Consider the following 72,089-nt stretch of genomic DNA (forward strand, 5'->3'; position numbering starts at 1 on the left):
GGTATCTTGATAATCAAAACCATGTACCTGTGCAAATCCTTTTGCCACGAGCCGAGCCTTGTACTTATCCAACGTGCCGTCGGACTTGTACTTGGTCTTGTACACCCACTTGGTCCCGATTACCTTGCGTTTCAGTGGTCGATCCACAAGGTCCCAAGTGTTGTTCTTCATTATGGAGCCATACTTCGACTACATAGCTTCCATCCACCTATCATCGCCCTATGCCTCTTCGAGACACTTGGGTTCATCAGCACGGATCACTTCTGTCATCAAAGCATAGTTGACCAAGTGTTCGTGTGCCCTTCTTTGCTCCTCTAATCGCTTGGATCGGCAGTATTCGGATGGTTCCTCCTCAATGGCTGGAGGTTCTTTGCCGTCCAAAAGCTGCTTTACCCACTTCGGGAATGGCCATTGCCATTGCGGTTCTGCAGGCTCTTCTTCGTCTCCTTTGTCTTGAATCCTCCCAAGCACCGTTGGGGGAGTTTGGTCTGCTATTGGTGGTGGTACTGGATGGATATCCTGGTCCTGGTTGTCTGGGAAGGAAGCATCCTCCTCCAATTGATGCGGCTGTTCTGAGAAGACCACATCACGACTTACAATTACCTTCTTGGTAACAAGGTTATAGAGACGGTAACCCTTTGCCTCTTCACTGTAGCCCAAGAAAATAGACTTCCAGCTCTTCGGTTCCCATTTGGTCCTCGTAGCATCAGGGACATGCACAAAACAGTCACATCCAAAAACTCCGAAATGTGCAGCTGAAGGTTTCTTACCAGAAAAGGCTTGCAGTGGAGTCATCCCATTCACAACCTTCGTGTAGCTACGATTTAGGATGTAAACTACAGTGTTACATGCTTCAGCCCAAAAAGTCTTTGGCAAATCTTTCCCTTTCATCATACTCCATCCCATTTCGCAAATGATGCGCATCTTGCGTTCTGCTACTCCATTTTGCTGTGATGTATGTGGCGATGGTTTCTGCCTCTTGATTCCGTGACTTCTGCAGTAACTTTCGAATTCAGCTGATGTGAACTCTGCACCTCTGTCTGATCTCAACTTCTTCACCTTCCTCGCCGTTTCTTTCTCGACCATTACATGCCATTCCTTGAACCTACTAAAAGCCTCGTCTTTAGTCTTCAGGAAGTATATCCATATCCTTCTACTGTAGTCGTCGATGAGCGTCACGAAGTAGTAGGAACCACCCAAAGCTTTCGTCTCCATCTTTTCGCAGAGGTCCGTGTGAATGAGCTCTAGAGGAGCCTTTGCCCTGCTGGCCTCTTTAGGAAAGGGATGCCGATGCTGCTTGCCCATCATGCAAGCTTCACATACATCGCGCAGATTTGAAATTTCTGGTAGGTCTACAATCATTCCACTTTTATGCATCTCCTTCAAAGAACTAAGGTTTAGATGACCAAACCTCTCATGCCACAGCTTAGTGTTCTTCACATCCGCTCGAGCACTAAAAGCTGAGAGTTTGTAAATGTTGTTGCGCCATGTACCTTTACCAACGACCTTCCCTTGAAGATCCAGAATCTGTGCACCATTCTTATCGAATTGAAGTTTGAGGTCTCGATCCATGATCACGGAAATGGACAACAAGTTCCTCTTGATATCTGGCACATAAAGAACATCGGACAACTATTTTACAACTCCATCTGACTTGAGAGCAATCGTACCTTTTCCTTTTGCTGGACATTTTGCATCATTGCCGACTGCTACCACGATGTCATTCCCTACTGGCTGTAGAGAGGTATACCAATCCTTCCGACTGGTCATGTGGCGTGATGCACCACTGTCAATGATCCAAGGTTCATCTGCAGGTACATGAACTGCCTCCGTGCAAATCTCCTCAATTGCAATGAACAACTCTACTGGTACTGCCTACGCGCTATTGCTGGACTCTTTCTTTACTCCGTTCTTCTCATCTACAATCTTCTTTCGGCACTCATTCTGCTTGTGCCCTGCCTTGTTGCAATAGAAGCACTTCATCTTCTTCTTTCTCTTTTTATCATCAGAAGAAGATGGGTTACCAGAGTCCTTACCCTTACCTTTCTTTGATCTGGTCCAGAAAGCCGAATCTTCTCTAGTCCTCATAATTTGACGCATCTCCTCCTCTAGAAGCATCGCGCTAAAATCCTCAAAGTTGAGGGGCAGATTTTTATTCTGTGTATTCAGTGCCGTAACAAGACCGTCGTACTTTGGTGGGAGAATCCGTATGCACCTTCGTGCTAGATTCTCGCTGGTGATGGTGATGGTGATGCCAATCGCAGTCATCTGATCGCGCAGATTCTTCACCCTGGTGATGAACTTCTCTGCCGCTTTAGACTCAGACAACTTCTCGTTTGCGAGTTGAGTCTCGAGATTCTGAATCCTCATTTGATTCTGGTCTCGTACTGATTTTTCAAGACCATCCATGCCTCCTCCGCTATGGTGACATGTTGAATTAACACCATGTCGGAATCACTAACACTGCAGACAATAGAACATAGCGCACCTGCATTTCTTCTTATCCACGCACGAATCTCATCCGCAGTTGGTACTATCTGTTGTCCTGCATTGGATGGATCCGGTCTCGCAACCGGCCTCACATCCACCCCAGTAGCAGTGTCCCAAAGCTCGTATGTGCTTAGGATGGTCTTCATCTTGAACTTCCAGAGTGGATAGTTAGAGCCATCCAACTTTTCGCTTTCGCCAAACGGTGGGATTCGCAGTCTTGCGGGCTAGGCCATCTCTCACAATCTGCTCGCAAACAAAAAACACACTACCAAATCTTCTTGCTAGATTCCAGGCTCTGATACCATGTAAGAAAATAATACAACGTCTGTGCTCAACAGATAACAGGATCTCGTACGCAAGAGAGAAAACAAGATAGTATGGAGAATCAAAAATTTGATTACTATAGAACTGATACAATAGATGGCGCTGCCTCCCAACCATGCGCTCCTGTGAAAGAAGCTTCAATGGCGTGCTGGAAACAGTAGAAGACGGAGGTTGGATGCTAAGGAATCAGGGTTGCTGTATCCAGTGATGAAATGGACTTCACGGGCTTGCTCTTATATAGCCACCAGTCGTAGTCGGTTAGGCTCAATTGGGTGACCGACCCAGTTCGCCCAAAACGGTCGACTGGGGGTCGGTCCTAAAATAGGCCATCGACCATACGATAGAACCGGTGCGCAAAACAGAGCAACTTACCTACGGTCTCCGTTTGGCCCAGAGCCATCCGAGATCATCTAAGGCTCCAAACAGGCCTCGTAACCCAAGAGTGGGCTGCCTCGGGAAATGCTCCGTCTACCCTCAGTGCAGTCAGTCAAGGTATGCCTTCCCGCACTTGCATGTAGCCTAGTTGGCAGTGTGCCAACTCTATCTGAAGCCGTCCAGCCATCAGGCCACACATGGCCCCCATCTGGTGTCCAAACCAGGACCTACCGGATAACCGAGCTACTCAAATGCCTTCTCCTCATATGGGGGGCTTACAAGTAGAGTTAGCTAGTTCTCGCATAGTTACATGAGAGTGTAGCATTGATATCTAACAATGACATGTATTAGATTGTGAAAGTTTGGAAATTGGGAGGTTTTCTTTTAGGGTACATATCCACCTTTTTTAGCAAACCTTGAGCAAATAGAATTTTGGTAGGGTAAGGCCAAATCCATAGTTTTGTGAATTTAATGGTACAAGACTTGGTATGACTTTGAGTTACTACAGTCCAAGCATTCAATCAAATATTCTCCCATAAATAGGTCTACACATGCTGCTTTTTTAGGAAAACCCTAGTGGCATGCACTGGGAAATGTGTGGTTCCATGACATTGGTTTTTCATAAGGGTCCTTTTCCATACCCATTCCTTCCCATTCCATTTTCCCATGTTTCTCCCCCCCCTTTCCATTTTCCCATCTTTCTCCTCTTTCTCTACCCCTTTCCTCCACCTTTCTGCCTTCCATATTTCCATTTTCCCCTCCGCTTTCTCACATTGCCCCTTTCTCGCTTCTTCTCTCTTGTCCCTTTCTCACTTCCTTATTTCTCATCCTTTCTCATCCATTCTTCCCCATTTTTCAACCATTTCCAGCCCTCCATCCCTTCATAAATTCAAGTATGAAGGCACAAATTCAGACCTCCATCCCCTTCTAAAATTCTCTAATGGAGATAAATCGAATGAAGTTTCAAGCATTGTTTAAAACTAGAACGAAACTCTAAATGTAGTAGTTCTAGAGATTCCTTTGAATCTAAGGAGTTGTTTTGAAATGACATAGTTTACAAAAAAACATGAATGTTGAAGAGAGTTAGCAGTACACTTAGACACTTGGTAGTATTGCTCTAGGCACGTGTCCCTCTTGTTGTTTCGATCCTCATTTTTGGCATTGCATTGCGATAAAGAAGATATGGTGATCCACTATCACTTGGATGAGCAGGGGTCAAATCATTATTTGGCTCATTTGGGAAAAAGCTTTGTTGGGTGATAAAGACAGTAAGACATCTCTTAGTTGTGGCTTATAAGCAACTCTTGTATTTTTCTTTTTTGTGCTTAATTTAATTTACTTTTTAATTTGCAAAAGAAAAATCATGGCCAAGGCAACTAGCACACGTCATGAATTTTATCCTTTGGAAATAAAACTTTCCAAAAAACTTGGTAGTTTACAACCTTCTAGTTTAGGATACATGGATTAATGTCAAGCTGGTAGGCCATCAAGGTTGCTACCGACATAGATGAGGGCGAGCAAAAGAGGCCAGAAGTTGATCTTACCAAGTTTGCCATCCCACTGAAATATTTGAGCCCACGACTTCTTGGCAATATGTATGTTTGTCAAGCGGGTTGGATATAGATAAACCTATTCCATTCTCTAATTCTTAGAGACACAAGATTATTTATGGCCTTATCAAGTAATAATTCTTCTTGCACATTTTGTGCCTCTCCTTGATGAACATTGACCAAATTATAATCTAGGCTAGCATTGTCAAGCCTTAAGAAGCTACGCAGTTCTTTTACAATTTGAGCAATGCTTGATATGCTTTGTTGGTCGGGCCACACCTTGGTGCTTGCAACTCATTCAAGCTGGTAAAGGGACAATGGAGGAGTTCTATAGATTCGAACATGAGAGTAGAAAACAATGTCTACTGCTACATCTCATTGGACATTTGGATTACGATCCTTTACTGCTTCACACAGATATAATGTATTAGGATCGAGTTTGGTGTTTGTTGATAGAATGCGAGAGCTAGGGAGTATAGGTGTTCCCAAGATAAAGGTAAGAGCAGCGAGAGGACATGTGACCTCCTATTCGTGTCCATGACCTTGATGTAATTATCACCTACAAGCAAGTGGAGAAGCATTTGCCTAACTAACGATTACAGTGGATCTAACACATCCATGCATAATTTTTATGCAATGTATCGATAATCCGCGTACTGTGGTAGGATTTTGGTTGAGATTTTTTCTTCATTTAATTTTCGGGTTTGTAGTCTTGTGTGTTATGTTGGTGATTTGTCTTGGTTGGAAGTTGTAGGTTTGGTATAACCGTAATTGGGTGAGCCTGAAGGGGTTGAGAAAATTTGTGAGAACTATAATGGATTATGTGGGTTTGTCTGGCAATTTCAGTAATCGAAGTCTTTGTGCTATGCTAGCGACCAGGTTGGGGATGTGTAATGTTCCACAAGATGTTGCTATGAAAGTAACTGGTCACAAGAGACCTAAGAGTTTTAAAAAATATGATAGGAGTGAAAGTGTTCATGTTGATACTACTCTAGAGTTAGCTATTAATCCATATGATGATCGTGGTTGTTTGCGGAGCTTTGATGATGTTTTAAGGATGAATATGGAGCTTTATTGCAAAAGGGTTGATGGTGTGGTTTGTTGGCATTCGAAAGGTGTTTTAGTTGCTGTTGGAGGTATTGATGCTTGTGACAATACTGTTCCTGTTGGAGTGCTTGCAACTGATGCTATTCATGGTGTTGGTGGTGGAGTTTCATTTGGTGTGGTGGTGTCTATTAGCAGTACTGTTGTTATTTTATTTAGTAGTGCGGGCACTAGTTCGGTTCCTAGAGTTTCTTTGCTATTTGGTGTATTGTGGTTCAGTTCGTGGGGTTTCTTCTTTGCAATGTGGTATTTATGGTGGAGATTTTGGTGGTGGTGCTAGTGTGGTTTCTACTTCTGTAGTTGCATCTGGTGGTGTTGGAGGTTCGAGATTTTCTGATGCAGTTGCTTCCGGTGGCAATGTCTCGTTTAATGGTGGCGATGTGTTGGGAGGAGTAGATGATGATGCTCTATTGAAGCTCAGTGATGTTAATTAGATGGAGGAATTATATTGTGTGGTTCGGGGCTCTGGTGGTGGGAATTCTCTTATTTCTAGCAAAACTTTCAAGGATTGTGTCTTTAATTATAGTCTTAGTGAATCTTCCGTTGGGAAGAAGGATTAAATACTGTGTTATGAATTTGGATGTTGAGGATATTTGATGACTCACTGGAAGGATTGAGGTGTAGTGGTGTTTTTGAATTTTGTTGTTACTAGAAATGTATATGATTATCCGATAAACTTTTGGCATAAGTTTATAATGACATGTGTTTTTTTTGTATTCGTGCAAAATATTTAATTTAAAGTTTTATAATTTAATTACGTGTTGCTTTTTGGTTTACTGTGGTCTATTTACGGGAGACAACCTACGGAGAAGTTGGATTTTCTAAGCTCTAGTTGCGCCATGTGTCTCACCGGTAGACATTGATTTGATATATATCTAAGGATGTGATTTTTTTGCTTTATTTTCTAATATAAAATTAAGAGAGTCCAACACAAATCAAGAAATTCAAAAATATATAAATTCTTAAAGTAATATTATGAAAGAGTAAAATATTTTCAAATAAAGCTTAGGAGAAAAGCATATGATGCTAGTTTATCATCCCTATATTTGTTTTTGCTGATGTGTATTTTTCCTCTTATGAGTTGTCTGCATGTGGTTAAAAGTCTTCACAAGGAGTTGGTTGCCGGTTTACTTATGCATCTTTTCTTAGTTGTACGTTAGGTCTAGTATTCTAAAAAACAATGTTCGAGAGTATCCCCCACAATAAATATTTGGACATTGATGCTCTTCTTACACACCACCTCCCAAGTTCCCATGCTGCATTGCCCCCCCTTCATCTACTGAGTGCAAGATGGTGTGATCAACATGTGGAGACTGAAAGCAGGAGGGCGACGTCGTATCAAGAAGTTTCTTATCTTTAAGTCTAATTTTTCATTGCCTTTTCTTTTGCTTCAAATATTGTTGATTCTAAAAAATTATGAACCTTTTCCATCCTCATGTCCTAGATCAAGTCCTCTCTGGTTATGGGTGTTCATCTTCCTGTCCAAACACTCTTCTACTAGTTTATTAACAGTAGGCAGCAAAAAAAAAAAACCATAACTTTCCTACCTGAAATCGAAATATAGTATTCCAGCTAGTCAAAATAACCGGTGCATATTCTTTTAACAAGCCATCTTGGGCCGTTTTCATCAATCATGATCACAACGCTGATTTGAGATGCATCTTTGATAACTTTTGCATATCAACTCAAGACCTAGCAATCAAGTGATCGAAATGATTAGAAAGAACATTCTGTGAATGATTGCGTTGTCAAATTGACAAAAATCATGTTGCTTTCTTCTCATAGTCATGCTAGAGCGTAGCCAGGCTCTGATACCATGTTGAGAGGAAGAGAAAGAGGAGAGAAACGGACACAAGAGTTGCTTACAAGGAAGTGATTTTATTCATAGATCATAGGCATTTATATAGTTGAGGACTAGGCTGAGTTAGGGCAAGCTATATATAGCTGTAACAAAGAGTAAATGATAGAGGTGCACATTCAGTAAATGATAGAGGCGCAGATTCATTTCATTTCTATATGCAACAGAGTACTTGAATACCCTTGAACTTGGTAGTGGATACCCCTCTCATCAAACCCGGGATCTTGTCTATCGCTCGACCCTCCTCCGATGCCGCTAGCAAATTCATTCTCGACTGCCTCTTCCCATATTTCTGCTGTCTGACTAACCCCAAGGCAGATACCACTCGCCTTGTCCTTGCTACTAAACTCGTATCTTGGCTCTTCATCTCAGACATAGATGATGACGATCCCAAAGCATTAGGATTCGATGATTCAGCGAGCGAGAAATGAGACGAAATCATTTTAGCCATCCTAGCGGCCGGCATGAATGGCGCAGTTGAGGCAGATGCAAGATTCGATGCATTCTCCGAAGTGTGGCAAGGGATTTGTAAAGACATGTCTGCGGGGCTGCAACTTCGCTTCATTCAAGCCATGAAAGACTACTTCAACGCTGTCCAAATTCAAGCTCGCTATTGCCGGTTAAGACGTGGAGCAATACAAACAAATCTGCCGACCAGCGTCGTTTGCTCTCTTTGCCTTCATCTTGATGGAATACACCCTCCATATAGAGCTCGGCGCAGAGACCTTGCACAGCCCGGACGTCGTTTGCCTGCACGACGCAGTCATCGATCACATTTGCTGGTGCAACGATGTGCTGTCTTGCAGAGTAGAGATTTCCATCGGCGACTACTTCAACCTTCCCTCTGTTTTCTGTGAAACCCAAGGGTGTAAATTCCCAGAAGCCATTCGCCGCGTAGTCAGCGAGATTAAGAAGGTGGACAAATTATCCGTGGGGTTGGTGGATACTATAACAAATGCAGGCCTCATTGAGAAGCCGGGGGTACAAAGTTACGTATCCGGCCTGTGTTTAGGCATGTCGGGTAACCTTTTGTGGGCTTACAAGACTGCGCGCTACAAGAAATCATGCACTAGAGACCAGATTGGACCAAGCCAACTGCCTCAAGCGTACCACCCAGGAGGCTCGGCCAAGAGACACCCAAGTTTAAGGATGTTTTGGGGTCTCTTTGACCCATGATCTTTGAGCCAAGGCTGGGTTGGGTGCCAACCAAGCCCTCAACGTACTCAGGTTAGCTTGACCAGAGTCGACCTTGTTGGGTCAAGTTAGGCCAATAGCTCATGCATCCAATAAAGCTCTTGGTCTCACCACTCCATCGTCATTGATGTGTAGAAGAAGTATATGCATCTAATAAGTTAATCTAGTAGTGAACTCATGCAATTATGTGCATCACATAGAGTCAATCTATAAGTAAGCAGGCCTCTTAGGCTCTTAGCTCTTACATCATCTCGTAGTGAACTCATGCAATTATGTTTGTTCATCACGTACAATCCATCTGTAAGTAAGAAGTCTCTTAGCTCTTTGATTGGAAGGATTAAGTGCTCTCTCCTCCTCTACATAGTATGTAATGATGATAGGGGATACTATATTCATAAGAGAGAGCAAATGCACTTGTAAGGGCTATTTCCTCATTGTGTGTAACAATATTCTTGTAGCAAGCACAGTAAGAGTGCATTTTGATTTCGGAATCCTAGCAATATGTATCATTAGTTAAAATTTTGAAAGAAAAGTAGATTTTTGTTACACATTTCAATATGGGGGCATGAGGTGTCCCAAGAGCACTCCCGGTTTCTTACAAATGATCCAATGTGAAAAAGGAAGGGAAAGCCAAAGGAAAGGCACTACAGATAGGCGTACTCTTACCGACACACATACTGACATAAATTACATTGTACATTTTTTTCTCAAACTCCAAAAACATCTTATGAGCGTTGGTATGCTCTTCGAAATGAGCACGTTGCTCCGTATCCCTAGATTCCCAAATCGTTGGTATACACATTGGTGACATCATTGGTAAATATCGATACTGTTAATAATATTTTTTTTTAAACTATGGGACAGAATGGTACGAAAAGCTCTGGCCCGGTCTGGCCCCACTGTAATCATAGTTCCCTTCAAAACAGGGTGGAACAAAAACGAATACAAGATGGCTTGGCCTAGCTATGTACAAGACGTAACAATTTAGAAAATATAATTATAGCTTGATATTAGAAATGGAAATAAATTAAAGATGATTGAGAGCAAGCTAAGAGGATTGAAGACTAAATCACATGCCATGTACCACTGCCATCCAATTCATTGGGTGGCCTGCACCCTCCATCTTATGAAAAAGCTATAAGCTGCCCTATGTCTAGCAAATGTTCATTTCTTCTTCAGTCAGCCAGCGCTCAATCACCCCTTTCTTTTGGATCCAAATTAAAAAAACAATATTAGATAAATTAGTGGTAGGATCGAGCAAAACAATGTATTCAAATTTTTAAAAAAATTATACAAGTATGTAGAAGAAACACTTACAATATAGTGCACTTTTACTTCTCCCACCGCTCCTGAGATGAGAAGTACCTTTCTTTCATAGGTGATGACATGCCACTCTTTTTCTCTTTTTCCACTTATCTGGCTCCTCAACGAATTCCATCACAGCCCACTCCCAATCATCATCGTGTATACCATTGGGCTTTTCCTTGCCCTCCCTCACTGCATTGCGTAGCTCTAATCGGCGATGCTTCAACACTTTGCCCATTCGATGAAGCATCCACTTTCAAGAGAACTCGCGACCTTCTACTACAAGCAAGTAGCAATGGAGTTGATCTATCAAATAGTCTTTGGAGTTTTCGGCTACTTTGTCTAGGGATCTAGAATATTATGGTTAAAGACCATGTTCATGAGCTGTCTCATCCGATTCATGACTCTATCACCTCTCTAATCCATGACAAGCTCTCTTGTTTGATCCAAATCATATGCTAATGGTATCTGATGGAACCCAGAATAGCGTGGGAGGAGCTATGGTATCAAGTGGTGTCTGATGGGATGTATCCGTAGGTGTGGCAATGGCTCGTGTAGTGGGGGTGTACTAGATCCCAAGATGGGGAGTTGTATGTGCGGACTGTACGACATCATGGATGTTTTTATAGAAGCTATTATTATATATTAATATAAAATCTTGGCAAAAGTTTATTGAGCACATTTTTTAAGTTTCACAACATTAATAGAATGTAGTACACTTATATATATTTTCTATTGAATTTTGAAGTAAAAAATGTAAATTCTGGGGAAAGTTTAATTTTTCTTGCATAAAAGTTTCAAATCGTGGAAAATATTTTAAGCTTTTATTTTTATTAGGGCATACAAACTTTCGACACCAATATAAAATTTTAGCTTCTTAACGAATCTAACCACCCATGTACTACATCCTCATCTATATCATCTCTACAACATCACCGTGATCTACGGCGATGCCCATGTTGACGTCGGTCAGTCGGCGATGCTTGACTATGAGCCAATGATGCCTAACTCCAAGCAGGCAAACTGTCAAGCATACAAGGTGGCCTACTATAGGAACACAATGGAGGGGGCCAAGTGGAAGTATGCAGGCAAGCTCACCCTATAGCTACGTCTTGCTCCTCCAAGCTCATGCTTGCTATAAAGTTAGCGATTTATTGTGGACCCATCTGATCTGCCCATGAATGGTTTTTCCATGGTTTTTCTTCATAATCCGTGGCTTTCTCCTCAAAATCCATGGTTTTTCTAATTGAAATCACCTATTCCCTTGGGCATTTATTATGCATATGCCACCTCAACATACCATTGCCCCACACCTTTAACCATTCTCATTTCTATAATCCCTTGAAATTAGGAGACACTAATTGGAGGCCCTTTTGATGTAACCCCATTTCTACTCTAATGATCTCAAGTGTTGTAGTAGAAAGAAGACAAGATTACATTGTAGCAAGGGGGGCTAAGATTACACAGTCTATCCAAATAATCATGAATTAGCTACCACACGGTGGCTGGTAATACCTATGACTGGTAATAAAATTCACTCTACTCGAGGTGGAAATCACTCATGAGAATCCAAGCCCAGTGAGACTGGTTATTGACTTCACTCTACTCAAGGTGGCAATCACTGATGAGCATGCAAGCTTGGTGACTGGTAATTAATTGTACTGTACTTAATCAAATGATACTCTACATATTTCATCTAAATAATCACTCATGAGCATGCAAGCCCAATGGTAATGGACCATCATGGTGAGACTGGCACATATGCAAGTTGCCATCTAAATTCAAGACACCAATTAAGCACATGCCATCGTGAAGGCTGGTAATTAACTGCAAGCCCATCCACATAATCATGGAGTCACCACAGTGATTGGTAATCGCATGCCACTATAGTGGCTGATAATTAACTAAACTCTACTCGGGGTGGTAGCCACTCATGAGCATGCAACCCCAATGATTGGTAATTAACTGCACTCTTCTTAGGGTGATAATCATAATTTGAGGCACCTTCAACTAAACAATATTTGAGCCTTTAATTAATCAAATTTTGAGGCACCTTCAATTAATCACATACTTGGCATCAATTAGGCTTCACTTGAGCCACACCGCCAATGTACTTAAGCCTCCCCAATGTTCCATTCGCTTCATTGTTTTGTCTTCTATCCCTCTTGATAAGTTTCTCTTTTCCTTTCTTCCTTGCACTCTTAATCCTGAAAACTTAAGCCTCCACTATTCCATTTCCTTCACAGTTTCATCTTCTATCCCTGTCGATCATTTCCTCTCAATTGTCTCCCTTGCATCTTCTTGCAACTTCCATCCCCTCTCATAACGGATCCACCTGGACACACCAAGCTCCAAAACATGTCTGCATAGTTCGATATCTTCTCACATAATAACACTCATTTCATTAATGTTGGACTTGTCAACGTACAAATTCATTTTTACATATACTTTTGGACTAGTTTTTGGATAAAATTTAAGAGAAAACCCACTCTTTAAAGCACATATGAAACCATAAAAACATGCAATTTTTTAGAGATTTTTTAAGGAGATGAAATCAAAATTATAAATTTAACATGACACAGATAAGTTACACCAAAAGATAAGATTCAGCAGTTGTAAAATCTCATAATATTTATAATGGTGTTAACAAACATCTTTAAAAGTTACATTATTAAGCAAACTCTCACAATATTTATAATGGTGTTAACAAATACCAAAAGTTACAATAAGCCTCTCATTGGAAGGCATTAATATTTGCCATTTCTATTCTAGATTCAACCCATTCCTCTACTGAGGCCATCTCATCATTATCAATGTAGTTAAAACTAAAGAAGAGAAGTAAGGAATTATAAATTTTCTCCTGTATAGTACTTTTGTGATTCCGTATGGCTTGCACTTCATGGGGTGGAAATGTCCCATAATGAGTCCTGCGTGAAGTAACCTCACTTAGAGAATAACATTGTGAGCTAAGGAGAACAAGTCACACATTTAATAAAATAAACCAAAATAACATTATGAGCAACAAAATCACAAATACAAAGTTTTGCGACTTTACACTTGTACATGCATCACTTGCTAATAAAGTTTTTCCTACTTCAAAAAAAAATCTTGTACATGCTAAACCCCATCATAAAGCTTCACAATGAAGTGGATTCTGATGCTTACTGTGTGGACTCCGTTGTGATGCTTGGAAGTAGACTCTTTCTCTCGAGGATTTGATGCTTTAGGCATATATGGACTCTTCTTTCGAGCATAGAATTTGTCTACTTCCAAGCATGGACTCGATTGTGATGGTTTAGGCATAGAATCCAGTGGAGGTTGTGATTCTCTGGGCATATATTGAATCTCTGGTTTTGAGTGTGGGGTTGATTGTGATTCCTTGGGCATAGACTCCTCGAGAGGCTGTGATGCTTCTAGCGCAAAATGAGTCTCTACTTCCACTCGTGGACTTTGCTGGGATGCTTTTCCCAGTCCAATTGATTGGCATCTTGTACCCAGAGTACTATGTGAAAATAATACTAAGTCATGTATGGAACCGGCCCATCCAACATCATAATCCCACACTCAAAAATTTTCCATGATTGTCATTCGAAGCAAAACTAAATGAAACCCCTTGTGGTTGTACTATTCAACATGGAAAGTATTGAGAGCTATAATGGGTATGTGAGAACCATCAATTGCACCTACCACAAAAGGAATCTCCCTAAGTGCCTCAAAAGGTGCTACTATCTTGGTCATCCCTCTTTCATCCGGCCACTTGGTGTACATGCCATGAAGGCCACAATCCTTAATTGCATTACAAAAAGAATGAACAATGCCACATGTAGTACTAGTAGCACACCCGTACAAGTCACTGATAATCTCAAGGTGTGATCTTGTGGCAAATCTATGAAGAGCAATGCAAACATGCTTGTCTAGGAAATGGCATTCCACATCCATGTGGTTTGTCGCGTCATATGTGGAACAACCTTCACTACTACACACGAGCCTTATTCTGATGATTAAGTGTTGACATTTAGCATGCACGGGGCGCTAATCATCGATAAGTAAAGCGAGTTTAACAAAGTGTCGCTATATAGTGACTCTATATAAACGTTGCTATAAAGCGATACTTGCCAGACTTATAGAAGGTTGTTATATAGCGACTCTGAGACACTTTCCTATAGCGACATTTTATAGAGAGTGTTTTTCCCCATACCGACCTTTAAAGATAGTTTTTTCGAATGAGAAATTTTTTTTCTTTTCATACAAGTTTGATCCTTTAGAAGTACAAGAGCATGTACATCAAGTTTGAAGCTCATATATTCATGTGCAATTTGAGATGCAAAAAATCAATTAACAGCATTTACATCAATGGCTTCATCCTAAGCCAAGTCTAGCGCACCAAACAAATCTATCTACAACTTTGTACCGAGTTGATCTCCTATATCATCATCGTACTCTGGCATTGTATGTTCACCTAAGACTTGATTGTCTTCTTCAATAAAGTCGGGTGATTCTTGATGATCATCATCTTCTTCCTCAATATCATGATCTCCATCTTCCTCCCATATGATGTCATTATGCGCATCTTCCTCTTGGCTCATATTGTGATCTTCATCTTCTTTGCTAGATCCATATGGATCAATTGGATATGGCATTGTTAGTGGCATATCCATATCCACATCTCTAGCTTCAAAAAATTTCTTACTTTGTGGTGCAACTTGGATCACGTACCACCATCTTAGATCAGAACGATCCGGATGAAAATGGGTGCCAAATGCCATCAATTATATATATGAAATTATGCTTAAGTACATGTACCTATGGATCTTTCAAAATGAAAGCTTCGATTAATTAAATCATTAGTATGCACCTGCTCACAATGCTTGGGAAGAACAAAAGTATCACTTTCATCAGTCCAAAGTTTGGTGGAGTCTATTGCAAAGAAATCACTACTGTCTTTCCTCACTATCGCATGGAGACCATTGTAAATAGTTCTAAACCATTTTACATCAAGAACAAAAATACTAAATCGTCTGAAATCAATTTCATAGATTTTGTGTATGGTCCCACAATAATCCAACTACGAGGAGAGATGATTGATATCCGAAGCACTTACTTGGGTATCTTGTGCGAAGTTAGCCATGAGTCCATAATCATATGTGACTCTCTTTGAATCGATGCATTCCACAATCATACGTCACTCTCTTTGAATCGATGCGTTCCACGTGAAAATGTCATCCATATGATGATAATGCACTGTACTTTTGGTACTGCAAAAGAGCATCATTAAAACAATGAGGATGTATCTATTTTATAGCATATATTGCCAAAAATAATTACTTAATTATGTCAAGAGGTAAGAAACTTACATGCATCATACATCCAGATGATAACTCTCGCTTGCACTCGTTTATTGTCTCTACATTGTGTTCGGCTTTACATAGAGCCAATTGTAGCCAATCAAGTGACATGTGAGTGGGGAGAAGGGTGAGATCATGTGGATGTGGTTGTGATCTCCTATACATTACTCTAAATCTCCTTCTTGCATTTATTCTTTCTGCTTTGGCTACTTCATATCTCTCAATCCACTTATGCATCTCCTTGCTATTGAGGATACAAAACTTATTGAATTTCTCCATTTACTCTTTGCTCATCTTTCTTTCAATCTCTTTTTCTTGGGGAACCTCGCCATCGATGCGACCATCATCCTTGTTATGCTAAGCCTATGGCATATCAAGATCCATGGATGCAAGAAACTCTGTGATATATACTAATGACTCTTGCATAAAGCCATCCCTCTGCCATGCTTGCTTTTGTTCTTGCTCTATGCCTTACAAATCCCTTCAAAGTTTTCATGAACCTCTTGAGAGAAAACATCGACCGACTATGAACGGTACCTGCAATGGCTACCTCATCAACTATGTGAACAAGCAAGTGCACTTGAGTTGTCGTAATTCTCAAAGGAAAGTGCTTCTCAAGCAAGCATACGGCTTCGATGGAGTCCACCCTAGCCTTCTCGATGCTCGATATGGAGATCTCTTTTTGAGATATCCACCTATTTCACATGCCCATGTAAGATATATTCATAATCAGTCTACAGATTATTCAACCTAAATTGAAGAAAATGCAATCAATGCGATTTGATAGTAAGCATATCTCACAATACCACTAATCTTGAATATAGCATTTCTAACATCTTCTTGTAAGCACCCTTTCACTGTAATTGGCAGGATGAACTATCAAAGCAACAAAGAAGTCATGTCAATATTATAACATAATCATAATTACACTAACGCATCGCGATTATCGGTATACTAATCCTACTGCTTAGACTACTTGTAAGACCTTGTGCCAAACATGGGACTTGAGCCCAGTAAGCTTATTGTCCTTTGAAGATGCTCCTTTCAAGCAATGCATGTACCCTATCAGTGTTCGAAAAGAGGCAATGTCTGCCTTTATCACTGTCCCCTCTCTCTTGGAGAGGATCCATGTTGCTTTCGAGAGGACAACCTTACGAGCACGTACTTGGGGCCACAAAGGAGGCATCCTATTCATAGCGTGCAAGTCTTATCGCACTCCTCTTGAGTCTCTAGAACCAACCAAGTGTGCCCAGATAGTAGCCCCCACATTCTTGAAGATATGCATGGGATCCAAGAGATGATTGATTTGTAATTGACCCCAATAAGGAAGCTCATGAAGGATTGATAGCCTCTTCATACCACGAGGAGGCTCCTCTCCCATTTGCCCTCCAAGTCTCAATCTAGTCACTTGCCTTCAAATATGGTAGTAGTGGATCAAGCTGGCCTCCACGTGCGAGATGGTCCAGTGGAAGGTATCGAGCATGACCTTCATAAACATTTTTCCTGATATGTTTGGAGTATCGTTCAAGCGGTTTCAAACTCGGTCCACAAACAAGACAAGCATGGTATCTACTTGTAACAAGTCCTACATGCGTGCATGAATGTGTTAGTATAAGACATGCGCGCGAAAGAGAGTCTTCAAAGTTTTCATAAACCACTTGAGAAAAAACATCCACTGACAATGAACGGTACCTACAATGGCCACCTCATCAACTATGTGCACAAGCAAGTGCACTTGAGTTGTCATAATGCTGGAGGGAAAGTGCTTCTCAAGCAAGCATATGGCTTCAATGGATTCCACCCTAGCCTTCTTAACGCTTGATATGGAGATCTCTTTCTGAGATATCCACCTATTTCACATGCCCATGTAAGATATATTCATAATCACTCTACAAATTATTCAGCATAAATTGAAGAAAATGCAATCAATGCGATTTGATAGTAAGCATACCTCACAATACCATTGATCTTGAATATAGCATTTCTAACATCTTGTAAGCACCCTTTTATTGTAATTAGGAGGATGAACTATCAAAGCAACAAAGAAGTCATGTCAACAATATAACATCATCATTATTACACTAATGCATCACGATTATCGGTTCACTGATCCTACAACTTAGAGTACCTGTAAGACCTTGTGCCAACCAACCAAGTGTGCCCAAATAGTAGCCCCCACATTCTTGAAGATATGCATGGATCCAAGAGATGATTGATTTGTAACTGATCCCAATAAGGAAGCTCATGAAAGATCGATAGCCTCCTCATACCATGAGGAGGTTCCTCTCCATTGGCCCTCCAAGCCTGAATCTAGTCACTTGCCTTCAAATATGGTGGTGGTGGATCAAGCTAACCTCCACGCAAGAGATAGTCCAATGGAAGGTAACAAGCATAACCTTCATAAACATTTTTCCTCACATGTTTGGAGTATCATGCAAGCGATTTCAAACCCGGTCCACAAACAGGACAAGCATGGTACCCACTTGTATCAAGTCCTGCACGCGTGCATGAATGTGTTTGTATAAGACATGCGTGCAAAAGAGAGTCATAAAAGCATAATCCTATATTATCCATGTAACAACACATCCACGTACCTGCGCACTCTCCATATCTTGGGTAGTCATGCATGGTCCACATCAAGATACCCCTAACCAAAATATCATTGGTATGTCTAGGAGCTCTTGAAATATCAAAGACCCGCACTCCTCTCCATAAGATCTGTAACTCCTCTATCAAAGGTGCCTATTTTTGGCCTTGTACTTCCCTGGCACAAGTAGTGCAAGCATGAGGTGTCCCTTCTTTATTGTTAGCCATGGTGGGATATTGTAATTCACCAAGACTATGGGCCATGTCGACCAAGATGTCGAGCATAACCCGAAAGGATTCACGCCGTCCATGGCGAGCCCAAGATGTAAGTTGTGTGGCTCCCTTGCAAAGTCCGGCCACTAATTGTCTATGTGCTTCCAAGCTGCACAATCTATGGGAATCCTCAATGTGTCATCAGTGGACTGATGAGATGCATGCCATGTCATCAACTCCACTATGGATTTGCATCAAAACATGCGCTGTATTCTTGCAATGATGGGAAAGTGTCTGAAGACCTTTACCGGTATCTGCTCACCCGTGCAAGTCATCTCTATATCGTTGTTCCCCACACTTCGGACAACTAGCCCAATCTCCATGCTCATGACAAAAGAGAATGCAGTCATTATGGAAAGCATGGATGGTATCATAATCCATACCCACCGTTGTTAACATCTTCTTCGCTTTATCTCTTGATGCGGGCATGGTATTTAGTGCAGGCAACATCTTCTGGAGCAACCTATCACAATTCAAACATACATCGGCTTGGAATAATGATGATTCGGTACACTAATCCTATAGCCTAGAATACGTGTGAGACATTGAGCAAGCTTAGAATCCTACAACCTGACATTGAGCAAACATTTATAGACTCCTGGATTCTTTGAATGAGAGTGACAAAAGTCTGTATCTGTTTGCTCAAAAGCAGGCTATTGAAGCTTCACGTGTGAGAAAAGAGAGGAGGAAAGAGAGGAGAAAAGAGAGGAAAAGAGAGGGAAAAAAGGAGAAAAGAGAGGAGATAAGAGAGAAAAAGAGAAAAAGTGGGGATAAAAGAGAGAAAAAAAGAGAAGGAAAGAGAGGAGAAAAGAGAGGAAAATAGAGGAAAAGAGAGGAGAAAAAAGACAGAAAAAGAGAGGAGATAAGAGAGAAAAAGAGAGGAGATAAGAGACAAAAAGAGAGGAGAAAAGAGACGAAAAGAGAGGACATCTCAAAGAGAAGGATAAAAGAGAGTCACAATTCAAACATACAAAGGCTTCGAATAATGATGATTCTCAAAAATACATGATGATTCTCAAAACAAAAAATATCCAAATAATGAGTCAAATTAATGCAGGAGCTAACCTCATTAAGGCCGAGACACTTGTATCCGACCACCCATACTTTGCTTGCAGATTCAAGATTAGCACCCTTATACAACTGTGTTGATTGCAACTCTCGCATTTTGACCTCAAACTCAAACATCACGTGTACATGTGATTTAGTGCCCCTAAAAGTAGAATCCATCATTTCCACCATACCCTCGTCATCATGCAGGAGACTATAGTCTTGCTCAAAGTGTGAAGGTATATGCACACCCTCGCCAGCCTCCTCATCCTATTTCAAGATTTTGTGTAAATATAACATCTTGTCTCAAGGTTTCGTGTCATAATGGTATCCAATATTAACCATGAACTCAAATAGCATTGACTTACCAATGATCCATCACCACGTCCAACACCAATGGTGGGTACTGCGGGCTCCTCCCCATACATCCGCAAGTGGCGCATGATAATACGATGTTGATGTCGTACTTCTCGCTTGCAATGAGTGCAATGACAATACAACCTCTCCGTAAGCACCTCTGTGCTCCCAGGCATTGGCGCATCATCTAACGAGCTTCCACTTGTCCCTTCCATCTACACACTTCCAAAATCACAACATAAGCTGGAAGGAAATCTATTGAGATCCAAAAAATAGCCACCCATGAGCTCCTTTTCTCTCTTCTAACACTAAGTGCCTTGAACTGTCGCTATATAGCGATGCTTTGCTCTGTTCCATCGCTATATAGTGACGCTTCTTGGATATAAACATCACCATATAGAGATTGACTAGCGTCACTATATAGCGACGCTGGGGGGCTTAAACCCGCAACCCCGCGCGACGCTTTCTTTAGCATCTCTATTGTGGGAAAAGCAAAAATCTCTCCTCCCACCTTATATTCGACGGCCTCGCTTTCCTCTCTATTATCCACTTCTCACCCCTACCCAGTCCCTCTCCTAACACTTGTGCTCCGTCTCCACCCTTCTCCCTCTCTACTTGTGTGAAAAGAAGTTTTTCAAGAAGGTGAGTCTCTTTAAGCAATGTAGGTTTGTTTTTTGTGAGATTTCGTTTTGTGAGTGTTGAAGCATGTTTTTTCTTGTATTGCTAAGGCTATGTGCTAGTTTTCATGCTTGATTTTTAGAGGTTAAGGATAAAAAACGAGATTTGGTGAAAGAAAGAAGACTCATCTCTTCTCTTTTTGGTATTTCTCTTCCTCTTTCTCCTTGTTTGTAGGCTTATGCTTGTCTCATCAATCCAATCCCTTTGAGAAGTTGCTTCTCTAAACTCCTTCTTCCTCTAACTAGTTATTTGAAAAATGGTATGTTTCCTCTCTTTTGTAGGGCCAGTCCACAAAACACCGAGCGGGACTATTCCAGGTAAGAAAGTGATGGGCGTAGGAACCCTCTCGAACCCTCTCTTCTCTTATTCCTTCTTCTTTCCCTCTTTTTCCCTCTTCCTTCTCTTCTTTTTCCCTCTTCTTTTTCCCCTCTTTCAATCTCTTTTCCCCTTTTTTTTTTCCCCCTCTTTCAATCTCTTTTTTCCTCTTTTCCTTCTCTTCTTTTTCCCCTCTTCCTTCTCTTCTTTTTCCCCTCTTTCAATCTCTTTTTTCCCTCTTCCAATCTCTTTTCCCCTTTCAAACATATGCTTTCTCTCTTTTTCTCTTATGCATATGTTTTTTCTTCTCCTATGCTTATGCTTATGCATGAGCATATGTCTCCTTCTCCTTCTCCTTCTTCTCTTTTCCCCTCTTTTCCTCTCTCTTTCCCCCCCTCTTTCCCCTCCTTCAATGGCTTTTCATAAGCATATGTATTTGCCTATGCTTATGCTTATGCATGAGCATATGCTCATATGCTCATGCATAAGCACAAGCTTATGCTTTCTCTCTTTTTCTTTTATGCTCATATGCTCATGCATAAGCATAAGCATATGCTTTCTTTCCTTTTCTCTTATGCTTATGTCCTTTTTCCCTCTTCCTTCTCTTATGCTTATGCTTATGCATGAGCATACGTCTCCTTATCCTTCTCCTCTCCTTCTCTTCTTTTTCCCTCTCTTTTTCTCTTCTTTTTCCCTCTCTTTTCCCCCTCTTTCAATCTCTTTTCCCCTCTTTCAAACATATGCTTTCTCTCTTTTTCTCATATGCTCATGCATAAGCATAAGCATATGCTTTCTTTCCTTATGCCTATGCTTATGCTTATGCTTATGCTTCTGCATATGCTTTCTTTCCTTATGCCTATGTCTATGCTTATGCTTATGCATGAGCATATGCTCATATGCTTATGCATAAGCATAAGCATATGCTTTCTCAATGTATTCTCTTATGCATATGCTTTCTCTCTTTTTTCTCTTATGCATGTTTGCTTCTTACCCGCTCTTGTTTTTTGTTTTTTGTTTTCATGTTTGTGTCTACATTAGACATGGGATCACTTCGCACGTCCGACGAGTACGGAAACCCTTGTAGGAGACATCATGATCTCTATCCTCCAGAGGACTTTGATTCCCCTGAGGTGACACCTCAGGGGCCTACCCCTGCGACTACCCTTGGCCCGACTCCTCTCGGACGTAGCATTGTGACTACCCCTTGGGAAAGTTCTTTGCTAGTAGCTCATGGCTTTGTCGGCACTCCCGATGAGTTTGTGGCATAGATGGACGATGAGGAGGTAGCGAGATTCTTCTCTGTACTATCCCAGAGGACCTCAATAATTCCCTCTCCTACACCGACGGCTGGACCTACTGCCCAGCCGTCCCCTCTAGCCCCTTCGATTGAGGGGTCATCACTTGGGCGTGCCCATCGTAAGGGAAGGAAGAGTAGGAGGGGTCGCTTATGTTGTGTTGACTCGGGAGATGTAGACGAGTCAGCACACTCACATCCCTATAGGTCTCCACTTGGTTCTGAGACCCAGTACCAGTCAGGTCCCTTTCCCTCTCCTACTCCCACTGCTACTCCTCGCTCCAGAACCTCGCTCCGGAAGCACTCGCACAAACACCACTCACTCTGACTTTGCCACTACCATGAGTCCTTCTTACCCGGTCGAGGACCTGTGCTATCAAATCACGGCTGCTAGAGAGATAATAGAAGATAAAAAGGGCACAACAGTGATGGCCACCATGAGGCGGTTGATGAGCCACCACTTTAGGAGCAGCATACTTACTCACTGGCGGTATCAATATGACCAAAAGAAGTAGGTGGTCATCGATGAATTGAAAGCAAAATAACCTAACTCCCCAAATTGGGAGTTCAATGAAAATTACATGCGAGAGCGCATGGGTTTGGTCTTGAAGCATTGTAGGTCAACCTTGCGTACTTCCATCGCAACGGGGCGGCTAAACCTAGCTGGGCAAACAAAGCTAATTGGAAGTTTTTCAAGAAGCAAAATCCCGAAATGTTCAAGGGTTAGAGGAGGGTTGTGAGGAGACGGCTGGACGCCGTAGGTACTTCGCACTTTGGTGCAAGCGGACGGTTGGCATTTGAGGCAACTGTGGTAAGTCTACTTCTTGTCATTTAATGTATTGTTCTATTTGTTTTACTACATATTGCATGCACTTTATCTAACTCTCATAAATTGGGCCCACAGTTAGCTGCGATGGGTTGCCTTCTTACAGACGTAGAGACGAGATGCGCGTTTCGCGTAGGAACAAAGCCTTGGTTTACTGAGCAGGAGGCAATGGGAGCGATGGTCGATTGGGCTGAGGTGGTTGCTTGCACGATATAAGTCTACTCCTACTTGTAATCTCACTTTTAGACTATTTTATTCTTTAAGTTCCAATCTAATCTCCAATTAATATGGTTTCACTCTTAGAATCAAAGCTTGAGCATCCCATTAGCGGAGGTGAGTGGTGACGAGGACCAGGGATCAGGCGTAGCTCACAAGCGCCAGGGATCAGGCGCAGCTCACAAGGGCCAAGGATCAGGCCAGCAAGATGAGGAGGAGGATGACCACGACGATTCGAATGAGCAGTAGTAGTAGTAGTAGTAGTAGTAGTTTGCATATACTTCGCCATGTATATCCTTTTGTATATCGGCTTGTTTGAGCGATTTTGTATCACTCTTTTTGAAAGGATAATTTTGTAACAAACAATGTTATATATCTTCGACATGTATATGCTTCTGTCGCTCGATCGATTCATTTGAGTGATTTTGTATCACCCTTTCCACAAGGAAAATTTTGTAATAAAAAACTTTTTTTTGTAATTACTAGATAAAAAACATTAGTGGGGCAAAACAGGGCTTGTTGTGGCCCTATTTAGCTCCACTAATGTTTTTTTTTAGTTTTTTTAATCGTCGCTATATAGTGACATTTACCAGTGTCGCTATATAGCGATTTTTATTAGTGTCGCTATATAGCGACCGTTCTTTTCCAACGCTTATAATGACGTAAATAACGACCTTTACGGTCAGTTTAAAAAAAAAAGTGTAAAAAATATCAGTATTTTTGTCAGAAAAGGGCCTATGCCTTGTAGTGTGAATTTGTCAATATAGATAATCAAACATTTACTATTATTATATAAAATTCTATTTATATTTTATTATAAAACTCACAATAATTTAATTCTAACTTTAGGTTTTTATCATGATGTTCAAAGTGAATAAATCAAAGATTGAGCGAAATATGGCAACATTATCTCCATTGGAGCAATTGTTGATACCAACACAAAAGGGATTATTGCCTAATTTTTGTTAGTACATGCTATTAAAACAATACATAATGATTATGCAATTTGCAATCATGTTAGCATATATGTCATCATAAAATATAGTTAAAAAAGAAAAATCTCATTCCATATACATAAGTACTCAAAAAGATTTGACTTACATGTAGTAAAATCAAATTTAATACCAAAAGGTTGGAGGCGTATTTCAAACAATATCGGTGTGCCAAGAATCACCATCTTATAAAACAATAAATAGGAAATAATATTTTCAATCAGTTTAAAACATATTTCAAAATAATATTAAAAATAATTAAATTTTATTTAATCATAACAAAATTTTTATAAGAGAATAATCAATATTTTAATAAATTAATATATATATATATATATGTTCAAAGTTTTAAATATATAATAATGATGTACAAAAGATTCATTTTTTAACTGCTTCAATAATGGCTCCAAGAAGACATTTTGATTCAAGAAGTTGCTCAAGTTCCATGACTGAGGTACTACAAAATAATAAAGAAATAGAAAAGCAAAAGTTAAAGGGAAAGAAGGACATCAATGAAATTCGACAAATTGAAAGGACCCTATATGTGCAACATAAATATTTACAATTGGAAGCAGAAAAAAAGCAAGGCATTAAAGAAATATGGAAAGAAAAAAAGCTATATAGAATTAATAGTATATCAAAATTGTCAAATAAGTTATCTTGAAAGCAAGGTTCAAGATCTTTAATCAAACTTCCATCAATACATTATGTAAAATTAATACTTTAAGTAATATGTTAAGTTTATATTTTTCATCTTGGATAAAATAATTCAATTCAAAATGTAATTAAAACAACTAATTGACCAAAAGGACTTCATGCAAGGAAAGTATAATATATTTAATCTAGCAAATTAATGATAAAATAATTCATAATATGCATCATAGTATTTATTATAAAATATTTTAATTTTAATATAAAATATTATTTGCTTAAACAAAGTCATTAAAAATGAAAATGTAATTGAAATAAACTCTTATAATATTTTATTATAAATAAATAAAATAATGTTGAAAAAATCATGCATCTATCTTTTATATTATGTGGATTAACATAATACTAAAAACATAATGCAAATAGAACGTCAAATTTAAAATACTAAGAAAATTAAATTAAATTTGTCAATAAATTCGCATAATGAAATGTTACACCCTTCTTAGATACAATTAGAAAAATAAATACATAAAGATTAAAATTTTTTATTTTAAGATATTGCAAAAAAATATGTAGAGGTACTTCAAAATTATTAATTTTTGGAAACTAATCTAATTTATTTAAATATAATTTGGTTTACTACTACTTATTAGTAAAATATCTTTCTCAAACTTTAATATTCAAAATCTATATAAAATAAAATGAAATCTTATATTTTCTATGGGCTTGAACAAAGTTTTAAAATATGCAACCTTATAATTTAAAAATACTTTTTTTACATAAACTATATTAAGATTCAAAACAATGCAACATGGCAAATTTGAAAACAAACTCACTTGGGCACAATATAATATAAAATATAAGCATTGCCGTATCAAAGGTAAATGCTTGAAATTTTATATAATTAGGAGCAAACCCGTCATAGACGGGTATGAGTACTCTTTACAAAGATCAACCTAAGATCACACGGTTGCATGCTTGCTCTGGCCCTCTGTTCCTAGAGATCGAGCTGTTAGAGGTAGAAGGTGTCAAGACTTGGATGGTAGTGACTACTTTAAATTAAAAGCAACCTACCTTTGGATACTTTAGATTTTTAAAAAACCTACCTTTGGACTTGACAGAGGGGGGTCACTAATGCATCATAGACAGGTAATGATACTCGTAGCATGAAATGGTGTGAGTACCTAGACCCTCCCAATGCGCATCATCCAAATCAGCCATGTGCATAACATGTGTATTGGCCACATGTTTTGGAAAGTCCACTAATTTCCAATGAGGATTGGGCCACGACGTATCGAAATAGACCAATCAGAATCATGCCAGATTGCGAATGCCACTGGTTTGTTTAGGCTAGATTCACACACTTCCGCTGGATGGCATGAACTAGACTAGCATTGGGCGCTCATTTGCTTCATCTTGTTGGCCATGGAAAAGTAGCTTGCGTTTCATACACATCCAGACAAACATCTTGACATTTGACTGTTGAGCACAATCCTTCAGCAGACTGTGGCGCTCTCTCTGTTCCCTTTTGGTGGTTGAGCTTCCTCCTTCAGTAGAGTCTATCACTTTTCCCATTTCCTTCTACGACCTCAATCTTGCATGCCTCCCAAGTTCCCAATAAGTTTGTACTGTAGTGTAGCTCAATGAATCTTGTGGCCACTAGGTACTAGATCTCTAGCATTCAAATCGTGTGTAAAGATAGTGAGTGGCTACTTCTACATCGGGTGGCTCTAATAGTACTGCTTCCTTGATAGGCTAGAGGTGGGGGTTCAAGTTCCAAAGCTGATGCTCCTGCAATCCGCCCTCTTCCTCGTGTATAACAAAATGTACAGGAAGTCATGTATTATTGTTAAGAAAAAATGCTTTCATCGTTCCTACTAAAAATATTATCGGGGGGGTCACTCATCATATGTAACCCTATCACGTGAGTTCAACAGAAGGATTATTTTTATTTCTAAAATTTATAGAAATAAATATACATAAGGGACTATTTAAAATAGTTTTGGAATAAATTTACAGATGTGTATAGAAAAGGGGTACATTTTATTAATAAAAATTTTACAGATAAGGGATTTAAAAAATAGGCTTTGAACGCACATGATATAGAGGGTTTATACATAGTGACCCCCCCGAGAAAATATTGCGGTATTTTTGTTATTTATAGTAGTCTCCCAAGTGATGGAAGCTGTTGTGGTACTCTTATTGGAGTTTTAACTATGTTTTTTTATGTTTCTACTGTAATTTTACTTTGTTTCTATGTGCAAATTTTCAAGTTCATGTGAATGAACGCAAATGTTTATCTGGGTCTTGTTTGACAGTACTATTTGTGTTTCAATGGAGTGTTTCCAGCTGTCATAAACACCATGACAAGCAAAGGTTGCCATTTGTAAGCACCAAGAGGCATATTTGAAGAATCAATACAATAACTGTAATCATTACAAGGAAAATATGAAGTAGTGCTAGCCATTGGGAGCATTAAAGGCCACTGGTAAAAGCCCTGCTTAGTAGGACTGCACACATAGCTCCAAATAAGGATCAATAGGACAGCCTGGCATACACATAGAATGGCTACTGAAGACATTTGCCACTTATTAGACAAGATTATTTAAGGTACATGAGCATGCCATATGCATTACACACGTACATGAGTAGCTCATATGCATGAGCATCCTGGCATTATACATACAAAATGGCTATTGAAAACATTTACCTTAATTGAGACAACACTATATAAGGTACATGATCAGCCCATATAATGTACATGACCAACCCATATGCATGAAACAACAATATATAAGGCACATGAGCAGCCCATATGCACGAGCGAACTATCTGTAGCCTCTGTCTATAGTGTAAATAAAAGGTGTATGAGCAGCCCATAGGCATGAGACATCATATTTTTGGCTACTTCATCCTGATTATTACCAAAACATTGAAATGGATTCACCGAAAAACTCAAGAAGAATTGAATGTTAGAAGGAAGACATAATAAATGGCCATCAACACCATGTTAGAAGCAAGACATAATAAATGGCCAAACCATGAGAACATGCTTGCAACCAACTACCAAACTATCATGCTCTCCATAATTTGCCCACCAAAGTTGGCCTGCATAAGCATGGCCAGAATATTGTGATCCAAATAACTTCCTACATATACATCATCATGGGGAAAAGTAGAGGCATCAATATCCTTTATCATCATTGCTATTTTCCTCATTGAAAATGTCACCCACCTGTCATCAGAGAAATTCTCAATACATGGGATCTAGCAAGATTATTTTGACGCTCTACCCTAGAGGCACGAGCATGGCTATCAATACCATGTACTGCATCCGCATTTTGCCCTCGTTGCACTATGTTAGCATCATCTACTGCCACCAATGCACGAACCTCATTCAAGGTATAAGATGCCTACAATTGTGTCTCCACCTCACTATTGCCTGCTTGCACATCATTCTTTGATTCTTGGACCCAATCCATGACAAAGGAATCCCCATGTACAATGCACATGTTATGCAATACCAAACAAGCTACCACCATGGGTAGAACATTCTTGAGATCCATGTCGCATCTCTTTAAAAGTATGCATAATTTAGCTTTCAACATACCAAATGTCCTCTCCACTGGCATGCACGAACTGGACTAGATGAAGTTCCAATGGTTTTTTTGACCTGCTCAATCTGTCCTTCCCACCCTTAAAAGGGGTTAATATGTATCTCCTTCTTGTATACGCACAATCACCGAGTAGGCAGTACTTGATTGGCATCTTCTACCCAAAGTACTACGTGAAAACAATACCAAGTCGTGTATGGAACCAGACCATCCAACATCATAGTCCCACACTCAAAAATTTTCCATGAAGCAAAACTAAATGAACCCCTTGCGGTTGTAAGAGTTAGCATGGAAAGTGTTGGGAGCTATAATGGGTATGTGAGAACCATCAATTGCACATACCACAAAAGGAATCCCCCTAAGTGCCTCAGAAGGTGCTACTATCTTGGTCATCCCTCTTTCATCCGGCCACTTGATGTACATGCCATGAAGGCCACAATCCTTAATTGCATTACAAAAAGAATGAACCATGCCACATGTAGTACTAGTAGCACACTCGTACAAGTCACCGATAATTTCAAGGTGTGATCCTATGGCAAATCTATGAAGAGCAATGCAAACACGCTTCTCCAGTGAAATGGCATTCCACATCCATGTGGTTTGTCGCGTCATATGTGGAACAACCTTCACTACTACACACGGCCCTTATTTTGACGATTAAGCGTCGACATTTAGCGTGCATGGGATGCTAATCATAGATAAGCAAAATGAGTTTAGCAAAGTGTCGCTATATAGCGATGTTTATATAGAGTCGCCATATAGCGATACTTGCCAGACTTGTAGAAGGTCGTTATATAGTGACTCTGAGACACTTTCCTATAGCGACATTTTATAGAGAGTGTTTCTCCCCATACCGACCATTAAAGACAGTTTTTCCGAATGATAAATTTTTTTTCTTTTCATACAGTTTGATCTTTTAAAATTACAAGAGCATGTACATCAAGTTTGAAGCTCATATATTCATGTTCAAGTTTGAGATGCAAAAGATCAATAAACAGCATTTACATCAATGTCTTCATCCTAAGCCAAGTCTAGCGCACCAAACAAGTCTATCTACAACTCTATACTGAGTTGATCTCCTATATCATCATTGTACTCTAGCATCGTATGTTCACCTAAGACTCGATCGTCTTCTTCAATAAAGTCGGGTGATTCTTGATGATCGTCATCTTGTTCTTCAATATCATGATCTCCATCTTCCTCCCATATGATGTCATTATGCGCATCTTCCTCTTGGCTCATATTGTGATCTTCATCTTCTTTGCTAGATCCATCTGGATCAATTGGATATGGCATTGGTAGTGGCATCTCCATATCCACATCCCTAGCTTCCAAAAATTTCTTACTTTGTGGTGCAACTTGGATCATGTACCACCATCTTGGATCATAACGATCCGGATGAAAAACCACCTATATTGAAGATGGGTGCCAAATGCCATCAATTATATATATAAAATCATTCTTAAGTACATGTACCAATGGATCTTTAAAAATGAAAGCTTTGATTAATTAAATCATTAGTATGCACCTGCTCACAATGCTCGGGAAGAACAAAAGTATAACTTTCATCGGTCCAAAGTTTGGTGGAGTCTATTGCAAAGAAACCACTACTGTCTTTCCTCACTATCGCATGGAGGCCATTGTAAATAGTTCTAAACCATTTTACATCAAGAATGAAAATACTAAATCGTCTAAAATCAATTTCATAGATTTCGCGTATGGTCCCACAATAATCCAACTGCAAGGAGAGAAGATTGGTGTCCGAAGCACTTGCTCGGCTATCTTGTGTGAAGTTAGCCATGACTCCATAATCATACGTGATTCTCTTTGAATCGATGCGTTCCACAATCATACATCACTCACTTTGAATCAATGTGTTTCACGCGAAAATGTTATCCATATGACCAAAATGCGCTGTACTTTTTGTACTAGGATGCATCTATTTTATAGCATATATTGCCAAAAATAATTACTTAATTATGTCAAGAGGTAAGAAACTTACATGCATCATACATCCAGATGATAACTCTCGCTCGCGCTCATTTATTGTCTCTCCATCACATTCCGCTTTACATAGAGCCACTTGTATCAAGTGACATAAGAGTGAGGAGAAGGGCGAGATGATGTGGATATGGTTGCGATCTCTTGTACATTACTCTGAATCTCCTCCTTGCATTTATTCTTTCTACTTTGGCCGCTTCATATCTCTCAATCCACTTCTGCATCTCCTTGCTATTAAGGATACAAAACTTATTGAATTTCTCCATTTACTCTTTGCTCATCTTTCTTTCAATATCTTTTTCTTGGGGAACCTCGCCAACGATGCGATCATCATTCTTGTTATGCTAAGCCTATGGCATATCGGGATCCATGGATGCAAGAAACTTCGTGATATATACTAATGACTCTTGCACAAGCCATCCCTCTGCCATGCTTGCTTTTGTTCTTGCTCTATGCCTTACAAATCCCTTCAAAGTTTTCAAAAACCACTTTAGAGAAAACATCCACTGACTATGAACGGTACCTGCAATGGCTACCTCATCAACTATGTGCACAAGCAAGTGCACTTGATTTGTCATAATTCTCGAGGGAAAGTGCTTCTCAAGCAAGCATACGGCTTCGATGGAGTCCACCCTAGCCTTCTCGATGCTCGATATGGAGATCTCTTTTTGAGATATCCACCTATTTCACATGCCCATGTAAGATATATTCATAATCGGTCTACAGATTATTCAACCTAAATTGAAGAAAATGCAATCAATGCGATTTGATAGTAAGCATATCTCACAATACTACTGATCTTGAATATAGCATTTCTAACATCTTCTTGTAAGCACACTTTCACTGTAATTGGGAGGATGAACTATCAAAGCAACAAAGAAGTCATGTCAATAATATAACATAATCATAATTACACTAACGCATCGGGATTATCAGTATACTAATCCTACTGCTTGAATACCTATAAGACCTTGTGCCAATCATAGGACTTGAGCCCACTAAGTTTATTGTCCTTTGAAGATGCTCCTTTCAAGCAATGCATGTACCCTGTCAGTGTTTGAAAAGAGGCAATGTCTGCCTTGACCGCTGTCTCCTCTCTCTTAGAGAGGATCCATGTTACTTTTGAGAGGACAACTTTTGAGACACGGCGCTGTATAAGGTTGTTCATCAAGGCAAACAAGAATTCCATGACAAATGTCAACAATTGGACAGCTTGCACATCACCTTTAGCTTCTTCCAGTTCTTGTAATCGCCATGCCATTTCTTCAAGGGGTGTGCGGTCTGGCATCCTTCTTTTGAGCAATGTCCTTGAGGACCTTTCTGATTATCTTCCGAAGTCGGTAAACTCGTCTCAAATATGCCCAACACTTAGTTTCATGATGACCACAACCTTTACATTCCTTACAAATGATCACCCTCCTTCATGGCTTGCGGCTTTGTTGGGGTGGTGCTTCCACTTGTGTCATGTGTGATTGAAGTACAAGCTTCACGTGCCAAGAAATCAACAACTATATTTTGAGCTCGAGGGATATGCTGAATTTTTACCTCTTCAAATTGTTGGCATAGTTCCAATGCTTGTTAATGTCGTGGAACCAAGCCTTCACTCCGCACCTTCTACCTTCCACTAACTTGTTCACACACTAGTTGAGAATCTCCTTGCACCTCAAGTTGCTTGACGTGATGTTCTTGTGCCTTTTGTAGCCCAAAAATGAGTGCCGAGTACTCAGCTTGGTTGTAAGTACTTGCAAGTGCAGACTTGCTATAACAATACTCCTCACCACCCGGTGAAGTGAGCTTCACACCCACGCCAGCACCCTTGGTTAAAGATTTGTAAGCTCCATCAAATTGAAGGATCCAAGATGTCATCACACCAAGACTAAAATCCGGAAATCCCAAGTTTCTCGGTAGTCCAAGATAGGTAGAAGGAGAGGATGGGGAGAATTCAATACTTGAGCCAAACGTTCACTTGCAAATAAACTTGCAATCCTTTGTTGATAGTTTATCTTTAGACCAAAAAGAATTACAACTTGAAGCTCAAAATGAGGCACAAAGGGTTGATTAGGTACAAAGGGATTCCTTCGTCGAAACATTACCAACCATAGCCGAGCCCTAGAAACCTTTGTAGTGAGATTGATAATAAACCATTCAAGACGAGCTTATCCATAGGAATTAACAAGCAAATGCGCCAAACCTCCCCCCAAGATTGGGGAGCATCCCACCCTTTGAAGAAGGACATCCTTTTAATTACCTCCAAAGCAACAAGTAGCTCGATCACTACACAATGAGTAGAATTAAAATCAAATCCTCCCAGCATATCACTAGTTCTTCACCTTGAATCATCCACGGTGTATCATCCCACCCGTCATCTCCTTGAGCAATGCACTGTACAATCAGTTGTTGAAGATCGACATGAAGATCAAGAAAGAGATCTCGCCCATTGGTAGCCATAAGGCGCAGAGGACTAGGCACCAAATCCTTAAACTTGTCGAGAAGTGACATAAATATCCACCCTCCTCGTGTGGCATGCATCCTTGAAGTGAACTTGAAAAAGTTCAGAATCTGCGATCTAGGAGGAGATATGAGTAGAGCACATGAAGTGGAGTACTTTTTCTTTTTACAACATGTGAAAACTCCCTACGGTTAGAGAGTTACAGTTCATGGGATTTCAATATATAACCAATATCAGTACATTTTCATCACTTCTTATCTACTGGCCCAATGATAAGTCTCCCTTTTGTGAAGGGGAAAGTACCACTCTTTAATAAAAAGAGAGAAGAGGAGAGGAGAAGGAGAATAGAAAGAGAAAGAGAAGAAGAAGAGAGGAGAGGGGGGCGTGGGATCTGTTATAGTTTTACAGAAGCCCAAAAAAACTGTCCGCGACCAAAAGACACAGGAGCCCAGAAACTGTCGCGATCTGATCGCGATGCACATGGGTGTACACAGTAGACGTGCGAATGCACACGCAAGAACTCAGAGGATGTTTTGCAGAAGCAGGGAGGCTTTGCAACCGTAGAGACAGGGAAGGCACGCAGTTTGGAACTGCAAAAGTAGAGAACTGCACACGGAAGAGGCCAGAGAGCCGCACCCAGTCGTAGGAGTAACAGATTTTACACCACTAGCTGTGGAGATTTCGATCCCAGCAGCCACACCATTTCTATTAGTCGGAAAAGAAATCAAGACAAGAGGCTAGAGGATAGGTATGGCGACGCTCGAGGGCCATAGAGGAATAGGGAATGTGAGAGGAGGAGCGTTAACATGGGTGGGGAAAAGGGATTAAGAGGGGAGGGAAAGAAGAGGGAGACTATGGCACAAGGGGAGAGGGAGAGGGAAAAGAGGAGTATGTACATGGGTGGAGGAGGAATGTAGAGATGGAGACATCAAGGGAAGAGGGTCATGCTTTATTTGAAAGTAAGGATGAGGGGAAATATCAAAGTACTAGCTAGGTGGATTTACAAGAATGAGTGTGTTCGATCAAGGAATAGCCCCCTCCTTTTAAAGCCAAGAGAGGGGGTCTCTCCCAATAAATGCATCCTCCTACATGCATGGTGTGTGTGGAAGAGTCTCCCATGTGGGCTAGGCGGTTACACACTCTCAATTGTGTGTGATAATGCTTGGCCACATTTTTCCACATATATCAACTCCCATATTCCAAGTCTATGATACTCCCTTGGTCTCTTCCCAATTTTATAATATGTTCAAACATCTAGGAGGACAAGTGGAGGGTTGGCACAAAGAATCTTGGCACATCATCCTACATTCCCCATTATTTAACTTGCATCCTTGGACTATCTATACCCCCCCCACATGAGCCTATCCTACATGGATGGAATAATCCAATATAATATCCATCTCCACCTATTTTATATTACTTCTCTTATGGACTTTAGGCCATATCTCACTAAATGCAGGCATGGGACCGCCTAGGTGGAGGGGTGGCACATGGAGGAACCATGCCACGTTACATTTTATAATATTACCACCATGGATTATGTACAACACACCTTATGGGTCCTCTTATGTGGAAGGGTGGCACATGGTCATGCCCTGCCACCTCAACAACTCTGGGCCCTATGCACACCATATTTTATTATACTATTGCCACACATACAAACACACACACATATTAATGCCTTTTTCCTTAGACAAATTTATCCATAATAGTTCCCACCCCCAGGCAAGGAATGCATAGCATTTCCATGCCTGGGTCCATCACACACAAAGAAGGGCTTGAGGTAACGCTTGTCTATCACCTTCTTGCCATATGGCTCATGCAGCTTCTGAACTTGTACAAACCCATTGCTACGGTCCTTGATGACTTTGTATGGACCAGTCCACAATGGAAGGAACTTCTTATCCATTTGGTGGTTCAATCTGTTATCAAAGCATAGCACAACATCCCCCTCAGCAAAGTGTCTTTCCCATCCCTTGCGTATGTTAGCATCGAAGCGGGCCTTTTGTCGATTCTTTTGAATCTGTGTTTGATGTAGGGCAAGGCGTCGGGTTTCATCTAGCTTCTCAAGTTGCACCAATCTGGCCTCTACATGTTCATCTTCTGTCGTCTTGTGCCAATCTCAAGGCCAGAATCTCTATCTCTAGTGGTAACACTACCTTAGTACCATACACCAACTCAAAAGGAGTGTGACGTGTAGACGTTTTATGAGTGATGTTGTAAGCCCACACGACTTCAGTGACCTTCTGATCCCATTGGCTCCTATTCCCTGTAGCCATTTTCCCATGGTTTTACAAAGGAGGCCATTGTTCCGCTCCGTTTGACCCATGGATGATGGATAATAGATGCTAGAAGTGCGATGATCAATACCCATGCGATCCATGAGTAACTCCACTGCTTCATTTAAGAATGGACTCCCATTGTGAGATACTATTTCCATGGGTGTCCCAAACCTTGTGCAGATACGTTCAAATATGAAATTTGAAACTGCGTTACCATTTGTTGCAGGGAGGGCGATAGCTTTAGCCCACTTAGTGACATACTGAGTGGCTACCAAAAGATACTTCTTTTTGCGGGCAGTCATGGGCAGGGGCCCGACAAAATCTATTCCCCACTTCTAAAACGAATGGATGGACATCACTGGGTGATTTTGCCTAGGATGCAAATCCTTCCTACCTAAGAATTGGCATGGTTCACAAGTTTTGCAATCCATAGTGACATCCTTCAACAAGGTCGGCCAATAGTACCCATAATGTAAAATCTTCTTAGCTGTATAGTCACTGGCATAGTGGCCTCCACAAAATCCATCATGATAATGCTTCAATACCTTAGTACTTCATTTACATCACAACAAGACAAAGCACCCATAGACGTGCACACAGACGTGTTTACTAAACTAAATAAAAAACTTACGGGTGCGTCTATTTGCACGTCTATTTTTGCATCTGGAGACCCGCATCTAACAGCACATCTATATAGCAGACACATGCACGTATAGACGTGCATTTAGATGCTTAAATAGACGCTCTGGTTAAAAATTTTAAAAATAGACAGACGCATCGTTAAACGCGTGCATAGATGCAATTTTAAATGATCTTATAAATGCGTTTATAGATGCAAAAATAGAGGCTTGCCGAACAGACAGATACGTATATAGATGCGTTTATAGACGCACTGATAGATGCGCTTTATAATATATTTTTTTAAATTTACAGAATGCTATGTATGTTGTGTATGCTATATAGTTACAAGAATCCCATTTCCACATTGTGTAATTCAATTCTTACAGCCAACTGCATTTTAATTACAATTCCAAATAAAACATTACAACTCCAAAATGCAATAAAATTGAAAGCTCAAAAAGTGCTTGTATGTACATATAGCACGAAGCTAAGCCACATCATGTGGCTTCAAGTACAAAAAATAAGGAAGCTAAGCCACATCATGTGGCTTCAAGTACAAAAAATAAGAGGAGTGTATATACAAGAGGCACGAAGCCAAGCCAGTGGCTTTAAGTACAAAAAAGAGTAGCTAGCACTACTTCTACGACTAATCCTTGCTGCCTTCCACGCTCCCTTTTGCGCTCCCTTCTACGCTCCCTTCTGTGCCTCCTTCCTTGTCTTCTTCCTCGTCGTCTTGTGCACGGGCCTATAAAGAAGGGACAACATATATCAATGTATGAAAAATCAAATCTTTACTTATAATATTAGCATTATTTAATTACTTTCAAATACCTCGGGGGCCGCTCCAGTAGCCCGGATATACTGCTCCTTAGTAATCAACCCATCATCATAGAAGTGCCTCCATGTATCTCCTCTGCGATGGTGGCAGTGGTAGGCTGTCTCAACAGGAGTAGGGTATCTACCCACGATCTCAAGCTGCACGACGACACAATTTGCGGAGGGATTAGTACAAAGAAACAACCTCCTAGTAAACTACATAAGCAATATAATTTGAGATCGATACTTACAAATTGGGCCTCCCATGATTCAACACCCCTTGCTCCAAAATGCACACTTCCATATTGCTCCATCTGGATCCTTCGTGCCTCCACGTGCTGCAGACTGGGGTCCTCCCTCGCTGACTTCATTGCTTTCTTCCACTCACGCTTGTGAGCGGTGTGGGGCGGGCCCCTTGGTGGTTGACCTCCCTCGAGCCTGGCAAGCTCCGCTAGTGCCTGCCTCTTAAGTGAAGATCTTTTATTTCCAAGTATCGTAACAATCTTTGACTTGGCCCATTTATCTGTGAACTGGCGATTGGGGGGTTAGGATACCTAGAGCGAACAGCAGCGAGGGTCTCATCAGCCAACCTCTTTGGCTAGTCTTTGAAGTGGATAAAGCAATCTCTGTAATTGTTAGCAATTACAAAGCACATGAAGGCCATGATGTCCCTCGGGGGGGTCACTATGTATAAACCCTCAATATCACATGCATTCAAGGACTATTTGTAAAATCCCTTATCTGTAATTTTTCCATTAATAAAATGTACCCTTTTTCTATATAAATCTGTAAAATTTTCCCAAAATCATTTTAAAAACTCCCTTATGTAAATTAATTTCTATAAAATTTAGATATTAAAAATATCCTTCTATTAAACTCGGCGTGATAGGGTTACATATGATGACTGACCCCCCCGAGTGATGTCCTTCCCCTGCGCATCCATCAAGATGCCTCCTGTCTGAGTGATGTCATAGAATATCGTACCATCACCCGGAGGCATGTCTAAATCATCTGAATCATCATCGCCCCCACCGCCACCCCTCCCAAAGCACTATGCCATGCATCCCCCACCGCTCTCCCTGCTACTATGCCTGCTATCGTGTCGTGTCGAGCTCGTACGCTGGCCACTCGTAGCTAGAGACTGCACGGGACTATGCTGACCACTCGTAGCTGGAGAACCGAGTCTCGACTGCACAGGAGTACGCCGACGGCTGTACGAGACAGAAGGACCTCCTGACAGCATGGGGGAAGGGGCATAAGATGGCATGGCAGAAGGGGCATAAGACGGCATGGGGGAAGGGGCATAAGATGGCATGGGAGATGGGCCTACGCTGTGTAGCCGGCTTGGCTATGCTGACTCCGCTGGGGTGATCTCTGCTGGTGTGGGGTGGTTTGGAGTCTGTAGCGCTGACTCCTGGGGGGTGTTTAGAGTACTCGTCATATATCTGTATAACTCCGCAAGACTAGCAGGGTGCCCTAAAAGGTTATATAAGTCCCTAAAAATAGAATCTCGGGGATCAGGTGAGCTCGAAGCACTTCCTGGCCACATGATGAACTGGAAAAAAGAAAAAAAATCTATTACTGATGAGCTGAGAAGAAAGGGGAAGGGAAGAGAGGATTACTGTCCGAGTGTGTATAGATGCATCTGATTAGCACATCTATTTTTGCATATAACAGTGTGTCTATAGACGCGATTGTCTGTGTCTACAAACAAGCTAGACGCACCTATAGACGCGCTTGTACACGCGGTTTTAGATGCGCTCTGAGATGTGCCTATAGACACACTCCGACAGACAGACTTTTCTAAAAAGTAGAAAAGGACATGCGCCCGACACACCAACGTAACACCGATACCCAAATCATGTGTTTTTTGGATACGAGAAAGTACAAATCCAAAGAGAGCAAACTTCCAAAAAAGATCAACTGCAAAAAGACTTACCTTGGATAGAGGTATGGAAGGTTCTTCTCCTTTTTCAAAGTTGCTTCTCCTCCTTGTTCGCCCTCCTCTCCTTTAAGCTTGGAAGTAAGTGTGGGTGCCTTCCTCTTAAGCATCAAAACTATGGATCTACTAATAACGAAGCAAGCAAGCCGTGCAAAGTATAAGTAATGTGAAGAAAAGCGAAGCCAGCACGCTAAAAGCAAGTTTAAAAGCCACGTTTATAGGCGCGTCTAAATACACAGGGTAGACGCGCTTTAGATGTGCACCACAAAACAGATAGACGTAGTTTTAGATGCGCACCACAGATCCAACAGACGCGCTTTTAGATGCGCCTTTAGACACGCCACAGAGTTTAAAATTAAATATTTGAAGAAGAGCAAATTTTTTTGGGTTGTTTGTTTGTAGGATGTCTTCATCTTCAACAAGTAGCTCCAGTGAGGATGAATCCCTCCATATCCACCATCGCGAAATGTGGTTGGAGCAAAAAATCAAATGTATGTGTGATTGATGTCGAGGAAACATGTATCATGCACGCAGGATTACACTCAATCACATCTCAAAGTATGGAGAATGGGATGCGACCGTAAACATGGTAAGGGTTTGTAAGTTAAGGTTGATTGAGATACCTATGGGTGTTCATATGTTTGAGTTATGATCCCGTTTTATTTTGATACAGGATGCAGTGCCACACCCGCATATGTTGCCCTATGCTCGCCGTGAGGAGGCAAAGCGTCGGCGATATGAGGTGGGATCTTCAAGAGGGACCGTTACGGATGCATGGAGTGATGGTGATAGTAGCCCTCCGCCATTACCTCATGAAGCCCTGGAGGAGGAGGTGTTTGATGATATGGTGCGAGATTTATATGTCCATCAAGGGAGGGATGATAGCATGGAGCAAGATGATCTTTTTACTGCAGCATCGACTCCACTGTTTGAGGGGTGCACATTCTCTATTCTACGTGCCTCCCTTGAGTTACTAAACTTGCAAACCATCTATGGATGGAGCAATGCAAGTTTGAATGCATTACTCAAGTAAGCTTTAAAGTCTATTTTGCAAACATGATGGTGAATTATGCTAGTGGGTCAATTACTTGAATGCTTTTCCTCATTTATGGTCTTCACGTGTAGGCTATTGTGTAAAATTCTTCCAAGGGAGAATAAATTACTGACCTCAAGAGATATGGCAAGGCAACATGTGACCTGTCTTGGAGGATTAGATTACAAGCACATCCATGCATGTGTCAACGATTGCATTTTGTTTCGTGGACTACATAAGGATGCAAGAGAGTGTCCTACTTGTGGAGAGGCAAGATATAGAGCAAATCTCAAAACTTTGGAGGTGCCTCATAAGGTTCTGTGACATTTTTCCATAATCCCTCGCATCCAACATATGTTCAAGTGCAAATCTATTGCAGAGCTCATGTCATGGCATTCCTCCCATCGATCAACCGATGGCAAGTGGAGAACTCCCGCAGACTCTCCGCGTGGAAGCATATTGAAGACACATGGCCAAGCTTCAAGGAAGAACCTAGGAGCTTGAGACTTGAATTGCGTATGGACGGTGTGAACCCATTTGGTCTCAAAAGCACGTCTTACAGTGTATGGCCAGTGATATTGGTGAATTATAATCTTCCACCCTCTATGGCTATTAAGAAAGGACATGTTATGATGTCCCTTCTAATTCCAGGGAAACATAAAGTCAAAAACCTTGATGTTTATTTGGAGCCTTTGATTGACGAGCTAGAGATACTTTGGAGAGGTATCGAGGTGCATGATGTGATCAGGCCTCCCTCATCACAAGACTTCAACTGCAAAGCAGTCTTGATGTGGATGATGCATGACTTCCCAGGCTATGGCGAGTGTTCAGGTAAGCATTTCACTTCCAATCATGAATAGGCAAAGGATGTGGCACCCTAGACCCACCTTCAACTCTTAATTGCATCTATTGTTCAGGTCTCACTACATCGGGTTACCATGCATGTCCTGTTTGTGGTCCTTCACTAGTTGCCTCACGGGCAAATGCATTGAATAAGGTCATCTATGAGAATCACCATCGATTTCTCCCACCTGATCATCCTAGATATGTTGCCCCTTGGAATGAAGTCCTCCCACAATCACTCACTGTGGGAGATTGGATGAGAATTTGGGATGGTTCCACGACTCCTCCACCACTTGGCATGAGCCGGTAAGGGTTTGTAACTATTGTGTGCTATATTGGCTGGAAATAAAGATCGCCCGCTAACACCAACTTTTGTTTAGATACTCCATCTTTTATCGTTTACCATATTGGTCCCACCTCAAGATCAATCACTTGTTTGATCCCATGCATATCTTCAAGAATGTGGCATCTACCATTTGGGAGCATTTGAATGGGACACGAGATTCCGTAGGCATAAGGGAGGATCTACGTACCACAGGGAGGATGCATGAAGCTTTGGCCACAAGAGAGACCAAATGGGCGTGTTTTTTTACCTCGTGCACCGTGGATGTTATCAAAGCTAGAGATGGCGACGGTGAAGCGCGCTATTGCTACAATTCGTACTCCCATTGGATGCATGAGGTGTTTGAAGGGAGCCTTTACAAAGAGAAAGAAAAGAGGTGTAGAGCAATTATATGGCTTGAAATCTCATGATTGGCACAAGATGCTCCAAGTAAGTATTTTATGTGCATAATATCTTATTCCTTTCAAATTTGTGAGTGAATAATTATAAGCAACTAATCAACCACCTCCTCGTGGGTTCAGTTCATACTACCTACTAGCATTTCACGTAGTGCATCGAAGGACGTGAAAGATTGTATTTACAAGATGGGCGAGCTTGTGAGGTACTTTATATGATACAAAATATGATGCGTATCAATGCTCCATGTAAGTTTGAATGCATATTGCTAATATGCTGTACTTTTTCATTTCTAGGTATGTGAGCTAAAAGGAAATAGATCCCACCACGCTTGAGAATGCTCGAGTTATGTCATTGGAGGTGGTTTGTTTAGTGGAGGAGACATTTCCACGTTCTATTCTCACAAGCCAACTACATCTTATAGTGCATTTGGTGGATGAGATTGCTATATGCGGTACTATACATGCACGATGGTTGTTCTTCCTCGAGCACTTCATGAAGACCTTGAAGGGCTTCGTGAGACAAAATGCAAGACCTGAAGGTAGCATGGCCGAGGGTTGGTTGGTACAAGAGTCACTTGTATATATTTCTGAGTTTCTTGTTGATGTGGATAGCTCTCTCCCACAACTATCGAGAGATGATGAAGACCTAAGGATGACCTCTATTGTGCCTCAAGGGAAAGGACGCAACAAAGTAATAGACATGGAGTTGCATAATAGTATCAACCTCTATTGCGTGCTTAATAGTGATGTGATGAAAAGATGGGTGACAAGATACGAGCATGCAAAGGCAAGAAGACAAGAAGAAAGGGCCCTCTTTCGTACACACCACAGATCTCGTGTGCCATATCCTCAGTATCTAAGAGCACTTCCAAAGGATATTCATGTGGATTGGCTACTTGATGAAATGGAGAAATCAGAGAAAGACAAGGGATGCATATCACAATGGAAGAATGCGAGTATGCTAGGGGATGCATGAGCAATGTCGGTATATAGAATGTTATGCATAAGTTAGGAGCTTTCAATAATTTAGATTGCTTATTTAATTGATTTTTTCTTGGTGTAGTGCACTATGTTCAATGCTATATGGTGTGAGGGCAAGCATTTTCGAACACAACGGATTGATGATAAGAGAAACACACAAGATTGCGGTGTCATTGCTAGCTTTGAGGGAGCCAATGGAGCCATGGATGATTATTGTGGCATAATCCAAAATATTATTAAGCTTGACTTTCAACACTTCTTTGTGTATGTTTTGGATGTAAAGTGGTTTAAGGACGTGGTGGAAAGAGGCCCTAATGCAACAATCAAACGCCATGCAAGTGCTTTGTAACTATTGACTCCACAAAGTTTTGGCAAAGTAGGAAGGACACACTAGTACTACCGCAACAATGTGAACAAGTACTGTGCACACATATAAAAATACTCGCTTTTAAATATTTGATGCAAGAAAAATAACATGATTGTATTTGTGTTTGAATTAGGTGGTCTATCAACCAATGGTGGATAATAATAGATGGTGGCATGTCATACCTATTATGCCACATTCCAAAGTGATGTATAGTACATTTACTAATATGGAGCATATGGAGGATGATCATGGCCATGGACATGATGATGACCGTGATACGAGAGAGGAGGATGATCATGAGATAGGAGATACAGATATTGAGGCTATTACCCGTGAGGACGAGCCTACCATTGGTGATGCTGATTTCGATGAGCACATGAGTAGCACAAGTAGTAGTGGATTGAATGTATTTGTAGATCTAAACACTTGTTTGGATTTTGAAGTAGATAGTTTGGCAAGGGTTGATCTCATTGAGGATGAGATTGAACTGTAGCCCATCATTGATATTGGCAAAACTATTTTACATATTGTCTCATTCTCCTCACCTCACTTAGTTCTTGTATATGTGGGCTTGCAAAAAAGCATTGATGTTTTTGTTAAAATTATGTGCTTTGGTAATCATGGGCAATGTTTTGAAAGCAATGATGTACACCAAAATCTCACTTTCTGTATTCTCTGGTTTGCATCTATATACGCATCTAATTCCTAGTATAAACGTGCTAATACACGCGCAAATAGATGCGCTGATAAATGCCATGTTAGACGGGCCAGTATTTTCTCAGTTTAGACGCACAAATAGACGTGTTAATACATGCGCAAATAGACACGCTAATAAATGCAATGTTAGACGGGCCCGTATTTTCTCAGTTTAAACGCACAAATAGACGTGTTAATACATGCGCAAATAGACGAGTTGTTAGACGCACTTTTAGATGCACTCATAATTCCTCTACTCAAGCAACGCCTATAGACACGCCCGCTATTTTGCGCATCTACCAAGCGCGTCTATAGTTGCTTTGTGTTGTTATGCATGAATGGCCCATCTTAGTACCCCATCCATGCCTTGACAGTACAAGACCCCATTAAAGAGAGTGTAGAGCCTACTATCTCTTCAGATCTTCTTTCTCTCATAGCTAGTACTTTTTGGAGGAAAGGAGAAAGCAGTCAGAAACCTATAGATACCACCATACCATGGATCCCCAACTTCTATGGCCGCTACAAGGGTTACATCGAGGCACTCCTCTAAATCAATCAAAGCATTCTTCAAGTTGGAACAACCCCCTTTTACAATTTTGAAAGAAAAATCATATTCTTGTAGAACTGCCAACCATTTGGCCAACTGGCCCATGGGATTCGGTGATTGAAGAACCTGCTTTGCAAGACCATTGCTAGAGATTATAATGAAGGACTTTCTAGCCACATAATGCTTAAATTTCTTAATGCAGAACACCAAAGACAAGGCATGCTTGTTAGCCTCAGAGTAGCGTCGTTTAGTTTCGAGCAATTGTCGAGAAGCAAATCGAACAGGATACATGAACCGATCCTCCCCTTGCTGGAGAAGAATACCCGCTAGAGTATGCTCACCAAACCCAGGATTGATATAGAAAGTCTTTAACCAATTAGGATTGCGTGGAATGGGTTATGAAGCCAGAGCATTCTTGATTTGTGCAAACCCATGATCACAATCCTCATCCCAAGAGAAATCAACCCCATCTTTTAATAGCATAGTCATGCGTCGTGTCAAAGCAGCATATTGATCAATCAAGCAACAATAGTATCCTGCTAGATTGACAAATGAGTGTACCTAACATTTGGTTGTTGGTGGGGAGAGCTTGAGGATGGCTTCTACCTTCAGGCTTGACGCCCTCGAATGAGACAATATGTCCTAGTAACTTCCCTTGAGTGGCTCCAATGGTGCATTTCTTAGGGTTGAGACTGCCATTCGCATCATTGATGCTTTGGAAGGCCAACCTAACGTTCATGATGTGCTCCTTACGTGACGAGAATATACAGGATTCATCTAAAAACACCTCCAAGAAATCCCCCAAATAAGGAGCAAACACCATCTGCATAAATATTTGAAAGGTAGCAGGAGCATTGGTGAGGCCAAATGGCATTACTTTGAATGCAAATGTCCCCTAGGGTGTGGCAAATGTGGTTTTAAGCACATCTTCTTCGGCAATTCTGATTTGATAAAACCCAAAGTAACCATCACAGAAAGTATACATCTCATGACCACTTACCTTCTCAAGAATGAGGTCTTGAAAGGGAAGAGGATGATGGTCCCTCTTGGTGGCTGCATTGAGTTTTTTATAGTTGATGCAGACCCGCCGCTTGTTGTTTTTCTTTGGGGTGACTACCACTGGTGAAACCCATTCAGTATTGTGAACCGGAATAATAAACCCAGCTTCTACAAGTTTCTGCAACTCTGAGCGCAAAGCATTGGTCTATAGGGGCCCTAATCTCCGATACTTTTGAGCCACAGGCTTTGCATCAGGCTTCAGCTCTATCTTGTGCTCTATGGTAGTCACATGGCGAAGGTGGCGATAGCTAGTTGCGAAAAGGTCAGGGAAATCTTTGAACATTTCTAGGAATTTGTCTTTCTCACTTGGAGTGAGGTCTGGGGAAAGCATAGATTCAAGCTGTTGAGGACTAGCTATTACCTTTTCTGCAAGTGGCGGGGTTAGAGATGTAAGAAAACAATGCGTCGTCTATGCTCAACAGATAACAGGATATCGTACACAAGAGAGAAAAGCAGATAGTATGGAGAATCAAAAATTTGATTATTGTAGAACTAACACAATAGATGGTGCTACCTCCCAACCGTGCGCTCCTGTGAAAGAAGCTTCGATGGCATGCTAGAAATAGTAGAGGACGGAGGCTGGATGCTAAGGAATCAGGGTTGATGTAGCCAATGATGAAATGGTCTTCACGGGCTTGCTCTTATATAGCCACCAATCGTAGTCGATTAGACGCAATTGGGTGACCGACCCAGTTTGCCCAAAATGGCCGACTGGAGGTCGGTCTCGAAATAGGCCACCGACCACATGATAGAACCGGTGCACAAAATAGAGCAACTGACCTACGCTCTTCGTTCGGCCCACAACCATCCGAGATCATCTAGGGCTCCAAACGGGCCCTGCAACCCGAGAGTGGTGGGCTGCCCCAAGAAATGTTTTGTCTACCCTCTATGCAGTCAGTCATGAGATGCCTTCCCGCACTTGCATGTAGCCTAGTTGGCAGTGTGCCAACTCCGTCTAGGCATCAGGCCACACATGGCCCCCATCTGGTGTCCAAACCAAGACCTACCGGATAACCGAGCTACTCAAATGCCTTCTCCTCATATGGTGGGCTTACAAGTAGAGTTAGCTAGTTCCCGTGTAGTTACACGAGAGTGGAGCATTGATATCTAACACCCCCCCTCAATGTCCACCCGCAAGTGAACTTACTTTTTCGGCCCAATGCCAAGTCGATGAAGATGCCTCTCTAGCAAGTCTCTTCCAAGAGCCTTCGTGAAGATGTCCATAGCATTCTTTGTAGTCAGACAGTACACCAAGTCGACCTCTCCATCCATGATGAGCTCACGTACAAAGTGATATTGAATCTCAATGTGTTTTGTGCGAGCGTGGAACACAGGGTTCTTTGCAATCACCATGCAACTCTAATTGTCACATGATAACTGCGTAGGCTTGTTCTGCACTACACCCATGTCCCCTAAAATCCTCCTCAACCACACTGCCTCACAAGAAGCAAAGCATGCTGATTTGTACTCAGCCTCAGTAGAAGAAAGAGCAACTGTGGGTTACTTCTTGCTGACCCATGACACAACTCCAGATTCAAGTGAGAAACAGTAACCTATCACTGATCTCCTACTGTCCATGTCTCCTGCCCAATCCGAGTCACAGAATCCGGTCAAGATGTTGCCCTTGGTATAGGTGATGCCATAATCCAAGGTTCATGCGCAAATACATGAACTGCCTCCGTGCAAATCTCCTCCATTGCTATGAATAGCTCTACTGGTACTACTTGCGTGCTATTGTTGGACTCTTTCTTTACTCCATTCTTCTCATCTACAATCTTCTTTCAGCACTCATTCTGCTTGTGCCTTGCCTTGTTGCAATAGAAGCACTTGACCTTCTTCTTTCTCTTTTTATCATCAAAAGAAGATGGGTTACCAGAGTCCTTACACTTACCTTTCTTTGATCTAGCATAGAAAGCCAAATCTTCTCCAGTCCTCATCTTTTGACCCATCTCCTCCTCCAGAAGCATCGCACTGAAATCCTCAAAGTTGAGGGGCGGATTTCTATTTAGTGTATTCAGCACCATAGCAAGACTGTCGTACTTTGGTGGGAGAATCCATATGCACCTTCGTGCTAGATTCTCGCTGGTGATGGTAATGCCAATCGCAGTCATCTGATTGCATAGATTCTTCACCCTGGTGATGAACTTCTCTGTCGCTTCAGACTCAGATAGTTTCTCGTTCGTGAGTTGAGTCTCCAGATTCTGAATCCGCATCTAATTCATGGTCTTGTATTGATTTTTCAAGACCGTCCATGCCTCCTCCGCTGTGGTGACATGTTGAATTAACGCCATGACAGAGTCACTTACAATGCAAATAATAGAACACAGCACATCTGCATTTCTTCTTGTCCATGCGAGAATCTCATCCGCAGTTGATACTATTTGTTGTCCTGCATTGGCTGGATCCGGCGGTCGCAACCGGCTTCACGTCCACCCCAGTAGCAGTATCCCAAAGCTCATAAGCGCTTAGGATGGTCTTCATCTTGAACTTCCAGAGTGGACATTAGGAAAAAAGGGAGCTCATTTTGGGGCCCTGTAAGAAATTCACTATTTTCTCTTTTCTCTCTCTACAAAAGCAAGAAAATATGGATACTTGCGTGAGAAATGTCCGTGTGAAAAGGAATAAATATATTCTTTCATATGCTTTATATTCAATGTTCATATAAGAGCAATACTTTTCTGTGCAGAATTTGGTGATTCTGACACCGCAGACGCGTCCGGAACGGCCCAAAACTCCAAAAACGGTACTGGAAACGCTGGAATCGGACATCCGGAGGCCCGGAAACGGCCAAAAAAGGTCGAAAAGTGGGATTTGCAGCAAAACGCGATCTGGCACCTTTTGAGATCTCGGCCTTTTTTGGCCGTTTCCGGGCCTCCGGATGTCCGATTCCAACGTTTTCAAAAGGTGCCAGATCGCGTTTTGCTGCAAATCCCACTTTTCGACCTTTTTTTGCCATTTCCGGGCCTCCGGATGTCCGGTTCCAGCATTTCCAGTGCCGTTTTTTAGATTTTGGGTCGTTCCAGACGCGTCTGCGGTGTCAGAATCACCAAATTCTGCACAGAAAATAAATTTTCAAAAGATTCAAATTAGATCACCTCATTAATGTGACATGCTTCTACGAACATATAGTACTATTTCTTTTTCTTATTTTCATCTTCTTTTGTTGAATTTTCAACGTTACGTTGGCCCACTTCTGATTGGTTGAGAGCCTATTTTCTCTCTCTTCTAAAAGGCCCCAAAATGAGCTCCCTTTTTTCCTAATGTAGCTAGTGCCGTCCAACTTTTTGCTTTCGCTCAACAGTGGGATTCGCAGTCTTGCGGGCTGGGCCATCTCTCACAATCTGCTCGCAAAGAGAAACACACTAGCAAATCTTCTTGCTAGAGTCCAAGCTCTGATACCATGTAAGAAAACAATACAACGTCTGTGCTCAACAGATAGCAGGATCTCGTACGCAAGAGAGAAAAGCAGATAGTATGGAGTATCAAAAATTCGATTACTGTAGAACTGATACAATAGATGGTGTTGCCTCCCAGCCATGCGCTCCTCTAAAAGAAGCTTCGATGGCATGCTAGAAACAGTAGAGGACAGACGCTGGATGCTAAGGAATCAGGGTTGGTGTAGCCAGTGATGAAATGGGCTTCACGGGCTTGCTCTTATATAGCCACCAGTCGTAGTCGGTTAGACCCAATTGGGTGACCGACCCAGTCTGCCCAAAATGGCCGACTGGGGGTTGGTCCCAAAATAGGCCACCAACTACACGATAGAATTGGTGCACAAAATAGAGCAACTGACCTACGGTCACCGTTCGGCCCACAGCCATCCGAGATCATTTGGGGCTCCAAACGGGCCCCGCAACGTGAGAGTGGGCTGCCCCGGGAAATGCTCCATCTACCCTCTGTCATGCGGTCAGTCATGGGATGCCTTCCCGCACTTGCATGTAGCATAGTTGGCAATGTGCCAACTCCGTCCAGCCATCAAGCCACACATGGCCCCATCTGGTGTCCAAACCAGGACCTACTGGATAACTGAGCTACTCAAATTCCTTCTCCTCATATGGGGGGCTTACAAGTAGAGTTCGTTGGTTCCCACGTAGTTACACAAGAGTGGAGCATTGATATCTAACAGGAGACACCCCCATCATGTAAACTTCCTCATTTGAGAACTCCTCCCCCCTGTCTGATGCTTCCATTGATTCAAACATCAAGGATGAGAGAGTATCACTATCTTGGTGCTCTTCTTTTGTTGGTTCCGTGGCACCTGGTTGCACCGAGATCTTCTCCTTAGAAGCACCAAAAGACATGTGTCCTGTCTTCCAATAGCTGACTGCATCACTCTTTCCCAACCACGGTCTCCCGAGTATGGCTGGGTAACTCCTGCCTATATCTTTAATGTCCACTACATAGAAATTGACAGTGGTGGTCAACCCATTGACAATGATGGGCAAATCCTCAATGATTCCCAGGGTGGCTAGTTGTCGACCATCTGCTACCTTGATTCGAGTGGAGGAATGCCTTGTGCATTTCAAATTCAATTTCTTCATGATTCGGGGCACCATGATATAACATGCAACTCCCCCATCAACACACACGCTTTTGACATGACAATTATCTATGATGTCATCTACTGTATGTGGGTGTCGATCAATTTCTTTTGAGATAGAAGAGACCTCTCGTACCTTTCCCTTTTTCTTGCTCCTCCTTGTTGAGAGCCCTTGTTGCAGCTCACGTCTCACCTTAGGGCTTAATGCTATTAGTTGAGGGAGCGTGATGCTCAAAGACTGATGAGCAAGGTCTTGAACAACCGAATAGTCCTCTTGCCCTGAGTCGATGGGAAAATCCGAGGGTGACAACTTACTCCTGCGGGATCTTTATTCTTGTCTGTTGGTGGGTCTGCCATCTCAGAATCTGAGGGCTCTGAGAAGGACACCTTCTTCCTGGGGCAGCCCGGTCCATGGTTTGGAGAGGGGTCTGAGGTGGTACGACTTCTTTTCTCGAGGTCAAGGATCTCTACATTAGAATCCTCAGTACCTGATTCACTTAGAAGATTCACCCTTGCAATATTGGGACATTCCGTGCGATAATGACCCTTCTGGTGGCACTCGTAGCACACAACATTGGCACTTCTCTTGGAGGGCGATTGGATTGATTTCTGATGCCCACCATCTCAAGCCGAAGATCATTCAAGGCCTCGGCTAGGTCATTGACTCAGGGTTCCTTAGTAGGAGGGGTCGGGGGAGTAGGAACGAGGGGGGCTCGTGGGTGAGGCTGGGGAAATCTTCCAGGTGGAGGGTGAGGATATACACCTTGTTGAGGATAAGCATCTAAAGGAGGACCATACATTTGAGGTGGAGGCAGTGGATACATTCCTAATCGGGGGTGGGGGTATGCCCCTGAGTTAGACCCCCCAGGTTGTTGTTCCAAGAATTGAGGGGGTTGCGGAGGGACAATCGTCTTCTTTGAAGCGGGGTCAGACTGAACTTTATCAAACTTTTGAACAATCTCATGTGCTAGCACCATAGTTTCTGGATTCTCCCATTTAAGCTTGAGGCAGAATTTGTCACTTGCTCCTACTACAAGGTAGCCCACCAGCACATGCTGAGTCATTCTAGCTCGAAATCTAGCATTGTCCTCTTGTGTGGCAATTAAACGGTCCAGGAGCACAACCGCTCGATCCATATATCAACGCGTCGTCTCACCTTCTGACTGCTTCAAGTTTGCCTCCTGTAGGTACACATTCTCCAGCTCCTCTTCTTTGTCGAAATACTCAATCATTGCTGCTGTTAACCTTGGCCAGCTTTGGCGAACGTCGTCGGCCTGCTTCTCATACCACACTTGAGCCAAACCCTCTAGAAATGTGGGAAGAACCAACAGCCATCTATCTTCAGTAAGAAAGTTGAGAGAAACACAACGGCGCTTGAAGGCCACAAGATACTCATTTGGATTTTCTTCCGTCCACAGAACACAGGAATGTTAGCCATTCTTGAAAAATGGAAAAGAGAGTCGAAATGAGGCTTATCTATTGGCAAACAATGGAAAGAGGTAGCTTGAACTGAAAATCAGGTGAAGATACATCCACAAAGCACACATAGGCAGGGTAGGGTGTGACTAGTGTATTGTGAAATACTACACGAGAAGAATTTTTAGCACAGAATAGCTCAATCTTAAAAGGACCAACCCTCATGATATCGCATCCATCTTTACATGCGAGGGTTAGAGACATGGCGCTGCATAAGATTGTTCATCAATGCAAACAAGAATGCCATGACAAATGTCAACAGCTGGAGAGCTTGCACATCACCTTCAGCTTCTTCCAGTTCTTGTAATCGCCATGGTATTTCTTCAAGGGGTGTGCGGTCTGCATCCTTCTTTTGAGCAATGTCCTTGAGGACCTTTCTGATGATCTTCCGAAGTCGGTAAACTCGTATCAAATATGCCCAACACTTAGTTTCATGATGACCACAACCCTTGCATTCCTTACAAATGATCACCCTCCTTCGTGGCTTGCGGCTTTGTTGGGGTGGTGCTTCCACTCGCATCATGTGTGATTGAAGTACAAGCTTCACGTGCCAAGAAATCAGCAACTATATTTTGAGCTCGAGGGATATGCTGAATTTTTACCTCTTCAAATTGTTGGCATAGTTCCAATGCTTATTGATGTTGTGGAACCAAGCCTTCGCGCTTCGCACCTTCCACCTTCCACTAACTTGTTCACACACTAGTTGAGAATCTCCTTGCACCTCAAGTTGCTTGACATGATGTTCTTGTGCCTTTTGTAGCCCAAAAATGAGTGCCGAGTACTCAGGTTGGTTGCAAGTACTTGCAGGTGCAGACTTGCTATAACAATACTCCTCACCACCCGGTGAAGTGAGCTTCACACCCACGCCAATAGCCTTGGTCGAAGGTTTGTAAGCTCCATCAAATTGAAGGATCCAAGATGTCATCACACCAAGACTAAAATCTGAACATCCCAAGTTTCGCGATAGTTCAAGATAGGTAGAAGGAGAGGATGGGGAGAATTCAATACTTGAGCCAAACGTTCAGCACCAAATAAACTTGCAGTCCTTTGTTGATAGTTTATCTTTAGACCAAAAAGAATTACAACTTGAAGCTCAAAATGAGGCACAAAGGGTTGATTAGGTACAAAGGGATTCCTTGGTCGAAACATTACCAAAGCCCTAGAAACCTTTGTAGTGAGATTGAGAATAAACCATTCAAGATGAGCTTATCCATAGGAATTAACAAGCAGATGCGCCAAATCTCCCCCCAAGCTTGGGGAGCATCCCACCCTTCGAAGGACACCCTTTTAATTACCTCCAAAGCAGTAAGTAGCTTGATCATTGCACAATGAGTAGAATTAAAATCAAAGTCCTCCTAGCATATCACTAGTTCTTCACCTTGAATCCACCACAGTGTATCATCCCACCCGTCATCTCCTTGAGCAATGCACTGTACAATCAGTTGTTGAAGATCGACATGAAGATCAAGAAAGAGATCTCGCCCATTGGTAGCCGTAAGGCGCAGAGGACTAGGCACCAAATCCTTAAACTCGTCGAGAAGTGACATAAATATCCACCCTCCTCGTGTGGCGTGCGTCCGTGAGTGAACTTCAAAAAGTTCAGAATCTGCGATCTAGTAGGAGATATGAGTAGATGTATCACATGGATTGCACAATATAGCACTGGTACATGGATTGAGGAGAATGTCTCTAGTGCCATTCTCCATTTCTCCATGCATGAATGGCATTGTTGATATTCCTGAAATATTTATATGATGTTGTGGAGAATGGCACCAGTGCCATTCTTCAAACTTCAACTCATTTACAATTTAAATTATTCCTGTATGTCAATGCTGTCATAGATGATGGTTATAGATTTGCACTGGTGCCATTGTCCACAACACCATATGATTATAATGATCCACTAACATAGGCATGAGTGTCATACCTCACAGGGGGTTGTGTAGATTTACCCAAGTGTCATTCTCTATATATTCACATGGATATTGGCACCATCTAAGTTTGTGGGGAGAGGAGAATGACACTAGTGCCATTCTCCATGTGAGTTTGAGGGCATTGTCACATGTGGCAATTCCATGTGGGTTTCATGAAGAATGTCCAATCCATAGTCTAAGTCAGTGGGATGAGTTTATGATGGATGGTGTCCACATCAGCAAGGGAAGAATGAATAGATTTTACTTGTCTAGAAAAAATAAAACCACAAAGGTATTGCAAAGAACAATGACCCCTACCATGTGGCCGTGGGAGCTTAGGAGTATCGAGAAAGTATATATCCCAAGGGTTGGGATTCCTTGTTCATAGTGGAGTACTTTTGCTTTTTACAACATGTGAAAACTCCCTACGGTTAGAGAGTTACAGTTCATGTGATTTCAATATATAACCAATATCAGTACATTTTCATCACTCCTTATCTACTGGCCCAATGATAAGTCTCCCTTTTGTGAAGGGGGAGATCTTTGGTTCAAGTCCCACTCTTTAATAAAAAGAGAGGAGAGGAGAGGAGAAGGAGAAGAGAAAGAGAAAGAGAAGAAGAAGAGAGGAGAGGGGGGCACAGGATCTGTTACAGTTTTGCAAAAGCCCAGAAAAACTGTCCGTGACCAGAAGATGCAGGAGCCTAGAAACTGTCGTGATCTGATCGCGATGCACGTGGGTGTACACAGTAGATGCGCGAATACGCACGCAGGAACTCAAAGGGAGCACGAATGTTTTGCAGAAGCAGGGAGGTTTTGCAGCCGTAGAGACAGGGAAGGCACGCAGTTTGGAGCTGCAAAAGTAGAGAACTGCACACTGAAGAGGCCGCAGAGCCGCACCCAGTTGTAGGAGTAATAGATTTTACACCTCTAGCCATGGAGATTTCGATCCCAACAGCCACACCATTTCTATTAGCCAGAAAAGAAATCAAGACAAGAGGCTAGAGGATAGGTATGGCGATGCTTGAGGGCCATAGAGGAATAGGGAACGTGAGAGGAGGAGCGTTAACACAGGTGGGGAAAAGGGATTAAGAGGGGAGGGAAAGAAGAGGTAGACTATGGCACAAGGGGAGAGGGAGAGGGGAAAGAGGAGTATGTACATGGGTGAAAGAGGAATGTAGAGATGGAGACATCAAGGGAAGAGGGTCATGCTTTATTTGAAAGTAAGGATGAGGGGAAATATCAAAGTACTAGCTAGGTGGCTTTACAAGAATGAGCGTGTTCCATCAAGGAATAGCCCCCTCCTTTTATAGCCAAGAGAGGGGGTCTCTCCCAATAAATGCATCCTCCCACATGCATGGTGTGTGTGGAAGAGTCTCCCATGTGGGCTAGGTGCTTACGCACACTCAATTGTGTGCGATAATGCTTGGCCACATTTTTCCACATATATCAACTCCCATATCCCAAGTCTATGATACTCCCTTGGTCTCTTCCCAATTTTATAATACATTCAAACATCTAAGAGGACAAGTGGAGGGTTGGCACAAGGAATCTTGCCACCTCATCCTACTTTCCCCATTATTTAACTTGCATCCTTGGACTATCTATACCCCCTTACATGAGCCTATCCTACATGGAGGGAATAATCCAATATCATATCCATCTCCACCTATTTTATATTACTTCTCTCATGGACTTTAGGCCATATCTCACTAAATGCAGGCATGGGCACTACTACACACGGATCCTATTGCGACGTTTACGTATCGATGTTTAGCGCCCGCTTAGCGTTAATCATCGGTATGAAAAGCGGGTTTCCTAAATCGTCGCTATATAGCGACTGTTGCTAAAAGCCGCTATATAGCGACTTTTAAGTGTCGCTATATAGCGACATTGATATACAAATTTATAGGGACATTTATACAGAGAGGTTTTTTTTTTTTAATAGGCCTTAAAAGTTAGTTTTTTCCAATGACAAATTTTTTTAAATTTTCATACAAGTTTGAGCTCATAGAGAATTAAAAAATGAGAGCATGTACATCAAGCCTTTGAAGCTCATATATTCATGTCCAAGTTTGAGATGAGAAAAATCAAATAAGAGCATTTACATCAACTGTTTCATCTTGAGCTAAGTCTAAGGTGCCAAACAAGTCTATCTCCAACTCTATACCGAGTTGATCTCCTATATCATCATCGTACTCTAGCATCATATGTTCACCTAAAAGTATTTGATCATCTTCTTCAATAAAGCTTAAGTGTGGTGATTCTTGATGATTATTGTCTTCTTCCTCAATATCATGATCTCCATTCTCCTCCCGTGCGATGTCATTATGCGCATCTTCCTCTTGGCTCATATGGTGATCTACATCTTCTTCGCTAGATTCATCAATTGGATCCGGCATTGGTAGTGGCATATCCATATCCACATCTCGATCTTCAAAAATTTGCTTACTTCGTGGTGTAACTTGGATCACGTACCACCATCTTGGATCAGAACGATCCGGATGAAAAACCACCTATATTGAAGATGGGTGCCAAATGTCATCAATTATATATATGAAATTATGCTCAAGTACATGTATCCATGGACTTTAAAAACGAAAGCTTCGACTAATTAAATCATTAGTATGCACCTGCTCACAGTGCTCGGGAAGAACAAAAGTATCACTTTCATCGGTCCAATGTTTGGTGGAGTCTATTGCAAAGAGACTGCTACTATCTTTTCTTACAGTCGCATGGGGACCATTGTAAGTAGTTCTAAACCATTTTACATCAAGAATGAAAATAGTAAATTGTCTAAAATCAATTTCATAGATGTCGCGTATGGTTCCACAATAATCCAACTGTGACAAGAGAAGATTGGTATCTGAAGCACTTGCTCGGCTATCTTGTGTGAAGTTAGCCATGACTCCACAATCATATGTGACTCTTTGAATCGATGCGTTCCACACGAAAATGTCGTCCATATGACCATAATGCACTGTACTTTTTGTACTGTAAAAGAGCATCATTAAAACAATGAAGATGCATCTATTTTATAGCATATATTGCCACAAATAATTACTTAATTACGTCAAGAGGTAAGAAACTTACATGCACCATACATCCAGATGATAACTCTCGCTCGCACTCGTCTATTGTCTCTCCATCACGTTCGGCTTTACGTAGAGACAATTGTAGCCAATCAAGTGACATGTGAGTAGGGAGAAGAGCCAGATCCCATGGATATGGTTGTGATCGCCTGTACATTACTCTGAATCTCGTCCTTGCATTTATTCTTTCTGCTTTGGCCACTTCATATCTCTCAATCCACTTCTGCATCTTAGGGCTATTGAGGATACAAAACTTATTGAATTTCTCCATTTGCTCTTCGCTCATCTTTCTTTCAATCCCTTTTCCTTGGGGAACCTCGCCAACAATGCGATCATCATCCTTGTTGTGCCAAGCTTGCGGCATATCAGGATTCGTGGATGCAAGAAACTCTGTGATATATAGTAATGACTCTTGCACAAGCCATCCCTCTGCCATGCTTGCTTCCGGTCTTGCTCTTTGTCCTACAAACCCCTTTAAAGTTTTCATAAACCGCTCGAGAAAAAACATCCATCGACTATGAACAGTACCTGCTATAGCCACCTCATCAACTATGTGCACAAGCAAGTGGACTTGAGTTGTCATAATGCTCGAGGGAAAGTGCTTCTCAAGCAAGCATACGGCTTTGATGGATTCCACCCTAGCCTTCTCGATGCTCGATATAGAGATCTCTTTTTGAGATATCCACCTATTTCACATGTCCATGCATATGTAAGATATTTGAGATATCCACCTATTTCACATGTCCATGAAGAAAATACATAATGCGATTTGATAGTAAGCATACCTCACAATACCACAGATCTTGAATATAGCATTTCTAACATCTTCTTGTAAGCACCCTTTTATTGTAATTGGGAGGATGAACTATCAAAGCAACAATGAAGTCATGTCAATAATATAACATAATAATAATTACGCTAACGCATCACGATTATCGGTATACTAATTCTACTTAGAATACCTGTAAGACCTTGTGCCAATCATGGGACTTGAGACCACTAAGCTTATTGTCCTTTGAAAATGCTCCTTTCAAGCAACGCATGTACCCTGTCGGTGTTTGAAAAGAGGCAATGTCTGCCTTGATCGTTGCCTCCTCCCTCGTAGAGAGGATCCACATTGCTTTCAGGAGGACAACTTTTCCCGAAGCATGCACTTGGGGCCACAAACGAGACATCCTATTCATAGCATGCAAGTCTTCTCGCACTCCTCTCGAGTCCTTGGAACCAACCAAGTGTGCACAAATAGTAGCCCCCACATTCTTGAAGATATGCATGGGATCCAAGAGATGATTGATTTGTAACTGACCCCAATAAGGAAGCTCGTGAAAGATCGATAGCCTCTCCATACCAGGAGGAGGTTCCTCTCCATTCACCCTCCAAGCTTGAATCCAGTGACTTGCCTTCAAATATGATGGTGGTGGATCAAGCTGACCTCCACGTGCGAGATGGTCGAGTGGAAGGTATCAAGCATGACCTTCATAAACATTTTTCCTCATATGTTTGGAGTAGCGTGCAAGCGATTTCAGAGCCGGTCCACAAACAGGACAAGCATGGTACCCACTTGTAACAAGTCCTGCACGCGTGCATGAATGTGTTAGTACAAGACATGCGTGCAAAAGAGAGTAAAAAAAGCATAATCCCTCATTGTACATGTAAAGACACAACCACGTACCTGCGCACTCTCCATACCCTGGGTAGTCATGCATGGTCCACATCAAGATACCCCTAACCAAAATATCATTGGTATGTCTAGGAGCTCTGGAAATATCAAAGACCTGCACTCCTCTCCATAATATCTGTAACTCCTCTATCAAAGGTGCCATGTACACGTCCATGTTTTTTGCCTTGTACTTTCCTGGCACAAGTAGTGCAAGCATGAGGTGTCCCCTTTTTATTGTTAGCCATGGTGGGATATTGTAATTCACCATGACTATGGGCCATGTCGACCAAGATGTTGAGCGTAACCCAAAAGGATTCACGCCATCCATGGCTAGCCCAAGATGTAAGTTGCATGGCTCCCTCGCAAAGTCCGGCCACTGATTATCTATGTGCTTCCAAGCTGCACAATCTACAGGAATCCTCAATGTGTGATCAGTGGACCGATGAGATGCATGCCATGTCATCAACTCCGCTATGGATTTGCATCAGAACATGTGTTGTATTCTTGCAATGATGGGAAAGTGTCTCAAGACCTTTACCGGTGTCCGCTCACCCTGCAAGTCATCTCTATATCATTGTTCCCCACACTTTGGACAACTAGCCAAATCTCCATGCTCACGAGGAAAGAGAATACAATCATTACGGCAAGCATGGATGGTATCATAATCCATACCCACCGTTGTTAGCATCTTTTTCGCTTCATCTCTTGATGCGGGCATGGTATTTGGTGCAGGCAACATCTTCTAGAGCAACCTATGAAAAAGACACAATCCAAATGATGATTCTCAAAACAAACAATATCCAAATAATGAGTCAAATTAATGCAAGGGCTAACCTCATTAAGGCGGAGACACTTGTATCCGACCACCCATACTGTACTTGTAGATTCAAGATTGAGAGACAAGCATGTAGTTTAGACATCCTAGCACCTTCGTACAATTGTGTTGATTGCAATTCTCGCATTCTGACCTCAGACTCTGACATCACGTGTACGTGGGATGTAGTGCCCCTAAAAATGGAATTCCATCATGTCGACCATACCCTCATCATCATCCAGGAGACTATAGTCTTGCTGAAAGTGAGAAGGTATATGTGTACCCTCGTCACCCTCCTCATCCTGTTTTAAGATTTTGTGTAAATATAAGATCTTCTATTTCCTGGTATATACAATAAGATTGCGAACTTAAATAGCTTTGACTTATCGATGGTCCATCAACATGTGCAACACCAACGGGGGGTACTGGTTCCGGCTCCTCCCCATATATCTGCAAGTGGCACATGATAATACGACGTTGATGTCGTACTTCTCGCTTGCAATGAGTGCAATGATAGTATAACCTCTCCGTAAGCCACTTCATGCTCCCGAGCGTTGGTGCATCATCGAGCTTCCACTCGTCCCTTCCATCTACACTTATAAAATCACAGCATAAGCATGAAGAAGAGATATTAACAGTTATAAAATAGCATGTTTGAGCTTCTTTTGATGCTACAACAAAAAAGTGACTGTAAGCATCGCTATATAGCGACCTTTCCTCTGTTTCGTCGCTATATAGCGACGAATATGCATCGCTATATAGCGACGCTGTGGGTTAAAACCTGAAACTCTAATTGCGCGGCGTTTTCTTCATCCTATTCCCTAATCTCTCAAGTAAGCAAGCCAATATCTCCTCCCACCTATTTTCGACAACCTCCCACCTATTTCAAGCAACCTCCCACTCTATTTTCCACTCCTCACCCTTCTCCTACCTCTTGTACTCCCTCTCTACCCTTTTCCCTCTTTGGTTTCTTGAAAGGAAGTTCTTCAAGAGGTGAGTTTGTTTCAACAATGTAGGTTGTTTGTTTGTTAGCTTTAGTTTTGTGAGTGTTTCTTCTTGTATTGCTAAACCTGTAAACTAGTTTTCATGCTTGTTTTGAATGGATTGAAACAAAAACCGAGATTTCAAGAAAGAAAGAAAACTCACCTCTTTTTTCTGTATTTCTCTTCCTTCTCTTTCTCCTTGTCACCTCAATCTCCTCCTCTCCTTGTCTTCTTCTCTATTTCCCCCTTCTCTCATTCTCTATTTCCGCATAAGCTTATGCTTATGCTTTTCTCATTCCCCCTTCTCTATTTCCCCCTTCTCTATTTCCGCATAAGCTCATGCTTATGCTTCTCTCTTTCCCCCTTCTCTATTTCCCCCTTCTCTCATTCTCTATTTCCGCATAAGCTTATGCTTATGCTTCTCTCATTCCCCCTTCTCTATTTCCACATAAGCTCATGCTTATGCTTCTCTCTTTCCCCCTTCTCTATTTCCCCCTTCTCTCATTCTCTATTTCCGCATAAGCTTATGCTTATGCTTCTCTCATTCCCCCTTCTCTATTTCCCCCTTCTCTATTTCCGCATAAGCTCATGCTTATGCTTCTCTCTTTCCCCCTTCTCTATTTCCCCCTTCTCTATTTCTCTATTTCCGCATAAGCTTATGCTTATGCTTCTCTCATTCCCCCTTCTCTATTTCCGCATAAGCTCATGCTTATGCTTCTCTCTTTCCCCCTTCTCTATTTCCCCCTTCTCTTATTCTCTATTTCTGCATAAGCTTATGCTTATGCTTCTCTCATTCCCCCTTCTCTATTTCCCCCTTCTCTCATTCTCTATTTCCGCATAAGCTTATGCTTATGCTTCTCTCATTCCCCCTTCTCTATTTCCCCCTTCTCTCATTCTCTATTTCCGCATAAGCTTATGCTTATGCTTCTCTCATTCCCCCTTCTCTATTTTCGCATAAGCTCATGCTTATGCTTCTCTCTTTCCCCCTTCTCTATTTCCCCCTTCTCTCATTCTCTATTTCCGCATAAGCTCATGCTTATGCTTCTCTCATTCTCTATTTCCGCATAAGCTCATTCTCTATTTTGGCATAAGCTCATGCTTATGCTTCTCTCTTTCCCCCTTCTCTGTTTCCCCCTTCTCTCATTCTCTATTTCCGCATAAGCTTATGCTTATGCATGAGCTTATGCGGAAATAGAGAATGAGAGAAGCATAAGCTCATTCTCTATTTCCGCATAAGCTCATGCTTATGCTTCTCTCATTCTCTATTTTCGCATAAGCTCATTCTCTATTTCCGCATAAGCTCATTCTCTATTTCTGCATAAGCTCATTCTCTATTTCCACATAAGGTCATGCTTATGCTTCTCTCTTTCCCTCTTCTCTATTTCCCCCTTCTCTCATTCTCTATTTCCGCATAAGCTCATTCTCTAGCTTCTCTCTTTCCCCCTTCTCTATTTCCCCCTTCTCTCATTCTCTATTTCCGCATAAGCATAAGCATGAGCTTATTCTCTCTAACTCTTATTCTCGATTTCCCTCTTCTTCCTCTTCTCTTTCCTTTCCCTCTTCTTTCCCTCTTTCCTTTCCCACTTCTTTCTTCTTGAAATGCCTATGCCTATGCCTATGCTTATGTTTGTTTTTTTGTCTTTTGTTTTCGTGTTTGTGTCTATGTTAGACATGGGATCACGTCGCTCATCCGATGAGTACGGACAGCCTCGCAGGAGAAGAGCTCATGATCTTTATGCTCCAGAGGACTTTGATTCCTCTCAGGCGACTACCCCGAGGACTACCCTTGGTCCGACTCCTCTCGGACCTAGCACTACGACTACCCCTGGTCCGACTCCTCTTCCACATAGCACTGCGACTACCCCTCAAGAAACTCCTTTGCTAGCCGCGCATGGCTTTGTTGGGAGTCCCGTTGAGTTTGTAGCATAGATGAGCGATGAGGAGGCAGCGAGATTCTTCTCTTTGCTATCTCAAAGGACCTCAGCAATTCCCTCCCCTACACCGACGGGTGGACGTACTGCCCAGCCATCCCCTCGTGCCCCTTCGACCGCGGGGTCATCACCTGCGCATGCCTCTCGCAAGGGAAGGAAGAGTAGGATGGGCGGCTCATGTTGTGCTGACTCGGGAGATGTAGATGAGTCAGCACACTCACGCTCCTTTAGGTCTCCACTTGGTCCGGAGACACAGTATCAGTCAGGTCCCTTTCCCTCTCCTACTCCCACTGCTAAACATCTCTCCAGAAGCACTCGCGTAGCTTCCACTCCTTCTGACTATGCTACCGTTAATCCTCCTTAATCATTAGGGGATCTCTCCTATCAAATCACATCTGCCGGAGAGATAATAAAAGATAAAAAGGGCAAAGCAGTGATGGCCGCCATGAGGAGGTTGATGAGTCATCACTTCAAGAGCGGCATAAATACCAATTGGCGGTATCAAGATGCCCAAAAGAAGCAGGTGGTCATCGATGAGTTAAAACAAAGATACCCTAATCCGCCAAATGTGGAGTTTAATGACGGTTATATGTGAGAGCGCATGGGTTTGGTCTTGAAGCATCGTAGATCAACCTTGCATACTTCCATCACAAAGGGGTTGGCTAAACCCAGCTGGGAAGACAAAGCTGATTGGAAGTACTTCAAGAAGCAACATAGGGACCATCCTAAATTGTTCGAGGGTCAGAGGAGGGCTGTGAAGAGACAGCTGGATGTCATAGGTACTTTGAACTTTGGTGCAGGCAGATGGTATGCATTCGAGGCAATCGTGGTAAGTCTACTTCTTCTCATTTAATGTATTGTTCTATTTGTTTTACTACATATTACATCCACTTTAGCTAACTCTAACTCTCGTAAATTGGATCCACAGCAAGCTGCGATGGGTCGTCTTCCTATAGATGCAGAGACGCAACGTGCATTTCGGATAGGAACAAAGCCGTGGTTTATTGAGCAAGAGGCAATGGGAGCGACGGTCGATTGGGCTGAGGTGGCTGCTCGCACGGTATAAGTTTACTCCTACTTGTAATCTCACTTTTTAATTTAAGTTCCAATCTAATTTTTTATTTATATGGTTCACTCTTAGGGTCAAAGCTCAAGCGTCCCATCATCGGAGGCGAGCGATCAACAGGGCCAAGGATCAGACGCAGGTGGCGAGGACGAGGGAGAAGAGACAGGTGTCGAGGACCAAGGAACAGGCCAATAAGATGAGGATGATTCAGATTCGGATGAGTAGTAGTGGTAGTAGCATTTTGTATATCCGCTCGTTTGAGCAATTTTGTATCGCCCTTTCGAAAATGTAATTTTGTTACAAACAATGTTGTATATGTCCGACATGTATATGCTTTTGTTGCTCATTATTTCACAAGAGCGATTTTGTATCACCCTTTTCGCAAGGGAAATTTTGTTATAAAAAAACTTTGTTTTGTAATTACAAAAAAAAAACGATTAATGGGGCTAAACAGGGCCAAAAGGAAGCCTTGTTTAGCCCCACTAACCGTTTTTTTTAACTTCTGTTAATCGTCGCTATATAGCGACGTTTACCAGTGTTGCTATATAGCAACGATTAACAATGTCGCTATATAGCGACGTTTCCACTGTCGCTATATAGCGGCGTTTGCCAGTGTCGCTATATAGCGACGCTTTATAGTGACGGTCCTTTTTCGACGCTTTTAGTGACACTTATAGCAACGTTTGCGACCATGAAAAAAAAAATTTAATGTAAAAAGCGTCGGTATCTTCGTCGAAAAATGGCCTATGCTTTGTAGTGGGGACCGCCTAGGTGGAGGGGTGGCACATGGAGGAACCATGCCACCTTACATTTTATAATATTACTACCATGGATTATGTACAACACACCTTATGGGTCCTCTTACGTGGAAGGGTGGCACATGGTCATGCCCTGCCACCTTAACCCTGAGCCCTATGCACACCATATTTTATTATACTATTGCCACCCATACAAACACACACATATTAATGCCTTTTTCCTTAGACAAATTTATCCATAACAGTTCGCATGAAATATTAATCATGAACTCAAATAGTATTGACTTACTGATGATCCATTGCCACGTGCATGACTAATAGTGGGTACTGGTTCGAGCTCCTCCCCATACATCCAGAAGTCACGCATGACAATATGGCATTGATGTCGTACTTCTTGCTTGCAATGAGTGCAATGACAACACAACCTCTCCGTAATCCACTCTGCACTCTCGGGCATTGGTGCATCATCTGACGAGCTTCCACTCGTCCCTTCCATCTGCACACCTCAAAAATCACAACACAAAATGGAAGGAAATCCATTAAGATCCAAAAAATAGCCACCCATGAGCTCCTTTCCTCTCTTCTTAGATTAAGTGCCCTGAAGTGTCGCTATATAGCGATGCTTTTAGGATATTAAGTGTCGCTATATAGCGATTGACCAATGTTGCTATATAGCGACGCCTGGGGCTAAAACCCAAAACCCCGTACGACGTCGCCTTTCACAATTCTATTGCAGGAAAAGCAAAAATCTCTCCTCCAACCTTATATTCAATGACCTCGCTTTCATCCTCTCTCTTCCCCACACTTGTCACCCCTACCTAGCCCCTCTCCCAACACTTGTGCTCCCTCTCCACCCTTCTCTCTCTCTACTCGTGTGAAATGAAGTTTTTCAAGAAGGTGTGTCTCTTTATGCAATGTAGGTTCATTTTCTATCAGATTTCATTTTGTGAGTATTGAAGCATGTTTTTCCTTGCATTGCTAAGCCTATGTGCTAATTTTCATGCTTCATTTTCAGAGGTTAAGGGCAAAAAACGAGATTTGGTGAAAGAAAGAAGACTCACCTCTTCTCTTTTTGGTATTTATCTTCCTTCTCTTTCCCTTCCTTTCGTGCTTTCTCCTTGTTTATAGGCTTATGCTTGTCCAGTCAATCCAATCCCTTTGGAAAGTTGCTTCTCCAAACTCCTCCTTTCTCTAACTAGTTATCTAAAAAATGGTATGTTTCCTCTCTTTTGTAGAGCCAGTCCATGAGTCATCGAGCGGGACTTTTCCAGGTAAGAAAGTGCTTCCTCTCTTTTCCTATTTTTATTTCCGTTATTTGCATTGGCTTGCAGTAAGCGCTAGCTGCAGTGATGGGCATAGGAACCCTCTCCTTCCCTCTCTTCTCTTATTCCCTCTTTTGAATCCCCTCTTTCCCTCTTTTCCTCCCTCTTTGCCTCCCTCTTTTCCTCCCTCTATTATTTCCTTTTCTTCCTCCCCTCTCTTTTTCTCTCTTTTGCGTATGCTCATGCATGAGCTCATAAGCATATGCTTATGCTTATGCATGAGCATATGATCATATGATTATTCTTATACATGAGCTCATAAGCATATGCTCATATGCTTATGCTTATGCATGAGCTTATGCTCATATGCTTCTCTTTTGTCCTCTTCCTTCTCTTCTTTTTCCCTCTCTTTTTCCCTCTTCCTTCTCCTCTTTTCCTTCTCTTGCAGTTACATATGCTTATGCTCATATGCCCATGCATAAGCATAAGCATATGCTTTCTCTCTACCTCTCTTTTCATTCTACTCTTTCATCCTCTCTACTCTCTTCCTCTCTTTCAATCGTGTCCTTCTCTTCTTTTTCCCTCTCTTTTCTCCTCTCTTTCATCTCTTTTTCAATCTTTTCATAAGAATATGCTTATATGCTCATATGCTCATCCATAAGCATAAGCATATGATTTCTCTCTTTTCCCCTCTTTTCTTATTTTCCCCTAGACTTCTTTTTCCTTCTCTTTTCCCCTCTTCCTTCTCTTTTTCCCTCTCTTTTTTCCTCCCTTTTCTTCGTTTCCCCTCTCTTTTTCCCTCTCTTTTCCCCTCTTTCATCCTCTTTTCTCTCTTTTCATAAGCATATGCATTTGCGTATGCTTATGCTCATATGCTAAAGTAGATGCATGAGCATATAATGCTCATATGCTTATGTTAATACATGAGCATATGCTCATGCATAAGCATAAGCACATGCTTTCTCTTCTTTTTCCCTCTCTTTTTCCCTCTCTTTCATCTCTTTTTCTCTCTTTTCATACACATATGCCTTTGCTCTCTTTTCCCCTCCCTTTCATCCTCTTTTCTCTCTTTTCATAAGCATATGCATTTGCATATGCTTATGCTCATATGCTAAAGTAGATGCATGAGCATGTGCTCATATGCTTATGCTCATACATGAGCATATGCTCATATGCTCATGCATAAGCATAAGCACATGCTTTCTCTTCTTTTTCCCTCTTTTCTTCTCTCTTTCATCTCTTTTTCTCTCTTTTCATACGTATATGCATTTGCTCTCCTTTCCCCTCTCTTTTCTTTTTTCTCCTCTCTTTTCCCCTCTCTTCCCCTCTTTTCCTTCTACTCTTTCATCCTCTCTTCTCTCTTTCTCTCTTTCAATCGCTTCCTTCTCTTTGCCCCTCTCTTTCTCTCTTTTTCTTCTTTTCCCCTCTCTTTTTCCCACTCTTTTCTTATTTTCCCCTCTTCTTTTTCCTTCTCTTCTTTTTCCCTCTCTTTTCCCTTCCTCTCTTTCATCCTCTCTTCTCCCTTCCTCTCTTTCAATCGCTTCCTTCTCTACTCTTTTCCCTCTCTTGCATTTACGTATGCTTATGCTCATATGCTTATGCTTATGCATGAAAATATGCTCATATGCTTATGCTCATGCATGAGCATATAGATGCTCATATGCCCATGCATAAGCATAAGCATATGCTTTCTCTCTTCCCCTCTTTTCCTTCTAATCTTGCATCCTCTCTTCTCCCTTCCTCTCTTTCAATCGCTTCCTTCTCTGCTTTTTCCTTCTCTTTTTCCCTCTCTCTCTCTTTTTCTTCTTTTCCCCTTTCTTTTTTCCACTCTTTTCTTATTTCCCCTCTTCTTTTTTCTTTTCTTTTCCCCTCTACCTTCTCTCCCTTTTCCGTCTCTTTTCCCTTCCTCTCTTTCATCCTCTCTTCTCTCTTCCTCTCTTTCAATCGCTTCCTTCTCTACTCTTTTCCTTCTCTTGTATTTATGTATGCTTATGCTTATGGTCATATGCTTCTCTTTTCCCTCTCTCTTTTTCCCTCTCTTTCATCTCTTTTTCACTCTTTTCATATGCATATGCATTCCCTGTCTTTTCTTATTTCCTCCTCTCTTTTCTCTCTTTTCTCCTTAGCCGTATTCGGTTCTTTTTTCTTTTGCTCCTTGGCCGTATTTGGTTCTTTTTTTTTTTCAAAGAGATTCTAAATGGAACAACCACGCCCTCACCCACAGCTGTTCTCCCAAAACCCCAACCCGGTTTCCCATGTCGCACGGATTATAGACATAGATTCTCTGCTAGTTCATGTAAAAGAGAATATTGTGCAAGATAGCGATTGGGTGAAGTACAACATTCAGGTGCATGTGCATGGATGGGGTCCAAGGCAAAGGGTAGTGAAGCAGGGGCGACTGAGGAATGCACGACACAACCTATGAGATCTTCGTAGGTTTTGGAGAGACCACCACGACCACTGGAGCACCAAAGATGATTGTATAAAGGACATAATGGATTGTCTGGAGGCCTTCATGGATTGCCAGTACATAATCCCTGAAGAGCATGACTACATATTAGAAGAAGCTGAGGATGAGGTCCCCAGTGAGCCGTCTACCATCTCGGCTCGGATGAAAGTACCTCGGACACTAATGCGGAGCAGTAGACCTCCTCCACTATTTTGGCATTTTTGGAGAATGTCTCTTTTGAAGACAGATTTTGCTTAAGCATACTTTTGGAGACATATTTTGCGCTCTCTTTTTGTACATGAGAACTCTTGTTTAATAATAGTATTTTTTGTGATATTTTTTTAATATGAAAACCTTCTTGGATTCCACTTTTCTTTCATAAATATTTGTCATTTCAAAACTGGCTTTTCATAATTGTCTTAAGTAAATAATTATCCTTTCATAATTGTCCTTTCTACGTTGATGTCATTTCATAATTCTCACAAGTGATTAATTGTCTTTTCATAATTTCTTCATCAGTTTGGATTTCAGAATTGTCTTAAGTAATTAATTGTCTTTTCGGTTCTTACCCACTCTTGTGTTTGTTTTTGTCTTCGTGTTTGTGTCTACGTTTTTCCAATTCCCCCAAATTAGACATGGGATCCCGTCGCACAACCGATGAGTACGAAAACCCACATAGGAAGTGACATCATGATCTCTACTCTCCAAAGGACTTTGATTCCACTCAAGTGACTCCTCAGGGGCCTACCCCTGTGACTACCGACTCCTCTCAAACCTAGCACTGCAACTGCCCCTAGGGATCCTGTTGGAGGTGCAAATCTCTCATGGACAAAGGGGATAAGAAGGAGGAGAAAGGGTTGAATTATCCCACATACAAAGGTGTGTGGAAGATGAAGGGACATAAATAGTCCAAGTTGCCCCTCCTATCTTCAATTCCCCCAAGCTTGCCTTTTGTGGAGGTTGGAGGGCTGGCTAGGCAAGGGTGCCTTATGGCAGGGGTGGGGACCTGCCATACACACATGCCAGAGCCTCCGTAGTGGCCATGAAGGTTGTGCACTTCCGTGAGGTGCTAGCGGTCTTGGCGGGGGGCACGCTAGGCACATGCTCTTGGATTCTAACAGATCCTCCTTTGCTAGTAGCCCATGGCTTTTCCGGGAGTCGTGACGAGTTTGTGGCACAGATGGGTGTTGACTCTATGCCAACATGAACTTATGTAGAAAGAGAATGTGATACAACTTTGTGTTACAACTTTGTGATACAACTTTATGATACAACTTTGTGTTACAACTTCTACATACGACTTCTACATGTAGAAAGAGAATGTGTTACAACTTTGTATGTAGAAAGAGAATGTGATACAACTTTGTGTTACAACTTCTACATACGACTTCTACATGTAGAAAGAGAATGTGTTACAAATTTGTGTTACAATTCCTACATGCAGATGAAGGAAAGAGAGGATAAAAGAGAGAAGGAAAAAGAGAGAAAAGGTGAGGATAAAAGAGAGAAAAAGAGAGAAGGAAAGAGAGGAGAAAGGAGAGAAAAAGAGAGGAGAAAAAGAGAGAAAAAGAGAGGAGATAAGAGAGGAAATTTACCACAAAAAGAGAAGGAAAGAGAGGATAAAAGAGAGAAGGAAAAAGAGAGAAAAAGAGAGAAGGAAAGAGAGGAGAAAAGAGAGGAGGGAAAGAGAGAAAAAGAGAGAAGGAAAGAGATGAGAAAAGAGACAAAAAGAGAAGGAAAGAGAGGAGATAAGAGAGGAAAATTACCACGAAAAGAGAAGGAAAGAGAGGATAAAAGAGAGAAGGAAAAAGAGAGAAAAAGAGAGAAGGAAAGAGAGGAGAAAAGAGAGGAGGGAAAGAGAGAAAAAGAGAGAAGGAAAGAGATGAGAAAAGAGACGAAAAGAGAAGGAAAGAGAGGAGATAAGAGAGAAAAAGAGAGACAAAAAAAGAAGGAAAGAGAGGATAAAAGAGAGAAGGAAAAAGAGAGGAAAATAGAGAGTGCAATCCCTTTCTTCAATCATGCTTTCCCTTTCCATCATTCATGCAATCCCTTTCTTCAATCATGCAATCCCTTTTCATCATTCATGCAATACCTTTCTTCATTCACGCAATCACTTATTTCCATCATTCACTATGCAATCCTTTTCTTGGAAGTGAAAGGGGAAGGAAAAGGGAAGGAAAACGAAAAACATCTAAGACTGTCGGAGCACGTCTATATCCGTGTCTAACAGTGTGTCTATAGGCACGACTGCCTGTTTCCAAAAGGCAGATGCGTCTATAGATGCATTGTTAGATGTGCTCTTAGACACGTCTATAGACACGCTCCGACAGACTCACTTTTTTTAGAACTTGAAAAGGACATGCGCCCAACATAAAAAAACAATACTAGTACCAAAACATTCGTTCCTTGCATACGACAAAGGACGAATCCAAAGAGAGCAACTTTTAAAGAAGATCAACCGTCAAGAGACTTACCTTGGATAGAGATATGGAAGCTTCTTGTCCTTCTTCAAAGCTGCTTCTCTTTCTTCTCTTCCTTGTTCACCCTCTTAGTATGCATCTAGCCGCATCCAAATGCGGTTTCCTTGGAGCCTGCATAAACTGACTTACCAATCCAACAGCATAGCTCAAATCTGGCCTGGTAATAGTCATATAAATCAAACTTCCTACTATGTGTCTGTACATAGTAGGGTCTTCCAGAAGCTCACTTGCATCTGCGCTTAGCTTCACATTCTGCTCCAAAGGAACTGAAATAGGCTTATAGCATGTCATCCCATATTTAGACAGCATGTCCAATCCATACTGCCTCTACAAGAGCTGTATCCCACTTGGTGATCTAATCACCTCAATGCCCAAGAAATAACGCAGCTCTCCCAAATCCTTCATCTCAAACTTCTGCTTCAATAGCATTTTCACATGAAGGATATCTTCATCACTATCACCTGTGATGATCAAATCATCGACATAAATGACAAGCAGCATAATACCTTTCTGTGTTTTTCTCACATAAAGTCAAAAATTTGCCTTGGAAATCTGAAAGCCAATAGTGACAAGATACTGTCCTATCTTGTCAAACCATGCTCTAGGTGCTTGCTTCAAGCCATACAAGGCTTTCTTCAACCTGTAAACAAACTCAGGATGAATAGTATGAACATAACCTGGTGGCTGCTCCATAAAGACCTCTTCTTGCAAATCACCATGCAAGAAGGCATTCTTTACATCCATCTGATGTAAAGACCATCCCTTTGATGCAGCCATAGCAATGACTGCTCTTACGGTTGCCATCCTTGCAACCGGACTGAATGTTTCTTCATAATCAATCCCATATGTTTGTGCATACCCCTTGACAACTAATCTTGCCTTGTATCGGTTCACAGAACCATTTGCATTGTGCTTCACCTTATAAACCCACTTACAGCCAATTGCATTCTTGTCTTTAGGCAAAGGCACCAATTCCCATGTAGCATTTGCTTCCAAGGCATCCATTTCTTCATCCATGGCTTTCTCCCATTTTTCTTTTCCCATGGCTTGCTCAAAAGAAGTGGGTTCTAGTTCCTGTATCACTTTGACCATATAGGCATAGTGAATGGTTGTAAATCCATCATATTTCAGCCTATCCACAGGATATCTAGCTTTGGTAGACCTGCGCAAAATAGGCTCACTTCTAGGTGCTCTCAAGACATCCCTGGTCTTCCTTACATTACCTCCCCTCTCCCATTCCACTCCTCATTCCCACTTCCACTTCCCATTACTCACTTGCTACACACATTTGCAAACTATTAATATATTATTATACAATTTTTTATACTATTTGCAAACTTACAAGTGGGCAAAATCACACGTGTCAAAGCGATCCTATCGTGGTCATATAACAACTGTACTTTTATTCAAGGGCGTATTTATCCTCATCAACAAGCTTATTTCAACTTTTATTTTGACACAATACTCAAGGCTTGAAGTGCATGATTTGTGCACGAGGTGTTTACTTTGTTGTATCAAAATTGTTTGCCACACACACACACATATACATATACCGAGAATTTGCTAATATTATTGCATCTACATTTCTCCGATGGGCACAAAACTTTGTACACTCCTCAACCTAGGTCATATTGACTTGCATACAAAGTGGTTCACCCATCCCATAAGTACTTGTTTTGATAACACACCTGCAAACGTATTTCATGACGATTGTGCATAAGACTAGGAACAAAATGGTGTATAATGTGCAATCGACTATGCAAAGCATATCCAATGGACACAAGACTTTGCATGTTCTTCAACCTAGGCAGTATTGACTTGTGTGCAAAGTGGCATCCCCATCCGATAAGTACTTGTTTGAAAAACACGCCTAGGATCGTGTTTTTTGATGGTTATGCATGACACCAAGGCAAAAATGGTATTTAATACTCAGTCTACCATGCAAAGCATATCCGATGGGCACAATACTTTGCACGTGCCTCAAAAGCGGTGGTATGGTGTTCCATGCAAAGTAGAATGCCCATTCAATATGTACTTGGTATGATAATACACCTAAGAGCGTGTTCTTCGACGGATGTGCATAACACTAGGGGAAAAACGGTGTATAATGTGTGATCCCCCATGCAAAGCATAATCGATAGACACAATACTTTGCATGCACATCAACCTAGTTGAAATTGACTTTCTTACAAAGTGGCTCCCCCATCCAACAAGTACTTTTTTGAATATCACACCTAGGACCATGTTTTTTAATGGTTGTCCATGACACTAAGGCAAAAATGATGTTTTATGCTTGATCGACAATGTAACGCATATCCGATAGTCACAATACTTTGCACACGTCTCAACCTAGGTGTTATTGACTTACATGCAAAGTGGCATGCCCATCCCATAAGTACTTAGTCAAATAACACATCTAGGACCACGTTTTTTGACGGTTGTGCATGACACTAAGACCAAAACGGTGTTTGATGCTTGATCGACAATGGAAAGCATATCCGATTGGCACAATACTTTGCATGAGCCTCAAAAATTGTGGTATTGCATTGCATGCAAAGTGGTACACCGATCCAATAAGCAGTTGGTCGGATAACACACCTAAAAGCGTGTTTTTTTATGGTTGCGCATGACATTGAGGCATAAATGGAGTTTAATACATGATATACCATGCAAAATACATCTGATGGGCACAATATTTTGCACCCATCTCAACCTAGGTGTTATTGAGTTGCATGAAAAGTGCCGTGTCCATTAGATAAGTACTTGATCCGATAACACACCTAGGACTGTGTTTTTTTACAAATGTACATGACACTAAGGCAAAAACGGTATTTAATGCTCAATCGACCATGCAATGCATATCCGATTGGCACAATACTTTACTTCCACCTTAACC

The sequence above is a fragment of the Dipteris shenzhenensis genome, chromosome 17, assembly GCF_047967505.1.
Source record: "Dipteris shenzhenensis isolate YYH24624 ecotype China chromosome 17, Dip_SZ_1.0, whole genome shotgun sequence".
Classification (NCBI taxonomy): Eukaryota; Viridiplantae; Streptophyta; class Polypodiopsida; order Gleicheniales; family Dipteridaceae; genus Dipteris; species Dipteris shenzhenensis.